The sequence below is a fragment of the Netta rufina genome (assembly GCF_964035555.1).
Source record: "Netta rufina genome assembly, chromosome: 4".
Taxonomy (NCBI): Eukaryota; Metazoa; Chordata; class Aves; order Anseriformes; family Anatidae; genus Netta; species Netta rufina.
In genome coordinates, this window is record NC_140127.1 from 70,521,976 (window position 1) to 70,594,064 (window position 72,089).

The 72,089-nt window shown below is 36.5% G+C and overlaps 3 protein-coding genes across 3 annotated transcripts; all 3 read left to right on the forward strand.

The window, feature by feature from the left end:
- Window positions 1–5,010: 5,010 nt before the first annotated feature.
- SPON2 (spondin 2) lies at window positions 5,011–11,389 on the forward strand (the record flags this gene model as incomplete). Its single annotated transcript, XM_084285656.1, has 6 exons — window positions 5,011–5,178; window positions 5,980–6,205; window positions 6,584–6,807; window positions 7,069–7,260; window positions 8,311–8,485; window positions 10,678–11,389. 6 exons carry the CDS (start codon window positions 5,011–5,013, stop codon window positions 10,854–10,856), a joined length of 1,164 nt encoding a protein of 387 aa, XP_084141782.1. The 3' UTR covers window positions 10,857–11,389.
- Window positions 11,390–16,877: 5,488 nt separating this feature from the next.
- LOC311208646 (transmembrane emp24 domain-containing protein 11-like) lies at window positions 16,878–22,388 on the forward strand (the record flags this gene model as incomplete). The annotated part of the gene is made up of 5 exons (XM_084285494.1): window positions 16,878–17,007; window positions 17,855–17,955; window positions 18,731–18,856; window positions 21,162–21,308; window positions 22,239–22,388. The coding sequence occupies 5 exons, from the start codon at window positions 16,878–16,880 to the stop codon at window positions 22,386–22,388; spliced, it is 654 nt and encodes a 217-aa protein (XP_084141620.1).
- Window positions 22,389–25,127: 2,739 nt separating this feature from the next.
- RNF212 (ring finger protein 212) lies at window positions 25,128–45,993 on the forward strand (the record flags this gene model as incomplete). The annotated part of the gene is made up of 12 exons (XM_084286543.1): window positions 25,128–25,239; window positions 26,783–26,844; window positions 30,741–30,815; window positions 34,119–34,175; window positions 37,943–38,001; window positions 39,240–39,304; window positions 39,394–39,463; window positions 40,261–40,306; window positions 41,621–41,688; window positions 43,497–43,562; window positions 44,429–44,625; window positions 45,956–45,993. 12 exons carry the CDS (start codon window positions 25,128–25,130, stop codon window positions 45,991–45,993), a joined length of 915 nt encoding a protein of 304 aa, XP_084142669.1.
- Window positions 45,994–72,089: the final 26,096 nt, after the last annotated feature.

The window sequence follows — 72,089 nt, forward strand, 5'->3', positions numbered from 1 at the left end:
ATTCCCACAAGTGTCTGAGTCAGGTCTACAAGGTTAGCGTCTTCTAAATATTCAGCTTGTTTCAGAGTTCTGCTAAGTCATGTATACTGGACAGTCCAATCAGCTAATGCTGCTGCTGCAGGCACTCCGCAGATTAGCACAGGGCTCTGAGCTGGCCCTCATCCCGCAGCTCAGAATACCAGCCTGATGAACAGGTCAAAGAAGCTGTTTTTCTGCCGAGATCTGTAGAGTTCTGGAGGATGGAAAAAAGGCAAATTAGGCTTTTCAGTACTAAAAGTGACTTAAATATAGATGATAGAAGAATGCTGGAGCTGTTTCTTACTGAGCAGTGTCACTGTGGTCAATAAAGCTGGAATTTTTCCTTATCTTGGTCTGAATTCTCAATGAGCCCTGAATTAAAAAGCAAAGCAAACCAAGAAGCAACAAAAAAACAAAACCCAACACCCTTGAAATGGGAATCTGTAAACTCAAAATACAGGGTGCAGCAGGTTGAACTACCAGCAGGTTGAACCTTGATTATAGACATCAGTGAGAACATTTAATGAAGTGCACCTGGTTTTAGATTCAGTAACAGATAAAGATACCTGAATCAGTTACTTATGTGGGCTAGGTGTCTGGCCAACAGAGCCTAGTAATACAGTTAGTGGAGACAAGAGAGCTACTCATTGGCTATTCATTTGGTCAAATACAGGTATGTATTAAAGGGTGAGCTGAACAGTTCTCTAGACTATAGTGACTATAATGATTATACCTCCATTATACAAAGTGGTAATTCACATATCTAGATCATATGCATACGCATATTTTACATGCCTTAGTCTGCAAACTAAATCCTTATCCCAAAAGATAAGTTGAAATTCAAAGTTGCCTTAACTACCATTGCAACATCCAGTATTAGGAATGCTTTGTATTGTATTTTATAAAGTCTTCTAAATTGACACCATAACATTTTCATGGTACAATATTCTGCTGCTTACCACTCTGATATTCAGATTTTACAATTTAGAGGGTTTTGACTGAACGTAAACCTTTTGGCATTTTTGAGTGCCCATAATTGTATGTGTATCCATGGTAACTGCAGGAGAGAAAGTATGGGTGTTTAATCCTTCTTAAGTAATACAATGTTATGTTTTTCTTGTACACAAAGAGATGCTAGCTATTCAGAAGCATATTAAACAGCCTTCACATATCAAAGTTGTACTACTTACCAGCAAAATGGAATTTTTTTTAGTAAGGTTTTAATGTAAGATAATATTTTAGGAATAGAGAAACAAAATTTCTCGAGCTTCTGTTCTGAATAAAGGTGGGCAAGCTAACTTCAGATTAGTCGTTTTAGTCCAATCTCCTTTTTCTTAACCTTACAGGTTAATTGAAAAGTCTTAACTAATCATGCCAATTTCATTGCTTACCAGCGAAAGCACTAAATTATTCTGTGGCTAATCAAAATGGAATTTACACCCTTTTAATGCACTATATTCCTGTGTAATAGCCTAAACATGTTCATATAAATGTTTTCATATACTGTAAATGATGCAAGAATCAACATGATACTAAATGTACTGCTCTATCTTTAAGTAGAGCTTTTTTTTCTTGTTTTATTATTTTAGATTACCAAAAATACAGAACACTCTAGAAACAGTTATGACCATTATTTAAAAAACACACACAAAACATTTTTGTTTTATACTTTCAATCTTTCACCCTCTGAATCTCAGTAAAGCCTGCAGAAACTGTAAGACTGTTTTCTTATTGACAAGAAAAAGCAAGAGTTGTACACAAACACAAACAAAATTAAATACAAGTTCAGCACTGATGTTTAAGTAAAATAAGCTTTGTCTGCCTTAAGCATTCAGGGACCATAGAGGTATGCACATGGATGGAAAATAGGTGTAAAAAAACCACACAGACTTTAAAAAATATGTATATATTGCTGCGAAAGAAAAAAAAAAAATCCAATTCTATATACATGCAAAATGGTTTCTAAATGGAAGTTTTTCCCCCCAGTTTTTCATGAGTTTTCATCTGTTTTTAATGGGACATGCACACCAAAGAAGGAATGCAAGCAGAGATTCTGATGCCACAGCAATTTTTTTCTCCAACTACTGGCCCACAGAAATTTGGCATCTGTGGCTTCCCAGCCATGAATGTAATTCATTGAGTGGAAATCTGTTTGTTTTTGGGGGGGAGAGTTTTTCTCAACTATGAGATACTAAATTTGATGTTCTGTCCTTCACAATGTCAGAGACTGATTATGCTTAGCAGGGTTTCCATTAAAAGAAATAAGATTGGGAGTTAGTATTTTATGACATTATTAGGTGTCTTTTTTTTTTTTTTTCCCCTCCTTCAGCAATGAGGGTGGCAGGTGATGAGAGGGGGAAGGGAAGATAATTAAATAACGTCTAAATTTGCTGTATTTTGTACAACAATTTCACTGTGTAAACCAAAAAAGATAAGAATAAGTTTGTAGGTTCTGAAGATTTTATTCCTCCTGAGAACTCTATTCCTCTATAGAACTCTATAAGTGCAGAGAACTTATTGTAAATAAGCAATGGTCTGCTATAGGAATGTTAACAAAGAAAATTTCCATTCTGGACCAGGATCTGAGAGTGAGCCTAAGGACTATAATCCAGTTTCCATCTACCTGCATACTTTGAGGAAAGAATCCTTCTCCAGTTTTTCAAACTTCAAAGTCCCTAATTAGCAAAGTAGTAAGGTAGAAAAGTAAAATATCTAGGCTCAGCTGTTTTCCTTTAACTGTATATTTAAGTTGAAGAGTCTGATAACCTCAAAAAATGGGAGTAATGGTACTCTAGAAGAAGGATTAACTGATTACACAAAATTGTAAATCTGGAAGACATCACAGATGCTCAGTACAAAGCCTCATGAGGTACTATTCTAAGAGAGAATCAACTAAACTTTTCTTGTTTTTGATATTTCTTTGTGTAATCCATACTTAGAAACCTCAAATGACTTTCCAAGTTCATGACTTCCGACGATTCAGTCTTTCATCATTTAGTAAGTTTTCCTTATAATATCTGAGCCAAATTATTCTGCCTGCATGTATTGTCCTATTCCTGGAGCCATTCATAACATGTAGTCATGGAACTAGAATGGTCTAGTCTGGTGATGTGCCTTTTGGCAGTAATTTCTGTTTGAGAAGAAGAGTCTGATCTCCTAAATAATTCTGTGCTGGATGCAGAACTAATTGCTATGTACTCAGTTTAAGTGTTCTCCTGGAAGTGTCACAGTATGTTTCAATATATGAATTTAGCTGGATCAGTAATTTGGTGATAAAGATAACCACAGAACCAATTGAAGTTTAAAGACAGTAGTACACAATTTTATATTAACAGTTCTATCTGCAACGTATTCTAATACTTATGGGAAATTTTTATAGCCTCTAGAAGGCTGCATGAGCTGGAGACATCACCCACTTCTGATGTATGTAGACTATTCTCTAAGGAACCTGTGGATCTGGAATTCTGAGCATAGGAGGGTGAGAGGTGGATGTAATTCACATAACATCCTACAACAAACACTCAAAAAAATGGTGTAAAAATATCCACAGAGTCTCTTTGCCCATTTTCTTAGGGGACTCTGGCTCCTGGAACAGAAGAAAATTATGGGAAACATGGATGTTTTCACTGGGAAGAATATAGGACAGAGGAAGAAACCTTGGAAACAGAGGGTACAACCATGTCTAAATAGTTAATCTGCTACAGTGTTCCCCAAATCTATCCAGACATACATGAATTGTTGATTATGGGTGCTCAATCCATGTATATTGAAACTTTCAATAGATTCCATTTTGCCAGGACAATAGGGAAATGAACGTCATTTTAGACATCACAGTTTATGTGTATCTTGGCTTTTCTTGCTGATTTACCATGGGTAGGAGGCAGAAGGGAAGGAGAAATTTCCGTTTAAAGTGCCACAAAGCTCAAACTACTTTGTTGGTAACACCCTCCTGGTGGACAATAGCTTATGTCACTTAAGCTATGATGGCCTGGGATTCTCATCTGAAAAATAACATTTATTTTTTTTTCCATATGCTGTACCATCTTATTAGATATCTGTGGAAGTACTTCAGTGACATTCCTCACAATTTCAAAAGAAGACTCTGTGCAAGACTTTCTTCATGGTTCATTGTAAACTTTTGAACTTCCTCTGCTGATCAGCCACAGTAGCATTTGTTAACCTTATAAGCATGGCACAAAGCCCTTATTTTTCCTACAGGCGTTTTAAAAAGGTTGTAGGGAAAATGATTTAAAATAAATATTAAATATTATTTCTTAATTGGGTCACTGTATTAAGAATAATTCTTCATAGACAATTTAAATAATTTTAGTGAGTTAAGTATATGTACTGTGTTACAGAAGATGTATGATTTAACTTTAATAATGAGATTTTTATTTGGGGGTTTTTACTCTGAAGACAGCTAAGAAAAATTTCAGAGCTTCCCAAAACCACTCTTTCCAAAGAAACCACAATGTTACAGAGCCCTTTCATCATCCAGCATACGGTACCGTAGAACACAAAAATATACACTGTACTACTTTAAATTAATTCATATTTGCAGGAGACAGTCTGTGTGAGTATGTGCAATTATGAAATGCAACTTTTTTCCTCTTGACTTTTTTAGCTGCCTCACCCCTTTTATTTGAACACATACATATGGTGTGTGAGAGTGAGCAAGCTCTCTGTAAATGTTTGGAAGGAGCATCTGTCAGACAATAAAACTTACAAGAAAACATGCTTCTCATTTAAAGTGTATTCACTAGAACTATTCCAGCATTGGAATCAGTTCATTTGTATAGCTTAGAGGCATTAATAAGAACAGAGAACTGTAAAGTCACCAGAAAACCCGAACTGTTAGTAAGAATCCAAGGTATTTTTTTTAAAAGCATTTCGTCTATTCGGCATTACAAGCTTCTGATAGGAACCTGAACCAGCTGACACACAGGAAACCTCTGATAGTCCATCCAAAAAGATTGCAAGTAAGAAGATGGCATGCTTTTTGCAAACCTGGAAAGTCTAAAGATTACAATAATTGTTGGACCAAAGGGACCCTCTTCAGGCATAAATAGCAAGACTCCTACTGTCTTCTCTTGCAGACCAACTCAGCTGCCAGCAAAAGCAGGTGCTCTCCCCCTACCAGTGCTCCAGAGGAAATATTTAGTGAGTATTCACTGCTCTTTTTACAAAATAATATATTATTAGTGTTATAGTTATGTTTGCATAGTTCTCTCAAAGGAAAAAAGCATTTAAAATTAAATTTTTAAGGCTGTTATTTTAAACAATTGCTTGAGTTCAACAGCCTGATGCAATTATCATATTAATTTAAAAACAAAATTTGCACAGCCTATGACAGCAACTTTTAAAAAATATTGTTTTTTAATAACTCTGTAGCTTTAACAATCTGAAGCAATTGCGATGTATTTTTTAATGCACAAGTTATGACAGCAAAGTAATTTATATATATTTGAAATGTATTTGATTTTAAATGTTATGCCATAAAACAGTCTTTGTAGGACACAAATTTAAAATAAATCATTTCTTTTGGCAAAGTAACCTGCAATTCAATCTTTAGAAGAATAAATATACCACTAATGTTTTCCACAGAAACAGTTGCTACTCTAATTAATTCAAGATGTGACTCTAATAAGATTTCAGAAGAAAATCAGAAACAGATTTTTCTGAGGTAGTTCTATGAACGAGGTTAAGATATTTTTATTTTCATTAGAAACACTTGTCCCAGGTAGAATTACGGATTTGTAGTATATAGCCTGGAAATATCAAATCCAAAAGCATTACAATAATGTTCTTAGAAGCATAACAATTTTAGTGTTTGGGATATATGTTTTCTTTTTGTTATATCTTATGCTCTGTTACATTTTATTAGGTAACTCTTTTCAGTTTTGAGTTTAGAGTGACTAATACGTCTGACTTTTTTTTTTTTTTTTCCTTTTCACGTGGAAGGGAATGGAAAACTTGATGTTTGTCTACTGCTCCAGCAAAATTATCTGGACATTGCTTGTAACAATTCTAGGTTATGCCAGCAGCCTGCCTGTGCGTGATGATTCTATTTGCACAGCAGAGGAACTTGCAAAGTACAGCATAATCTTCACAGGGAAATGGAGCCAGACTGCTTTCCCTAAGCAGTATCCACTTTATAGGCCCCCAGCACAGTGGTCATCAATGCTAGGTAAGTGAAGTATGTATAGTTTTAAGATCAGATAAATCTCTTGACCACTGTGATTTTTATTTATTTATTTTTTCCTCTCAATAGTAAATTTTAATATAACTAATGTTAAAAGAAAGAAAAGAGCCAAAGTTATTAAGAATTAAATGCAGAAATTGAAGTATCCACAATGCTTTCAAAAATCTACAACTGTTTTCAATTGACTTCTGTTTTCAATTGGTTACAGCTGAAATAAACAGTGATAAGTCAAATGTTTTAGTGTTCACTCATTTTTATACACAATTTTTCTTTTTTTAACCTCAGAAATAAAACAGAGAAACTGAAGAAATAGGGGCAATCTAAAACAGACTTTTATGTCATGCAATGTATTCACTCAAATAGGTGTTACTCATAGTTCTGACTACAGCATGTGGAAAAAAAATGAATATGCCAGCAATGGTGTACGTGATTTTGCTGAAAAGGGTGAAGCATGGGTATTAATGAAAGAAATAGAAGAAGCTGGAGAGAAAATTCAGAGTGTACATGGAATCTTCTCTGCTCCTGCCATTTCCAGTGGTACAGGACAAACTTCCACTGAATTAGAAGTGCGTTCAAGACATCCCTTAGTAAGTACATATGCACATACTAATATTTAAAGTTTTTTTAATGGTTACATAAAATTAAATATTTGAGTTCTCATTGGTAAGTATAAGATAATGCAAAAATGTTACTATAAGAGCATGTCAAATTGCAGGGATCACTGTATGGGTTCTATAAAGCAGAGGTGTATAAAAGACCATTTCCTTCAAAAATGTTATGTTACAATTACAATAACAGGGACTGGAATATAAATGATACAATCCTGATGGGTTGTTTTGTTTCATTAGGTTTCATTCGTTGTACGAATTGTGCCAAGCCCTGACTGGTTTGTGGGTATTGACAGCCTAAATCTCTGTGAAGGAGACCACTGGATGGAAGAAGTATCAGTAGATCTATTTCCATATGATGCTGGAACAGACAGTGGTTTCACATTTTCCTCCCCAAATTTTGCCACTATTCCACAGGATACAGTTACAGAGGTAGGTGTATATACATAGTTTAGTACCCTGTACTATTTTGAGTCCTCCCTTTAAAGGATAACTATCATTTAATTAGTCAATGGATTCTCTTGTGAAATTGATTTCTGTATCTGAGAGTGCTCTCTCTACATGGATTTATTAATAGCTGATAACCCTACTTGTCTTGTTCATTTTCTATACCTTGTTATTTTATTGAGTAAATGTAGATAGATCATAAAAAATTGGCTTACATGTAAAGTTATTTATGTAAAATAGGAGCATTTTAACATGGTTTTTAATAATTCTTAAAATATAGGAAAATAAAAAGATTCCAAAAAGGCTTGGCATGACTAAAAGTGTCTAAACAGGAAAATTCTAAGTTGAGAATTGTAAGTACTGATTTGGGGAGGAGTTTTCAGTAGAAAGTATTGCTGAAACCTGAAACTGCTACATTTGAGGGAAAGGAGCTAATGGAAAGCAGAGACATTCTTCATTGCTACTGCAGTGACCCCACTTCCAGTCTTTTTTTTCTTGCTTTTTGCTTTTGTCATTTATGGGTGGTGGGAAACAGAGCATCTTGACTCAAAGGTTTTGAATACTATAAACATTCAGTCAGTCCTTTCCTTAAGGTCAGTTCTTCTAAAGCCAAATGCTGTTCTAATGAGCAGTGAGAAAAAGAACAGAGAAACTGGAAAACAATCCATCTGGCCTCCTATACCCACATAACAGCTGCTACAGCATACCTAATATTATTATTTAATAATCTTGTATTTTGTCTTGTAATAATATCCACTGCTTCCCATCAAACCATTCCAAACATATCTCTGTTTTCATTACCTCCCATTCTAGTCCTCCGTCCAAGGATGGCACAATTCATTGTGCCCAATCCCAAAGCGTTTTGGGCAAAAATTCTGGGATTACCGGCAGTAGTCTGGAGAACTGGGATTCAAAGAAACCATTTTAATGCAATTTGCTTGCCAAAAAGAATCAATATGATGTGTAAACATGATTTTCCAGTTATTTCTTACTAGTATGATGTAGTTTCTTTAAGGTTTCCTGTTTATTTCACAGATCACTTGTTCCTCCCCAAGTCACCCAGCAAATTCATTTTATTATCCCAAACTCAAAATTTTGCCGCCTATTGCTCAAGTAACAATGGTGAAATTAAAGAAAAACCAGCTGGGTCTTCCTATACCTCATCTTAATCAGCCAGCTAAAAGTAATGAAATATTAGACACCATCTCAGGTAAGTGATTGGCACTTTGATATGCTCAATTCTGTTATTTCTATTCATTCAGAAAATATGTGGAAATCTGGCGGGGGATGTGGATGAAATAGGTGATTAGGCAGAATATTCTATCTGCATTGCAATAGTTTCCAGACTTATATATGGGAAATAAAACAAGCCAGTTGACATAAAAGAGAATCCCTGAAAAAATAAGGAATGGATTTCATATTTGAGCTGTAGTTCAAAGGGTTGGGTTATATCCACAGTGAGGGTTACTCAAGCCTTAGTATCACTATAGGTCAGTGCATTTTATGAGCAATAAACAATATTTGATCAGAGACAAAGTTTCACAAATTCTTTGCAACTTTGAAGTAAGTACTCCCGCTTAAATTCTTGCATGATGATGGAAAAAAAGAACTAGTATTGTTGTCTCTGGGTCAGAGGGCTTAGTAGCTATGTGAAATATGAATTGAAATAATTCAATTGATTTGGAGATATTTGTGATAGCAGCAGACATCCTGACAACAAAAACACTGTTCTTTCTTTTTTCTTTCCTTAAAAATTTACCCCAAAAACTCATTTAGGTAGAGGTGACGTTCAAATATTTGACTCAAGTCAGTCTGAAGGGTAATTTTCTAATCTCCAAAACAAAAAAATACTATATCTGTTCCAAGGGAAAGATACAAGTTAGTGTCTACCTTAGGTATTCTCTTTATAATCTTCTAGTGATTTTTAATAAATTGTAAGAGGAATGGTTAAGAATAAGAAGACTGACATCCCAAATACCATTAAGTGGGCAGCAATGGGCTAAATCCCCAATGTATTTCTAGAATATCTGCTATGTTCCAAGAAGAGCTTCTCCAAAATAATTTTAAAGATTGAATGCCTCTAGCTTTGTCCTAAAGTCACCTTATAATCACAAAAATAAAGCTAATTCTCCACACATGAATTATACTTCAATAAGTATCTCTATCAACTTATGCTTAAATGTATTACTATTAGTAAACAAGACATATTCAAAGTGAGCGCTTCAAATCACATTTTCAGTCACGTCTTTCCCACAACATTTGAAAGGAACATTTGGCCATTTTTAGCATTTAAATCTAAAACAATTCATTTAAAGTACAGTATTTAAAAAAAAATAATTAAATCCTACATCCTCATTTTATAGTATATTAACCAGTAAACCAGTCTATTCAAAAATATATTCCTGAAGCAAAAGGACAAATTTAATCATCAGAGATCAAACTGTGTCACTTGTTCCTGTTAGAAGCATGGGTATTGGGTTCAGAAGTACTGGGTTCCATTGTAATGCCAGAAATTTATACCAGAAGTCACACATTTGATACAGTAAATCTTGAAGCTGGTTTTGTGCACAGCTATTTTATCCACAACTGCTGTAATACACAGATTTAATGCAATTTCCTGTGACAAGCAATATTTTTATTTAACCAGTTAATGAATAAGCACCTATATTTTTAAGACAGATAGCTTCAATGAAAGTACACAATATGAAAAGTACTTTAGAATTTCTGATTTATTTAGTTCCAGTATTAAATTAAATTAAAACTGTATTGAAAACACATTTAGTATTAGAAGGCTTGCATTTACAGAATATCTTTATTGGTAAAGGGAATTGTAGCTTACATGCCAAAAAATATTGAGAAGATTTACTGATTAGAAAGTGTGACTTTTGTTACTTCTGAAGCAAATTGGAATTAGAGTTCAATGGAATTTGATATGAACAACTACAGGAACAATATACATTGCCAAAGAAATACATGTATACATAAATAAACCAGATAAAACCTTTAATCCTAGTGTTTTTAGTAAAATATGCAATGGCAAATGAGTTATAAAATTGACAGTACATGTTCTTAGGAATGTAATCTTTTGAATGCAATTACTTTAAAAATAGTTCTCTTTGATAGGAATTCTATATTTTCAATTCAATAAATAATCTGCTGCACTACTGAGGTAGTACCTCAGACAGTCTCTAGACTGCAACAATAATAGTACCAATGTCCCTGGGTTTAGGAGCTGAAAGCAGACTTTTTATTTATAAGATGACATATGGATTTTATTAATATCAGATGTATTTTTGTATAAGAAAGGACACTACTTGATCATCATTCCTTAATGCTTTGCCAACTATGTATTTGCCTTAAGCACAAATTTATGTAGTTACCTTTTTATTGTGTATATTGCAGAAACACCACTGGACTGTGAGGTTTCCCAATGGTCTTCCTGGGGTCTCTGTAGAGGTCCTTGCAGAAAACCAGGGACCAAGATCAGAACTCGTTTTGTACTTCTTCACCCTGCCAATAATGGAACTCCTTGTCCAAATCTGGATGAAGAAACAGGATGCGAACCAGATAATTGTGTCTGAAATAAATAAAAGATAATAATTTAGTTAATTTAAAAGCAGGATAAGTTTAACTAAATCTAAAATACATGTCATTCAATGTTCCTTATAATTCAGGTATGCTGCACTATTTTGCGGAAAAGATATTAGACTGGTTTTGAAAGTTGTTTAATATCAAGTTTCTTTGGGGGTTAAATTTTTAAGGTTTAGTATGACAACAGTTCTTGACCATTTACAGACCAGAAAACCCAAATAAATCTTTGTTATAAATATACTGTAAGTTCTTGGAGTACCCTCTAGTGGCAGAAAAGAAGACATTTGGAAAGATTATGCTTCATACATGTAAAAATCTTTCTATCACAAAATCTAAACTGGTAACATTCTTAAATGATGTAATTTGTTGATTTACAACTATTTATACCTAGAAATTAATTTTTTTCTCTAAATTATGTTTATTATAATTTATTGGCATTTTTGTCGTCTTTCTAAACATGTTTTACTTGCCTTTCTTCAGAAACTATTTACATAAATCAGAGTGACCAGATGTTTGCAGTATGGCTAAGAGAATAATATGACTGAGTAAACTTGTCTTGAGACTTATGAATACATGAAAATGTCTTTTTTGTTCTCCTCTCAAACATGAGAAGAATACATATCATGAGGACACTCAACAATAAAATTACTAAAAAAAATCCCAGAAGTTTGGATACTAGTACAAAAGTTGTGAACTTAATTAAAAATGTTAACTGAGATTTAAGACCTGACTGATAGTTGGTGAGTGTCGCCCATTAGAGAGTTGTCTGAAAAATAACTGTTAAAAAGTTATCACTGTTGACGATAACATAAATTATGTAATTCTCTTTGTATGTGCAGTAAATGTCTTCATGTTCCTTTAAATGTATTTGCTGTTATTTGGGTCATCCTAGCCTTTGCGCAGAGAAAACTTAATGACATTTTAATATTATCTAAGACTGAGGTATACACAGATCTAACAAAACACAGTATGTCAGAAACTGCTCCAGATGGCAGGTTTTAATGCTCAAATAACTGTTATAAAATGAATGTAACATGTGGCTTTTAAAGAGTTGTGGCTACTAACTGGAAAAGAATTTTGTAGTAAGACTGTTCAGTAGGCGATATTTATAATCAATCCAGAAAACTTTTACAGCACACTGCATTTCTACAAACACAAAGGAAAGATATTCAACAGGAGACGTTGGGTTGCATATGTGTAGGTTCATTTTCAAATATATCAAATATTGCAATCTTTATTATGTTCTTAAAGGAACACACTGTATTCTCTGTAGAGTAGAAACACATGAAAAGTTCTCTATATATTTTTACAGGAGATAAATCTTGCAAAGACCCAAAGAAACGTGAAACTTTATCAGGCTAAACTAAGTTGGTCTTGTGATACTGATGAATGCACAGTTGTTAGAGCTAAATATAGGAATTTCTACATCTTACATTTTTCGGATTCCCACTGTTGCATGTTTTTCAAAATTATTTCAGTATTCTTTTTATTATACTTTCTTTTCTTGATGTTCCTGTGTCCATTCTGTAATAGAAACAGTGTTATTACAATATTATTTCCATGTTTTGTGTTTAGTCAATTTCTACACCTTTTCCATTTTTTTCCGTCTCCTCTTTATTTTTTCCTCACTTAATGCTTTCTTTTCTTTTAAACTTATTGCTACATATACTAAAATGCTCTCTGAGCACAAAAACTAAATTCAAATTGATTCATCAGCTGCTCATAGGACTAAACTCAAAAAGAGTTTTGGGCAGAACTCAGATGCAACTCTAAATTATGAATTAGTGAAAACAATTCCACAAAGATTTGCTGAAGTGCAAGGTATCCTTGAAAGAACCTTCCAAGGCCTTCCCTAAACAATGAAGTTTTGCTTGTTCACGTTTTCAGAATAACTGAATGACTAAGCCCAACAGAAATATAACTGCACCTGTAATTGTCTACATGACTCAAATGTAGGATGTTAGCCTTACAGGATATGATTTGAAAGCAGAGTCCCTCATATTCCTGAAGCCAAAAGTTTCCCGAGGAGAAGATGGAGTTGAAAGGGAAGTGAATGTGTAAAAGGTCAACACGTTTCAGTAAAGTCCAGTTAGTGATAAATAACTTTCTAACTTAGTGTTTAGATATGAATATTCATTGCAGGTTCCTTCAAACGAAAGTTTCCTATCCGGTTAGTTATGTGGATAAGCTTTTTTAATGTAAGAAGTGACTTCAGAAGTCACTGATAAATATGTAATCCTGTCTGGATGCCCCTGTGGTACTGTAGTATTTGGAGAAGGCCATAAGTATAGTTTCAGATATTCACTTTGCAAATACCAGGGACAGACATTTCTTGGCAAAACTGTGGGTACAGTGAGTTCTAGTGAAGCACATTCTGATGATGGAGCGCATTTCTCATAATATACCTTTATTAAACTGATTAATGAGGTATGTGATCCATGTTTGGCTATGGTTAGGCCTTTATAACTTCTACTTTCAGCACAGTCTTGAATTTGTCTTGACAGTTCTGGGACAGCAAAGAAAGTTCTGTCTGACAGACAGATCTAACAGATCAGTTCTTCCTTACTCTTCCCTCGCATCTATTGTTACAGATGGCTGGCAGCCAAGATACTACGGTACCAAATACATGGAATTTAGGGAAAGAAATACATAAATTAATTTCTGGGTTAAGCTAATGTCATAAAACACTTTGGAAGGAAACAGAACGGATTTGGAAATACATTTTATTTTCAACAAGAATATTATGCAGGAATAATCAGTTTTCATGTCAGGATGGACATTTTTGCAGCAAAGAAAGACACAGCTAAAGGTAAGTGTAGCAGCAAAACCCCTGACTTAAACCATGGTCCTACAAAAATCTTGAATGCCAAATTCAATTCCCTTAGTGGAATATGGTGCCCTGTTACTGAGAACAACTTATCCAGGACTTCAAGGAATTTAAGAACAGTTAGCTGTGAACACATGAAAGCTCTTCCTACCAGTAAGTAGGAATGCCAGCTGAAGCTGTGTCTACATTTATGCTTTTTTATGGGATGTTGCTTCTCTGCACACATCTAGAGTAGCACTTTGGAGCTGACTGACTGGGAAATATTAGGGTAGTTTTGTAGATAAGTGAGGGTACAAGAGAGATTGATGTGATCCATGGTACTGAAAAGTTCTCCTAGGTATCATGGTATAAATGTTAGGTGGATTAAAGGAGAGGGCAGATATTTAGTACTACCAGATAGTCCAGAGGGATCGGTGTGTGTGTGTGTGTGTGTATGTGTCAAACAGACTAATTAACTGCAGTTTGAAGCCCTGTTGAAGTTTGCCATGTACATATATCTTCCTACTGTTGAGGAGATGGAGAGGGGGAATGTATCAGAGGGGATGAGTGAGCTAACTGAACAAATTGCATCCACAAAGCCTGCTGAGAAATGTTGCAGGTGAATGTCAAAATGGCACAGGGTCCTCTATTAAAGATCATTCTGGAGAGAGACAGTCTTGGGTTCATTGAATACCTAGCTCCAATATCGAGGTTCCAATACCCACACTGCCTAACGTAAGCATGATAACAGAAACTAATGTGTACCTAATTTCTAGAACAGGAGGGAATCTGCACACCAGCCTTTCTGATCATAGAGTTAGAACTGTGCCCAGCAGGATATAATTGGTGTGTGAGCAAAAGTTCTGAGAGTACTTGCTGGAATCAAAGACAAAACCAGTTCAGGATACTCTCAGTCCCAGGTAATTGAAATATTGTGGAAATATCAGACCTGATACAACATAATAAAGGTAATACAGACTATTCCATGATAATATGTAATATGCTCAGAAAATAAGTCTAACACCTGAAGCAGCAATTCTGAAATCAGCGAAATCCTGCTTAATGGAATGTAATATGTAGAAGTTTGGTACATGATAAATTACAGGTACTCTGAATGCCTGAGACAAAATGCTCTCTGTATGTTGCATGGCATCCTGATCGCTTGGAGACTGATTCATTTTTGTTTGTTTGAAATCCAACAGCCCTACTATCTTAGTATTTGCTAGACAGAAATATAGAAGTAATGTGTCTGTCCCAGCTGTGCCTGGGCATAGTGAAGAATAAAGTGGCATCCCCTTCTACATCTTGCTTGTCTTCTGTCATTGGAACATGCTTTTTTGGAGACCCGAAGAAATAAATAAAAAGCTGAAAGGGTGGTTCCTTAAGTATTTCATGGTCTGCAGCCAAACATATACTTGCAGATATGGAAAGGTGTGAGAATTTATACAGGTGAATGTCAGTCAAGATCTCCCTGTGCTGGAACACTAAGAGTCCAATTATGAAATGAGATTCTGAGTAATCTAAAATTAGATCTGATGGATAAATGCTAAAGTAGTAATGGAGTCCTAGTATCACCCTTGAGACTCTTCAGGCTTCAATGGCCATGAGATGTGATTTGTATCCTTCCAACCTTAACCATATGGAGTGAAAGAAAAAGCATTAATGTTTAAGGAAATGAGGCTTCTCGTTTTTGACAGTCTCTTTATCAGTACAGGGACATAGTATTTTGCCAGAGGTGAACTAATACTTGTGCCAGAACTTCTGTGAAGATCCTTCATGCTATAAAATATACTGAACTGATAACCACAAAATCACACAGAATGACTAACTGGTTTAGGTCCGAAGGGACCTCTGTAGGTCACTGGTCCAACACCCCAGCAGGTTTCCCAGGGCCATATCCAGGTGGCTTTTGCAGGTCTTCAAGGAAGAAGACTCCACAGCCTCTCTGGACAACATGTGCCTGTTCTCTGTTACACACACAGTAAAGCAATGTTTCCTGATGTGCTGATGGAACCCTTGTGTTTCACTTTGTGCCCATTGTGCCTCTTGACCTGGTACTGGGCACCATGAAAACAGCCTGACTCCATCTTCTGCACCTTTCCTTCAGGTATTTATAGACTTTGATAAATTCACCCCAGTCCTTCTCTAGGGTGAGCAGTCCCAGGTCTCTCAGCCTCTCCTTGTAGAAGAGGTGCTCCAGTCCCTTCATCATCTTTGTGGCCCTTTCTTGGAGGGAAGAGACTCTCCAAGGGCTCCATGCCTTTCTGGTACTGGGAGCCCAGAACTGGACACAGTATGCCAAGTGTGGACTCACCAGTACTGAACAGAGGGGAAGGACTACCTCTCCTGAAGCAACAAGTTGCCTAATGCAGCCCCTGATACCGTTAACCTTCTAGGACACCCAGGTCCTTTTCTGCAAGGCATCTGCTTCCCAGCTGGGTGGCCCAGCTGGTTTTGACCCTTGATCAGTGCTAGAAAAAGATGTTTTTTATTGAGGCAGCTTCATACATAGCAGGTGCAGCAAAGTGCAATAAACACAAATCAGTGCTTCTTTTGCAAATATGAAATGACTCATTAGGAGTTACCTACCTGAAATTTTAGGTATTTAGGTTAGTGTTTCAGATTGGTTTCTCCCCCCTCCCTCTTTAATTTCTTCATATTTCTTTCAGTCTTTTTATGTAGTCCCTATGGTTTCTGTACAGGCATATGCCTATATCCAATGATTTAGGTTACAAATTACAAGATTTTTTGTAACTGTCACAACAGAGGAGTGAAGTTTTATCACCCATAATCACCCTGGATAAATAGGAAATATAAGATATTAAGTTCAATGTAAGTCAAAATTTTAGCAGGTAGGTTATGGAAAGAGATAGCCAATGTGGTTGCTTACAGTGATCTAGATCACCACTCTCAAGTATCTGAGAAGTGATTTCTAGTTTCATACTACTCTGTGTATAAAATGAAATTTTAATCTAGATGCTGGGAAAGAAGAAAGATTTTACAAGTTATCTTTTCCTTTTTATCTCATTCTACAGAACATACTGTAGTTATTTATAAATGTGTAACCACCAGCTGCCTTTTCTCACAGTTTTTTTCCTCTCTCAAAACCACACTGATAAGCAGCAAACAAGGAACAACCACAGGACTACATACATTTGTAAATAGTTATTTTCAAAAAGCAGTACTACTAGGATACATAAAAATAATGAAAAGCCAATTAATAGGATTTCTTATGAACTTTTGGATTTCATCTTCAATTGCTTTGTATTTTCATAGTGCAGAAAGAGAAGAGAAATGTATAATTGAAGATGTTCCCAGTGACACGTTGGTAACTGGTAGGTACCTGTCATTGCTATATAAAGATGCAATCTTATATATATCTTACATACCTCTTATGCAATCGTAAAGATAGCTTGTAATTTAACAGGAAAATCTGTGACTGATGAATATGGTAAGACCATGTTGATAAAAAAGAGGGCACACCACAAATAAGTCCCTGCAGCAGTGACTAGCCATCTTGTATTCACATATTCTGTGACTGCATTACACAAAAAAAAAAAAAAAAAAAAAAAAAGGAGTTTCCAGAGTGCTTAACTCTCTGAACAAAGAAAAATATTGTCTTCTAATTCTACAGCAGTGGGATTGCTGTTTCAACATGTGCTTCTATATATTATGACTCTTTCATACTACAATATTTTGATTAACAGTGATCTGGAAAGAAGCAATTCAAGATGTACTGAAGTTCCATCCCACCGGGGATATCATAAATATATATACTATATAATCATCTTTTTTACTAGTAATGTGATAAATATGAAAGAATCCAAAAAATGTAATTTGAATTCTTACCCTTACTTAATTTGAACACTTACTCTTAATTTGAACACTTACTCTTTTGGTGGTCTCAGCATGCCCTCTGGATGCTTATCTTGCAAGAACATTAGGAGTAATCAAAAAGTATTACTTGTTAATCAATCATTTTTGTAGTATTCTAGTGTAGTAAAAATTCATTGCATTTCACACTGTTATAAAATGCCTTCTGAGTAATTTAAATTATACATAATGAAATACACATATTGTTTTATTTTAAAACATTTATATTTTTGTGGAAAAAAACAATTAAGGACCTTTAATATTAAACTATGTTTTATTTATCAGATTTTTATCTATGTTTTTATTCAGGGAATTACAAAGTACAGAGATGGGATATACATAAACAAGGTTTTCTTGAATCTGCTCCTGGTTTGGGGATGTTTGTGACTGTTAGAACTCCTTCTGCTGAGGTAAATATTCTTTATGAATGCTTCTATACAATTTATGTATTGACTTTCAACACTGGCAGTCTAAACTCTCTAAATATATTGATGCTTTTTGGGGGAAAATAAATCTGCAATCAATCTGCTAATCTGCTAATTCAGTATTTTCTTGTTGAAATGTATAAGCACCTTGTGGTTGATATCAAAATAAATAGAAATGGCATGCTTGAAAATAAATAGAAATGGAATGTTTGATAATTATTTGTGTGAACAATGTTTGCATTATTACTGGAATTGGGAAACTATGCCATTAAGACTAGTAAGCCACAACTGAGAAAACATATTATATTTAAAAATAATGACAATTCGCTAATAAAGCAAAATGGTTCAGAAAGTATTTGAGCAGCAGAAAGAAAGGCTAATGATAAAACAAAATGCAAAAGACTAGATACTGTGAGGCTGCATGCAGCCATCAGGCAGGCATAGCAACTGCAGCATGAGGTCCTGAGCTTTTTCAACAATGACCAACTTATTCTGTGCCTAGACAAGGTCTTAGCTTTCAAACTTTTAATGCTTTAGAGACCATTGGATTTTGTATGTTGCAGGAATTCATAGCATTTCAATGTTTACTGTGAGATAAAATTGTTTATCATTCTCTAAATCTCTTCTGAAATTCAGAAAAATTTAATGTTTTCAGGAGGTTAATTTATTACTGTTTACATACAATTCACAGTACTGCATTTGATTATTTTATCAATATCTTTAATGTACATATCCAACATATAACACATCTAAATTGCAGGTAATATTGTCAAAACTGTATGGGCCAGAAGCAACATTTTCTTTTACATCCTATCTATCTGGGGAGCATATTATCTGTTTACAGTCTAACTCCACGAGACTTGTGGCATTTGCAGGAAGTAAACTGGTAGGTGTATTTCTTAAATATTCTTGGTTGTAATAGTATTAATTGTATAAAAACTATAGAGTTTACAAAATATATTAGAAATTTAACTTCTAGCAGAAAATGCAACATTTCCTAGTGATTAAACATGATAAATCTAAAATTATGAAGATGAAGAGATAAAAAGACTGTTCTGCTATGTAAGAAGTTAAGATTTAAGAGGCAAGACTTAACTACAGATTGATTTAATGTTTGCATGGTGCTTTGAGTGTGAAATGGTTCTGATCAGTAAGAACATCTGTTTGGTTCAGAAAGATAGATATGTGAGACTGACTACCACAAATGCTGTCACGAAACAGTGACATCGTAATAGTATTGCATGGCTTACCTTATTGCATGACCTTAGATCTAGGTCTTTCAGAAAATTTAGCATAGAAATGTTTGCAAGATATTCATATTAAGAACATATTAGCATTCTCAATATTGTCTACAACCAATAAAGATTTTCTTCATGCAGATTTTGAAAAGAGGGGCATCAGTTATCTGATCAGAGTTCTCTAGTAGTTAAATCTGATCTGATCAGAGTTATCATCATTATCGTGACTCTAATCTATTTTGGCAAGGCATTTCATAAACACTGTCGAAAAATTTATCTATATACCTATTCTCAAAAGGTAGTTTGACAGCTCTTTAGAGTTTTTTTTTTTTTTTTTTTTTTTTTTTTTTTTTTTTACAGTTGCTTGCAAAAAACTGTTAGATAATGTAAACATTTTGTAAATGTGTAAATGTGTTAAGCTAGACAGGACAAATTTTATCCTAGATGTTTGCTTTAGAAACATGTAGATGACACAGAACCAAGAGATGTTAACATTACTGAAGAAGAAGAGTTACACTGGAATAATTAGGTGTTATTATTAACTTTTTAATGGAAATAAGTGGAAATTTAATCATGTACTTTGCAAAAGCACTTAGCATCCAGTAATAATAATAATAATAATAATAATAATAATAATAATAATAAAAGTGTGGAGGTCATCAACTAGACAGGATAAGGGAGGTAAAGTATTGGTTTGTCAGAGTTAACTACGGACCATCAGTGTGATTCTGGAGATACAGGAGGAGATTTTGATCTGATATCAAAATATCAGATCAGTATAGATGGAGATGAACTAATATCATTTTATATGATACATGCACTGTATACAGTTCTGGCCATCCTCTTTAAAAAGTGAACAGGTGCAGGGAAGGAGAAGATTAATAGTATGGACATTAAAAAGAGTTTGTTTTAAGAATACAAAAATAAAAAAGGAAAATATTATTCTTTATACTGCAGGATTTAAGATTAGAAAAGGAAAAACATTCTTTAGCTAACTGAAGTAGTCTTGATGTAGCCTTCTATAAGAACCAGGTGGTTATCTGAACTGTTTCAAACCAAACTTTACTAAATTCACAGGCTCCTATAATGTTGTGAGAGGGATTTCTGGATGTTCAGTTAGCTAACTCTAAGAAACCTGAAAGGAGATGTGGTTGCCATTTGTGGTTGACATCTGAATAGACCAAACTTCTATTGTGTAGTATCAAGATCTAGGACTTCTGTAGATTATCTGCTAGACTACAATTTTTTTCTCTTAGGTACAAATTGGCTTCTGGGGCAACTTTCTCCTTTTCGTTTTTGCAAAATTTTCAATTCATGCCTAAGTTTCATGATACTGCAGGTTGTATTCACCTCTTTTATTTCTATGGGACTGTTACCTGGAGGGTTTGGGACACTTCTGCTATAGCTCTAACAGTTGCTTATAGGATATTGGGAACTATTTCATACTTGATATACCGTGTGTGGAGAAACAAAGAAGATACTTTATGGACTGTTCTGCTTTAACACCAATGATAAACTGCAAATAATGATTTGGCTGGTCTCCTTTGTTTTCTATCCCTAACTGTAAGTGGAATACCTAGAAGTTAAAACGTTCCTTCAGCTTCCTGCATTCTTCATTGAAGAATGTTATTTCTGCAATATTAGGATGGAATGTGAAATATAACAAGCAGTCCTAATAGTGCTCTTTTTTTTATAACCAATTTGGGCAGAGAACAGAAAACATTTTCACAGTAGTTAAAAAAAACACTAGTATAAAACAATGCCTTAAAGTTAGTGAAGTTTTTAAATTTGTATAATTAATTTTAAAATGAAATTAAGAAACACTTCAAATATTCTATCTGGTTCTAACTTTAGGAAGGATTTACAAAAGCATTTAAAGCTCTTTTTCTGTAATGAGCTTAGGAATTTTGGAAACAAAAGACACAGTAATAAGAATATTTTTTCTGTTCTCAGCGTATACATTTGGACATTAGAGTTGGAGAACATTTTCTGGATGAAACGGTTATTCAAGCCAAAGACAAAGTGAATGAAGTTAACTTTAGACTAGAACATCTAATGGAGCAAATTCAACATGTATCCAAAGAACAAAACTATGAAAGAGTATGTATGTTCCCTAATAGAAAAAAAAATGTACTGAGGCTTATTGATTTATAAAGTAATCTGAGGTTTATTATTTAATTGCAGTATTATTTTTAACTAACTTATAAAAAGCTATTAGTATTTAACCAAAACAGCCCACATTACCTTACAAAATATTTTTAAGCTGTAAAAGGAAACAACATAAAAACTAATTACCATGAACTCATGGTTATAGCAACAGGTGTTATTTTAAAGCTGGAATTTCCAAATATAGTTTTCTTGGCCAGAGCCAATAACAGCAGTGGAGCAGGTGGCAGGTACCATAGCTGGTGATGTTGCCAGTTGTTGTTTCCATGCTGGTCTGTGTGCACAAATTTTATTGGAGTGCATAAGGAAATGATTGAGTGTGTATTTATATACCTTCATGCACTTAGAAATAAAGTCCTCCTTCAAACAAGAGTAAACCCATTGTCTTCACTTTTCTACACATACACAGGCACTCAGACTGTGTTTGAAATCTATCTGCTAGTTCCCTAGAAAATGACATTTGGCTGCCAAAAGGTTCTTGACTGCAATGTGCAAGTGACTGTAAGCCTAAAAAGTCTTAAGCATGTACTAGTGGGATATATTTAATATATATATATATATATATATATATATATATATATATATATATAATATAGGCAACAAGAGAAACTTGCTTGAATTTCTGCTTCCAGACAGCAATTTGTCTGCTTTTCTGTTTTGGTTTGTAAATTCCTCCTTATGGAAGAACAAACTTCCATTTTTATCAATATGAGAAAAGTGCTTGCTTACTACCATGCAGAAGAGGGATGCATGTCTAGTTAACATGATAGCAGCATGAAACATGCTGATGCTGGTAAGTACTAAGTATGCTTTTTCTTTATCTTTATCTTTTTTTTTTTTTTTTTTTTTTTTTTTTTTCTTCAGGAACGTGAAGAAAAATTTCGGAATATAAGTGAACAGACCAACAGCAATATTTTGTGGTGGGCTGTGGCACAAACATTTATCCTTATCTCCATTGGAATCTGGCAAATCAAATCTCTCAAAGATTTCTTTATAGCTAAGAAGCTTGTTTAAGTCTTATGAAGTAAATGCACAGATTGGAAATTTCCTCATTATCTAATATAGAAAATTCAAAGAAACCCTGTACCTATGAGCATATATGTTGTATAAAACTCTCAAGCTTCTCTCATTTTCTACTCTATTTCTCACTCTAACTCTGGTTTCAGTCTCTGGCCTCTCCTTAAATTTTAATCTTTGAATTCCATCTTTTATTAGTTTCTTTTCCTCTGTAGATGTAAAGCTAAATCTAGAAGACTCAATGACTAAGGCAGCATTTAACTTTAACTCAGGATTGTTAAATTTAAAATAGAAATCTTTAAAATAAAATCCTAATGTTTTAAAGTTCTCTACTTGCTGTGTAATCTTTTTCTGTACTAGCTTGAACAGGTCAGTGTTTCAGCCTGAGTGGGATTCAGATAGCAGGCAGAGAAAAAACTATATCCCCTGTGGCACTTAATTTGGTGAGAGTTGCATATTGCACTGTATGCACACTAAGTTTTCTTCTAATATAATTGTGACTATTTTCTTTTAAAATATTCAAAGTTTTACATGACAGTGGAGCCTATCTTTACTGTTATGATCAGAAGATGCAGCAATTACCATGGAAGAGACAGAGACCCAGACAAACAATTTGGAATTGTAGTTACTCTTTGTTCCCAGATAAGCCCTAAACATTAAGCTATAGAGTTGGGATCTGACCTTTTGCAGTTGTTTATGTAAATTATAATCTTTATGAAGAATGCCAACACAGACCAAATTAGAGCTTTTATGGTAAACACTGAATTTGTTCCTGTATATTATATTTAAGTTGTACATATACTAAATTCTGCAGTCTCATTCTATGTTGGAGAATTATATTTATTTTAATTATTCAGTAACTGTAACATGACTGTCTCAGGAACTTAACAGTTTTTGTCTTAATTATGTATTTCCATGTCACATTGCAGCTTGGTTGAATATATTTTTATGTCTTAATTTAGCTAGTTTATGTACAACTAGCTAAGTAGCTACAGCATCATGCAGTTACAAGTCAAAAAAAAGTGTTTAAAAATTCAGATAATTAGCCTGACAAAGCAGCAGCAGTGCAAGAATGAGGCGGAGGTTATTATAAAATGATCCATCTAACAACTTGGTTAACACATAAACAGAAATTCTTGAAAAAGGTCTTCCAGAGAGCACTGTGATTGCCCTGTATTGCATTTTGTCTTCCTATTTGTCTTTCCAGACCCTTCGCTGGTCTAAAAGATAGTGCAAACTAAAATATGTCTGGAGCAATTATTGTTTTAAAGGAAATGCCTTTTTTTTTTTTTCTTTTTTTTTTCTTCTCACCTTTTGTTTTCATTAGCAAGGAAATGACATTGTCCTTTAACTACGTTTATTTTTACAGTACGGAAATGTGAATACAGTTATGAGTATGTGAGAATCCATATAGTTGACAAAAGTAGAGACAAAAAGCAATACTCTATGGACCAAATCAATCAAAACAAAATCTTATAAAGCTATTTACTCGGGTGTGTCTTATATTTAAAATTCTCAGACTTGAGAATTGTCAGTCAGTTGAAATGACCAGTAAATAAGTGTTATTAAATTCATTTTTATAGAACACTCTCTTAAAACATATATTGTAATAAAATCTTTAGTGGTGGGAAAGAAGGAAAGACAAGTTAAACCATATGGTATGCTAAGTCTGAGAAGAAAGTTTAATATATTGCTATGACGTTTTGGTCCAACCTAGTTGATACCTAGTATAAGGTTCCTAACTATATCTCAATTATAAACTTAAATCATCTCACTTAAGATGCACTTATGTTTTTAAACCATGGGCAAGCACCATGTCAGAAATTATAAAGGAGCTCAGTATACCTCAGTATTAATTAGGTATAAACTCAAACCAGCACTGCAACATTGAGCCTTGAATATACCCTGACAGTGCTTTATTCTTTATCTAGAATTGCTATTATTAAATATCTCTGATTTGGTGAAATGTTTTCAGTCTCCTTCAAGATTTTTTAATTAGATCTACAACATAAAAGTTGAAACAGAGCTCTTTTGGGAAGCATTTTGGGGGCAGTAGTCTTCTCCAAGTTTAAAATCAGAGGCTCCTCCAATGCAGTCTGCAACTCTGTCATGCTAAGAGCCATATTAAGTAGGTCAGTAGGAAAATTTTCCCTTAAATTTTCAAGGGAAATTTGCAATCTTTGTTTGTTATCTGAAAAAATAGAAATCCAAATGCTTCTATTTCCCTCTGTTCCCCACCAAAAGAAGCAACAGCAAACCTCAATTACATTAATAACTTTCCCAAATCAGGAAAAGAGGGGAAAAAAGAAGAAAAGAGGAAGGAAACCCCACTGTTTTCCACATGTCCCAGTGGCAGCGCCTGTTACACAACCGCCTCATGGCGAAGAACCACCAGCAGCCCTGGTGCTTGACGCAGTTTTGGCACCTGTGTGGGGAAGAGAAGGAAACCTCACAGAGTGGATCCCCTGCACGGGCACCCTCTCCAGTTTGGTAGCAAAAGGTCACAAAAATCCTGGTGTTTTTTTTTTTGGAGTGAGGGTCAAATCGTGCCTCCTCCAGGTCCCACGCTGGGTGGGGAAACGGTGCTGCCACCCCTCACCTCAGGGCCCTGCGGCGCCTCAAGCCGGAAGGGACGCGGCAGAGGCAGGCCCGTAGGCCTCGACCCGGGGTGACAAGAAGGGACAGCGTCTGCTTCAGCCACCCGCTCCCGAGCAGCCCCTCCTGCCCCTCTGCTGCATGGCCGTCCGAGTCTTTTGCAATGCCTGCTTCTGCGAGCCCCGCAAGGCCACCCCAAGGTTCCTCTTCACCAGCTGCGGCCATGTTATCTGTGAGCTCTGCTTCCAGAAAGGTAATGGCTGCCACAGGCGGGGCGCCCTGCTTCGGCTCGTCAGGCAGCACTGGCACTCCTTGGCCATTAGCACTTCCAACTCACTATGGAAAAAAAGAAAGGCCTTTTGTTTTGTCGACCTAATGTTATGGATAAACCTTTTCAATTGTTCTTCTTTTAAATAGTATGAGCAACCTGTGAATGCTTCCAGATGAATCTGGCTGGAGCAGCCTGATTTTGAGAACAAACCTTGGATGCTGAAAACTGGAAGCTTTATTAAAAGTTGAGTCCCGATGCTTATGATCCATGTCTGCATTGTAAAAACAAAATAAAAAAGTGAATGAGCAATTTGCAAAACATAGGATTTATATTTTGAGGACAGATTTTGCTACTAGTCTGAAGACAGTTTAAATATCAGTATTGCTACTGAAACACCAGAGAAAATCTGGTGTTAGAAGGATTGTATGCGATGTTTTGATGCTCTTATGTGTTTTATGCAATACCTGAGCCATATTCCGGGACTTCTGTGATTTTCTTACATGCGGATATGTGGAAAAAACATAGAGGAATACAGCAGTTCCTTTTCAAAAGAAAAAAAAATAGCAGGCAAGCATTCATGCTTTTCCCTTTGAGATCATGTTAAATGCCCTGCTTTTGGTAACTGCACACTGAAAAAGTGATACCTCTGTATTTCAAAATTAAAAACAAATCTTTTGACTAAAAGTTTTTGCACTTCTGCTCTAGACGAAAAAGGATCATAAAAAACCACCTCTAAATGCAATTTGTAGACTACTAGAGCATGAACGACTGTTTTCCTTTTGGTTGTTAATATCCTTTAGCAAAAAATGTCCCCAAGAAACTATTTTTTTCTGTAAACTCAATAATAATGATAATGAAATGTATTTCCTCTTTAAAGATGTTTACGAACATTGATCTTTAAAACTCTTAGAAAGAGAGCATATAATAAAATTATCAGATTTATTTCAGCCATATGCATTTACGAGACATAGTTGCTAATATATTTTCAAATAATCAAAGAGATTTTAAAAATGATGAAGTTTTAAAAAGTGAGGTGATTAATTTTTCACTGGAAAAAATCACAAGGTAAGATTATTAATTCTTTGAAGTTAAAGTTTCATATATTTTATCGAGAGAGCAAGACAGTCCCAAACTAAAAAGTCATATATCTGGTTGGCTCTAACTCATTAGTGCTCTTAAGTATGCATTTAATTAAACCAGACAAGTAGTCCTATTTAAATCAAAGGAACTAAGAGTCACCTGCATTCAGTGACACTAATGATATTCATTAAATCATTTACATGAATACTTATTTGCAGGATTAAGACCAGATGACATTCACACACATTTTTCCTGTGCAACTGTGCACTAGTTGTTGTAGAATCAAATTCTTTATTCATGTTTATTTGCATTTCTTATATCATCTTCACATTCCTTCAGTAAGCTCCAAACAAAGGTTTCAAATTCTAGGCATCATATTCTATTAAAAATGTATTCAATAGCTATTCTGTTTGATGTACATTTTAACTGTGTCTTTACCTTGCAGGCAAAAAAGATGAGTGTTTGATCTGCAGAACTCCTTGTCGTACAATATTCCTTTCAAAAGAGGTAAATGAAGCTTTAGTACTATTGTGTTATATTAATCTGTGGTTTGCTTAACAGCTAAATTATTTGCATTACAAAATACTTCCCATTTGTTTGCCAACTGTGACTGGAATTTATTGATGATAGTTTGGTAGACTTAGATACTTTTCATTATAGTTTTTAGCTTTGCAGGTTTTCAAAGGAAAGCTTATGCTCTCTTTACGCCCTCTTACTCTGTTTGTCAGTAAATCACTCTGACCTTTTCAAGAATATAATGGCTTCTGTGTAACATGAGTAACTACTGTCAAAATGTGGAAAATGTTTGTACATCAGAGAAAGTGGACTGTAATATATTAACTTATGTAATGGACTGAAGCAAACATCTGCATGGGGGCCCATCAATGTTTTCACGTGTGTTGGGCTTTTTTCTAAATTTTCTCTTTTCCTTGTTTTCCTCATGGCCATGTAATTGAGAGATGATCTGTGGTATTTATAGAAATTCTTGTTAGTTACTAGAGAACAAATACCTTTTAGTTCTCTTTCTTAAGAAATCATTAGAAAGATTTAATTTTCTAATTTCTCCCAGGAACTATCTTCTCCTTATCTGATTCCATATGTGTGCTTTGAAAACAGTTATATTTTCCTAAACTGACACCTGCCTAAGAGACAAGTCGTCTGTACAAGGGTAGAAGAGAAGTACTCAGAGCATTCAGTACAGCTAAAACATACGAGGCTATAACGCAATCATGCGTATGAACTGGAGGATAATTTGGGACTAATCCTGAAGAGGTGACCTTAGAGAAGGGCATGATTCCTCTACTTGTGTTCAAAACTGAGTTGGTGTACATCTAAATATATAGACTACATCTACATGCTGTACATAAAGAAAATTAAAATACTGTTACATTGTATTTCACATCTGTAAACACAATCTTTCAGAACTGAGATGGTGAAGAAGACAGTTCTATCTGGAAGTAAAACATTACAGCAAAACAGTAAAATGCTAATGTAATAAAAAGGAACAATGAACACTGCAATCAAATAAAACAAACGAAAAAAAACTTCATAGAACCTCTAAAGGAGGCATTTTAATTATCTTTCAGTATCAGCCTACTCCAGTGTAAATTTCATTATCAATTTCAGTCACAGGGTTGACAGAAACAGAATTTAGGTTGTCAGGAGCCTCTGGGGGTTGTCTTGTCCTGCCCCTTGCTCAAAACAAAGCTAACTTCTAGGTTAGATCAGTCTTAAATTGCAACATATTAAGAAAGCTTGATAATTTAGTTCAAAAATACTGAAGGAATTTAAAATTGCAAGGGTTGTGATACTAACAAAAAGATTAGATGTTTTATTAGAACCTGCCATTGCTCTGGAGGGCTGGAAGGAAGCAAATTATCATATTCTTTAAAAAAGACATTAATGATGATTACTTAGCCTTGATTAAGAACAGATAAAATGATTGGAATGTTAATTAAAGATGCATAGAAAAAAAGTCATATGGCTCTATAATTCAGGAACCTGAGTGGAAATATACCTGGTAACCTTTATGAGCTTAATGCTATGGCAGAATTCCCAATGAGTAGGAGGTCCTGCAAATGTGTTACAACTCCTTATTAAATTGTATATTGGGGTAATCAACATCTACACATTAAATATTCTCATCTTTACGTTAATGCATCATTTTTATTTTTTCCTTCTTTATTTCATGGTTCCCACTTGCTTTTTCCCAGAGGATGGTTCAGAGTTCTGATAAATCAGAATCTCACTGTTCATTATTTCAGAATATCATGTTAACATCTGCTACTCCTCCATGCAAATAAAATCTAAACAGTTTTCTACCATCCTTTATTTTAAAGAGTTTATAAATCAGCAATGAAGCTCATTGGGTTTTTATTTCCTTCAGGATCTACTAGGGACTCAAAACCAAGGTCGTTGCTTTGTTAGGACTCTGAATAACTTTCTAGAGCTGTCTCCTATGAGCACATTTTAAAGACACCAAAATTTTGTCTTGTATTTTCTTTACTCTTATGCCATAGATAGTTTAGAGTGTGCTATTGGTCTCTCTACTTTTCTCTTAGCCAGCCAGTTCACCCTTCTGGAAACTTTTGAAAGCTTTGACTAATGTCAACTAAATTCAAAGAGTAGAGGAAGTTTCAAATACAATTAAATTTATCCCATGAGTTCTATGAAAATCGGTAGCTGGGCAAAGCAAGGAAGGTCTAGTTCTCATGGTGAGAGAAATGCAAGATCAGCTCATCAGTAAGCAGGAGGGCATTTGGCAGCCACACGTACAGTGCTAGAGTACCCGACAGTGTGTGCCATTGCTGCTCAGCTTCATTGCCGTACATGACATAGAAGTAGCTGATATCAAAATGTGAGGAACAAAAGATATAAATCTGCTGCAAATGTGGGTTATTAATTTAGCCCCTCACATAATTAGTTTTTTATATATGTGAGAATCAACTTTTGTTATCAAAATTATAGAATAAAAGTACACATTAAAAATAGGTTTGGGAAATGAAGCTGTTACACAGCCATGGTTATTTGACTTTACACCAGTATTATACTACTTCTAGAGTAAATAAAAGTATTGTCTCTCTATATTTTTTGTTTCTAAATAGGGCAAAGCCTAATTCTTTTTAATTTCAATGTAATTTATTTATTTATTTATTTAAATACTAGAGCTTATCTTTCTAATTTCTTGGTAGCTTAGAAGAACTGCAGTTTCCTTCATAGGTAGTCAGCTTCTTCTTTACTTAAATAAGTCACCTTTCTTTCATTTTTCAAATTTTTAATCTTTCTAGGATTCCTTAGAACTTCTAGAATTAATTTGCATTTTGCCTGCAACAGTTTCGGTTCTATTTTTTTATTGGCTTTTGAAAGGTTGTTCCTTACATGAAGGGTGTCTATTTTCTGGTACAGTCCTGCCTCATCATCTAAGTATGTTGGGACTGTTTTTGCCTTTTTAGATTCCTCATTTTCCTCATTTTGTTACAGTAGAAATCTAATAAAGTTCTCCCATGAAGAATATTGAAATGTGATCACTGATTATCACTCTGTAACATTTTAACTTAGTACTATAACCAGCATAAACACGTTAAGGGAGTAAATTGTTTGTTTTTTCTTATGACTACATTGAGTCAGACCTATTCTGGATTAAAGCAACATTTAACTAACTACATTGTTTTACAGATGTGAATGGATGTCCGAATGTCACTATCAATTTCAAACTCACTTTGCATTTTGTAGCATTTCTCTCTCGGCACAATTAAAATATATATATTTATTACAATGATAGCTTAGCTACAGAACACTTTCTCTCCATTTTTTTTTTAAAGATGAGTGCATTTTTTTAAAAACACAAGTTGCCATTTGTAAATCCATAGCATGTTCTCTGAGTAAAGCCTCAATCAGAAAATAGCTGATAAATTCAACTATCATTGTAGGGCTTTTTTCTTATGCTAGGATAACATTCTTCTGCCTGACAGGCAGGAGAGAGAAAGGACCGTTTCAAAAAAGGCCTTTGAGCCAAGACCAATGGTAAGGTATGTAGCTGGCGATGGAGAGAGCCAAAAAGCCCGGAAAGGGGCTGCAGGAAACCTGGCTGTTGGTGTGAAGGCAGTGTCTCCTCCAGGGCAGCACAACATCTTCCTTGAATGTCTTCTTCAAATTGTTACTGTCTTTCTTACAATAAAAGTATTTGTGTCTAATATAGTTAAACAAAAGCACAAAGCTTTCCAGATATTTAATACAGGAAATAAAACTGAACTTGTTTTTAGTTTCCATATTGTCCTACTCCTGATCTGTCCATTTTTGATTTATGTACATCATTCAATTTAAGGAACACTTCACAAAATGCTTTGTTTAATATAGCTTGCAAAAAAAAGTACTAACCTTGGTATACTTTCTTTTCCTGCTAGACAAGTCCTGATATTCAGTCACTGTTCATGGGAATAGATACATTATGCAAGAAATATTCAAAAGAAATAACACAGGTGAATCACTCTTAAAACATTTTTACTATATAAAATGATCAGAAACTTTTCCTGATTTTTATGTAAGTGGGGAAGAACGTGTGAATGAATGTTTGAAAATGAATGTATGATTGTTACTGTCTTCGCTTCTTTAATTTCACAGTTTCAAAGTTCTTAGGAAGCATAAATTATTCATCATGTTCTCTGCTTATGTTTTCAAGCTCTCTCTGAGGACCACTAGTTCTGGTTATTTCAGTGATGTAGAATCACTTTCAATGCCGTGAAATGAAAAATTAGATCTGCCAGAATCTTAAACAGGCCCAAATAATGTACAGTAATTATGGCAATGAAAAGTTACACAGTGAAAACCTGAACTGGCTAAAGCCCTAAGATGAATGCTCCCCCACCCACTTTTTTTTCCCCTTCCTCCCCTTTTTTTCTCTCTCAAAAATAAAAAAAAAAAAGGAAATAGAGAGTAAACAGATTCCTGATCTCAAAAGCTAGGTTTTATTAAAAATAATGAAAATATAATTCCCAAAATGTGAAAACAAACCCTGATCTGCCTTCTTAGACAGATGCAATAAAAGATTTCAAGGTAAATTTTCTCCCTACCTTCATTAAACTCTGGACAGATTCCTTTCATTCTTAGTTTCCAGTCCATGAACTTTAGTAATTCTCTGGGTTAAACAAATACATAGAAACTCCCACTGTCTACTCATTTTCTCTGTCTCTTCAGCTTGGCTTTGAGACTGCTTCTCATCCTTGTCCCTCTTATTGAACATTTCAGTGGCAGCCTCAACCACTCTAGGCTGAACTGTAAGTAGTACATCCTTTCTCAGCTGACCTGCAGCTTCCATTTTTTTTCACCTCCTTTGTGCTAGTGCTTGATTGATCTTGTGGTGAGCTTGCTGATCCAGTAGAAAATTAACAAAGATCACCTCTTCCCTTCATTTTAAGAATCTCCTCATTGGCAATAGTGACTGTAGGGTTCATATTTGCTCTATTCTGACTTCAAAGTTGAGCATGGTCCCTTTCCTCAGCAATCATCTTCTGAAGATCCATAGCTGACACAAAGGTAAATGAGATGCCTTCCTGGATCCTTTCAGACACACACTTTTTAGCAACATTTACAAAGATGAGCAGTTATTATGCAAACTGAACAAATTCAGACAGCTATCTCGCCAATCACACCTGAATATAAATTTCTGTAATGTGCCAAAGAAAGAAAAAGTAGGATATGATACCAAAAGTCTAAGGTTTTCTGTAGCTTGAATTAACCTTTAGGAAACAGGGAAAACCTGTAAAATCTGGAAAACATTAAGAAATGACCAGAACTTCCACCAGCATTAAAGGACTTTAATAAAAAGCTTGTTCTGCATTAGGACAAAGGTTTATCTAACAGTATTTTTATCACAGCAGCTGGTACTTAGGAAAGCATATGAGAGCAAGACTGTTGTGCAGTGATAAGTCTTCAGAACAGGATCCTATTGTTTAACTGTTTGTGGCAAAGGGATTTCTCAAGGTGGGGTGATGTCATTGCATTCAAAAGCTTTTGGTGGATATTTTTCTCCATTTGATAGTCAAGTTGTTTTCTGAATATTTAGCATTTATCGCCTAATATGGAAAGGAGGTTCACAGGTTACACTTTGTGACGATATTTCATTTTTTCAGGTTTTAGCTCGCTACTTGTTAGTTTTGTTTGATTTCTTGCATCCCATGGAAGAGGAAAAAGCAACTATTCATATGTACTCTATCTGTGCTGTTCATTAGTTTTAGACTGCTAACACATCCCTTCTTCAGCTGTCTCTTTTTCAGACATGAAAACTCATAATCCATGCAGTCATTCTTTGTAATGATGCTATTAAATACCTCTGATTAATCTGAACTGTTTCCAGATGTACCATATATTTTCTGAGGTGTTAAGAAGACTCAGAATACAGTGTCATCGTACATATTTACAGTGAAATAATGGTGTTGCCTATTCTATTCCTTTTTTAACCACTCCTAAGATCTGGTTTGCTTTTTTGACAGATACTGAGCACTGAACTGATATTTTCAGAGATCGCTCTTTTATATAGGACCCATTTCTAGCTCATGGGGGCCAGCACACAGCCCATTACTTTATGAATAAATGTAGATATTTTTGTTCTGCTCTGTATATCACTTCACACTATCTAGACTGAACTGCAGTTACTCAGCCATTCAGTCTCATAAAATTGCTCTGAATTTCTTTACTGCATGAACTTAATTTCATTAACATGATTAACGTAATATCATCAGCAAACTTTGCTATTATAATATTAATAATAGCTTTGCTAGTCACCTTCTTCTGGAGGTCATGTATAAACATGCTGAACAGCACAGGTCCCAGTCTGGGTATTTGTGGAAATTCTCTGATGATCTCCTTCAGCTGTGTTAAACTGGTGTTTTACTTGCCTATTTATTAGCTTTTAGGAATTAGGAATTTTGGAACAACAGGATGTTGGGAATTCTTATTGTTCCTTTTTGGCTGTTTCTTCTATCATTTCTTCTGAAGACACTTCTTATCTTTTGATGAGTATCGAATGGAAATCTCCCAGACTCTTCTACAGTGAACCAGAAGTAACCATTTCAGTTAGCTATTCCACTGTAAGTTTATCTTCTCCAAGTATTTAGTTTTGGTTGTCTTTGGACCTACACATTTTCTGGCATTTTTCTTACTCCTAAGAGGTCAGAAGAAAGATTTATTAGTAAGTTTCTGCCTATTGTAACTTGTTCATCAAACTCTTGTCTTGCTTACCTTTTTTCTTTTAACTTTTAACCTGTCATAGTTTATGATCCTCATTTGGACACAACAAGAAGTGCTTACACACCATCAGACAGTGTGTCTAACAATTAGTTTTTTAATTAACAAGATATTTTTACAAGGCAAGTTATAATTGCCAGTAAGATACATTACTTTTTATGTTGCCATTAATTTTGTGTATTTCCTTAACATTAGTGACTAAGAAACGCTTCAGGTAAACTGCCTTTCCAATTTCTTTATCTTAATATTGAACAGTGTTAAAATACAAATTCAGTGAAATAAATCTACCAGTAGGTTATACTGAATCAATTAATATTTATAAGACTTTCCGTGTCAGTGATAATAACTTAGACTTGGAATGCTTTTTTGGAAGATGATTTAAAGAGTTATATAAAGGAAATGTTAAATACTTATTGAAGTATAGAAAAATGTGTGCTGTGAAGTAGTTCTTCTCCACTACTTGTTAGTTTTGTTTGATTTACATGAATGTAATTAGACAAAGCTCTCTGTAACTGTATAACTAACCATTTTACTTTTAGATTTCAGAATTTCAAGAAAAAAATCGTGAACATTTGTTAGCGTACCACAGAAAAAAGGTAAAACTAATTTTGATTTTATTTTTTTGTTGGCTATGTTTGCCTTATTACTTTTGTTAAGTTTTAGAAAATACATTCATCGTTTATTGGAATACTTATAATTATTTATCAGGCTTGTCACCTTTCTGTCATTATAAATATCAGTTTTTAATTGTATAAAATATGTGAGAACTTTATTAATAATAGTTTAAATACATGGCTGCTAGTTGGGTGACTGAGATTAAATGAGGAGTCAAAAGATCAGGAAGGAAGAAACTAACTCACTGTATGGAGGAGAAAGCGAAAGAGACAGGGAGAGATTGGTACAAAGATGATAAGCCTAAAGAAAAAGAAGTCTAGGGCTGACAAACTAAATGAAAATCTTGAACAGTATGAAAGGAGATTAAAGACCCTGAGTCAAGATAGTTTAATGGGGAGAGAAATAGAATTTATAAGCCTCAGGAACAGGTACTGAATTCGTGTCTATGTCTCTCGCTTTGCAGGTTGGAAGGAAATCCAAAATTTATTATTATTATTTTTTTTATTTTTCAGCAAATTCCAAATATTTATGAAAATAGGTGGCTGTTTCATTTATTTCTAGGGGTATGGCCAGCTATCTTACTAAAAGCTATTTGATAGTACTGGTGGATCACACATCAGTAGGGACCCTAAGTATGAAATGATACAGGCAAACTCATAGCTGGACAACTGGTCATGTTGTGTGTGAGAAGAGCAGATGATATGATCCCCATGGACAGAAGAGCTTGTAAACTTAAGTGCTGTGTGGTCCATTCTCCCCTTGTTTCATGATTGTGTTTTGAGATCAGTCCTGGTGTACTGTGGAGTGGGTGGTTCTTTCAAGATCCAGTCCTGTTTTCAATGACAGGTCATGGAGGAATCCTGACTTTATGGTCCCCTATAACCTATTACACTGACTCCAGATGGTAAAGCTCAGACCTACAGACAAAATAAAATAAAGCTCTTACTAGATTTGTGCATAAATTAAAACTGTGCATAAATTAAAATGATATCTCCAAGGAATTTTTGAAGATTTTTTAATGCTTTTTGATTATTACTTTCTCAGTTAATTGCTGTTAAGATACTCATTCACCAGTGGTTGTAAAGCACCAAAGAAGATTGCTTGACCTAGAGAAGATGTTCAGGTGCCAGGGTAGAGAGAGATGAAAGTTTGGCTGGTTGTTATTTCAATGGCACGCTGTTTGAGGTGCTTTTCTTGTTTTTTTTCCTTTTCATTTTATTATTTTAAAACTACTTTCATCGTTTCTGGGTGAGAAGAGGCTGATTGTCTTAAACATTCTATCTGAAGCAATGGCTAGTATTGGTGAGGCTGTTTTGGTGGAGAAATGGTTTGACAGTGAGGGTGAGGTGAGCAAGGGTAGAAGAATTTCTCTTTGTGATCATATATCCATCCCCTTCCTGTCAGTTTCAGTTAGCAATACTCCCTCTTTCAAGGCTATTGATGGGAAGTCTGAAGTGGCTAGAGAAGGGTAGATCACAGCAGGCAGAGGCACTTGGGATGGCGAGTGGGAATAGATGCTCACACTCAGGTTTATAACCACTGAGGCTTCCTGACACTGGGTTTGAGATGAGGTGAGTGGGAAAAGGATGGAGCAAGAATGATTTACAACATTAACAGTTTGGTAAATGGCAATGACTCCTGGGAAACTAAGGAAGCAGAAGTCTCCCCTTTGACACAAGTGATTCTTCCTGCCACCCCCCACTCTGTGGGCCTTAGCCTCTGGGAAAGTCAGAGTACTGCATAAGGCAATTCACAAAAGGGGGTTCTCATGCTTGCCTATATTGGTTTTGGTCCCTTTCCTTATTTCTAGTCTGTCATTCTTTTCACTGTCAACCAACAGCTCTGATGACCTTGATAAAAGCTTTGTTGCTGTTCCTGTGAGTTTCAGAGATACTGGGGTACTGATGATGGCATGTGGTGTGGATACTTGATGTCCGTATTCCTGACAAGTCTAGCCCCCATGTTCTGTAAGAACTGAGAAATACTAAAAAGCACATAGCTGTTCACCTTCTTTAAGACATTTTGTTATTGAAATGATGCAGTCCTAGAGACTGGTATCGTAAAGTACATTCTTCCTGACATCTGTACTGGTCATTCTCTTAATCAAACCTAACTTTCATTAAAAAAAAGAATATATATATACAAACCAAACTGATCCTACATATGTTAGATTTTTGTCTTTGATCTGTTGTGCAGTTTCACACCTGCAAAAGCACATAATATCTCCCACAAACAGTGTGATCTTATAAAGGAGGAAATATTTTAAAAGAATTTAAAAAAAATATTGTGAAGGCATGAAAAGTTAACAAGAAAATGTATAACTTGTCTTCAAATCAAAATATAGTAGTGTGAAGTAGCAGAGATCTGAAGTCACACAGGAAATTGAGGATAAAATGCAAATGCAGTATGGAGGCTATTGAATAAATTTTTCCATCCTGCATAAAAATTGTGTATGATCATGTAATGCATAACTGTAAAAAAATACACATACTAGGGAGTTAGCCTGATATTCTTTGGACTCTTTAATTTTCCAAGCTGGTAACATTCTTTAATTGAATTATTTTTTGGCTGTGTTTATAAAATAATAGGAAATACTCTTCACATAATCTTACTACAAATAGATACTGCCAAGAACCGAATACATTTTGGATCTGTAATGGGAAATATGGACATTACAGTATTTGGTGTTTTAGAAATAATGTTATTAGTATATTTTCCAGATGATAGTACTAAAAGCACTAAAACTTATATATCTTTGATATTTCTAAGATTGTAGCTTTTCTATCCTCAGGCAGATCAACACTCCTGCCTACCTTGGTACCATGTGCAGACTTGGAGGTTGCACTCAATTCTCTCATCCAGATCATTGATAAAAATATTAAAGAAAACCGACTCCAAGAATGAGCCCTGGGGAATGCCACTGGTGACCGGTCACCAACTGAGTTGAGCTCCATTCACCATGACTCTTTGGCCCAGCCATCCAGTCAGTTCTTCCCCCGGTCAACTGTATACTTGTCCAAGCTCTGAGCAGCCACATTCGCCAGGAGAATACTGTAGGAAGCAGTGTCAAATGCTTTACTATAATTGCGGTAAACGACATCTGCAGCCTTTACCTCCTCTACTAAGCAGGCCATCTTGTCATAGATCAGGTTAGTCAGGAATGACCTGCCTTTCATAAACACATGCTGGCTGCTTCTGATCACTTTTATGTGCCATCATATGGCACACAAGATGATCTGCTCCATCATCTGCTGTGGGACCAAGGTCAGACTGACAGGCCTGTAATTCTCTGGATCCTCCTTCCTGCCCCTCTTGCAGATTGGAGTCATGTTTGTCAACCTACAGTCAACTGGGACCTCCCTGGTTAGCCTGGACTGCTAGTAAATTATTGAAAGTGGCTTAGTAAGCATAGCGTATTAGATAAGGAAGAGAGAAAGAAAACTAGAAGCAAACTATTTTAAGAACTTTTCTTGGTATTCATTTATCCAGTATTACACTTCTTAAGAAAAGATAATCAAACTAAGTCTGTAGCTGCTAAAAAGTGGCTTATCTTTTTCAGACTGGCTGGGTAATATATCCATATAACAGCTCCAATCTTACCCCATTGTACCTTATAAGTCTGGAATAGCAATTATACCTAGGATTAAAAGCAATAAAATACAACCTTTCAACACTTTAGAATGCTGGTTTTATGAAAATGAAGTTGTATATCATACAAAGAGAGCTTGTTCAAATCTTTATGTCACAGAGAATAAAGCTGGAGGAATCTCTCAGGAAAGCAACACAACAAATGCATCAGATACAATGGTAAGAGGTTTAATGCAGTGAAAGTAAATGACAAATATTCTTTTTGATCAGACTACAGTAGATTTCATTGTTAAACGAGAAAAAATTGCTTTGTTTGCCTTTCTCTTATATATCATGTTGTATAAATAGAAGAATAATATTTTTGCAGAGGTGAATGAGCAATGATTTCTGTCATCAGGTTCATTTTCTTCACATTAATCAAGCCTGTCAGGAAGGAATCCTTTCAAATCAGTAGTTACTCTAAAGAAACTTCAAAAACTACTGGAAAAGTACTTGACAGGCTTGGTTTGCTTTAGAGTTCTTGGTGTTCAGTTACAATGTTGTACTCCCTGTAGATTCATCTTCTTCAGAGGAGCCCCTCTCCGTAATGTCACTTTTATGAATACCAGTGAATAAGGATCCTGAAATCTCCTTGACAAGACAGTTCACAAAACCAGCAATTTAATTGCAAAATATTTTTTCTTTCTTAGGCTTTCTTTTGACTATGACATGCAAATAGTACTGCATTATGCTCTCTTATGGTGCTTTGGTGTAATGTAACTAAGAGAAGCACAGTTCAAAGTAACTAGATATATGGTGGATTTTCATAGTCTAAATATGATTCGATCTACTGTCTCCTTTTCATTGTTTGCATCTCACATAAACAGCACCTTGGTTATATCAACAACAGAATTCTCACTGAATTTCAGATTTTCACAAAATTCTACCAAGACAGTGTGACCTAGGTGTTCTCCTTGCATAGCCAGTAGACAGGTTCTTCTTATTTATGGTTATTGGGAAAATCTCCATTTTGCATAGCTGTTGGTGAATAGCATAAATGTGCCAACATTTCCTTTGAAAACTAGATTGTTAAAAGATGGGAATATATATACATCAAGGTAAAGATTTTTATCACAACTGTAGTAAATAGTTATGTTTTAGTGTCTGTTGTTCCATAAAATCACCATGTTGTTCCATACAGTCTTGTTCCATGAAAAGCCATGTCATCTAAAATTGATATTGTTGGGCACGCAGTGACTGATACAGACATTATAACACAGAGAAGATGAATTTAATAGCTTCTCAAATGTACTGCTTATTTTGCTTCATGGCAAAGAGTGTTATGTTACTATGTACCTATTAATGGATAAAGTACCAGTTAGATATTGACCAGTTTGATATTGACCAGTTAGAAAAATGAATTAACCAAAACAGCTTTCAATTCACAGCCTTTTTTTTTTTTTTTCTTTCATTTTTAGTATGAAAACTCCTCAACAAACTACTCCACTGCCATTTTCCAGTACAAGTAGAAACCCACTTCCCAGTAAGAAATGCTGGTTTAAGATATTAACTATGGAATACATATCATTGGATATAGCAATATTCTAATATTAAGTTTATTAATAACTTTAGTTCCTTCAAGAAGACCGAATGGCTACTCTTCATGTTCTCTTCAACCTAGTCATCCTTCAAATTCTGAAACGTAGGTGGAAATCCATTGATTTTCAGTGAAAATCTTAACAATGACAACACACTAACACCTTCTACACAAAGCCACTTCTTTTATAGTGAGTTTAAAACGATTTTTTTGTTTGTTTGTTTCTGTAAACTCTGTCAGCATAAAAGAAGTGGGATATCTACTCTAGTGTACATAACAGCTAGTTGTATAGATTGCCTTGGTGCTCGCTCGAAAAAAAATCTGAGACATGATGCACCTTATTTTAAAGATTTTCTGGATAGATAGATCGATTGGTGAGTAACTCTTCCCTTTAACTGTAGGGGAAATCTAAATGGCTTGTACAGACAGCTATGTTTACATTGTAGTTGTCTAAAGTTAGATAGGATGAGCTCCATTAAGACATTCAGTGCTCATAAAATGTTAAATAAATTAAACATGCAGCTTGCTCAAGCTATGAGATTCCTTTTGCTGTGACTAATTCATTAAAAAAAAATAGAATGCCCATATTGTGTAGACAAGTGACAAATATTTATATATTTGTATATTTATATGTAGATTTAAATATAAGAATAATGTTAATCATAAAAAAAAAGTTTTCTGTAAATGTCTAAATCAAAGCTCGAAGAATCAATTAATGTATTTTTCATACCCATAGAGAGTTTTGGAACATGTCCTATATACTTATGTGTGTTATGTGTTAGGTACTATGTTTTTGTATTATTAGTCAAATATAACATAACAATATAACACAATGTTAGTTGTTATAAAGAATTTGTTATTTTTAATTACAATGTCATACTTATTTTGACCTTTATTGTAAGAATGGAGCCAATGGAGATTGATCCTTTACCTTCACCAATGAGGAAGGTAAGGTTTTTTTTGTATACATGTATGTATTAAATATGTCTTTACATGGTTTTGGTTTCTCCAATCCTTTTAATATTGTAAAAGAAGACCACCACTTCCCCTCTACCTCCAATTCAAACCAATTCTTATGTCCATGCTAATTTCAATTATGGTTGATATTTAGTAGAAGTCAAATAATCCCCAGAATGGAATAAAATAGAAAAAAACACCATTTTCTAGAATTCTATTCTCCACATGCCATATCACAGAATCACAGAATAGTTGAGGTTGTAAAGGACCTCTTGAGGTCATCTTGTCCAACCCCCATGTTCAAGCAGAGCCACCTAGACCCAGCTGTCCAGGACTATGTCCAGACAGCTTATACAGTTTTAAACGTCTGTTGGTAAATTAAATGACAAATTCTTGAAATCTCACTTTCATTATAAAAGTGTTGTAACTGTTTTCAAGAGAAATGTTACTAATAGATGAACTTGGTCTAGTGGAATGTGTCCCTGCCTATGGCAGAGGGGTTGGAATTTCATGGTCTTTAAGGTCCCTTCCAACCCAAATAATTCTATGATTCGATGAAATAGATTTGGGATTAAATTCAATTTATAATATGTTAAAGACTGGGAATGTTTGTAAGACCAGACCTCATGTAGATGGCTCCAGTGCAAATCTAAGCTAGCATCACAGGATTTGATTTATAACCTGTGGATAAGTTATATCAATTATAACTATGAATATAGGTGTAACCTATGGATTATTATGATCCTTATAACTATATTTATATAATTATAGATTATATATTATAATTATATATTATAATTACTTATCTCATTCTAAAGTATATTCATTCCTCGTTCTCTCCTTGACTATAAAATGCATTTAAGGTGATCAGATTAGATGTAGATGCTCTCATTTGAAGTATCTGAAGTTAAAGTGGTGAATCACTTGGCACGCTTGGTACTCTGGCTTTCCAAGCATTCCCGAAATTCCATTTATGATGGATAAAAGTGTTTTTCAGGCGTGTACTATGATAGTCATTTTTTTTTAACCTTTCATAAACATTTTGTTTATTGGTTGACCAGGTGATCATGCAGCAGGCTTTGCACAGGGGCATTAACAAGTGTATTACTATCTTAATTACTTATAATTTATTACAGTAACTTAATTCTGAGGTTTTATTTCATGGCATTTTAGTGCCATGAACAAACCTGGTTGTAGAGAGTGACAAAAATCTTCAAGTTTATAGTCCTGAAAACTGTACAGCTGTTGCTTAAAATACCTTAATAATCAATGTACGCTATAATTAATGCTATACTATTCATTTAGCCTGAGACAGGGACTGGTCCAATAAGATTATCACTAATAACTCCTCCTCAGGATGGACGTATGGGTATGTAAGACTAAAGTTTGTAACTGGAAAAAATTGTATTTCTTTAAGAAGATTAAAAAATTAAAATCCATACATTAGCAATTTATTGAGCAAACTTGAATTGTATTGAGGTGTAAAGAATTTACCGTATAGGCATCAATCAAGCAGATGGGAAATAGTTAAAAATGAAGAAAGAAGTAAGTCTTCCCCATACTTGCCTACCCAGTTCTATGAATAATTTCTTGTAACCAAAATGATATTTGCTGAGCAACCATAGTCAACATTTGCAAAGAAAATACTGTATTGTTGTGTACGGTTGAAGAGAACATACGTGCTTGCAATATGTGTTGGCCCTCCGCTAGCCTTCATGATTATACCGGTTTATAGTTACCAGAGGTTAACATTGTCCATAAAATCATGTTAAAAATCACTTGAGGAAAAGAGAGGAAACTAAATTTTCTAGGAAACTAGAAAAATATCTTGTAACAAAAGTAAGGCAATTAATTTGAATTACAGTAGAATTTCTTCAGGTGAAGTGATTTATTTTTTAGGCATGATATCACTATATTAGGTTGGAAGACATTTTATCTGCCTGTAATGCCTTTTGTTCCTTGGCTGTTGCAGATCTTGGGTAACTCTTGGGCAGCTCTTGTGTAAATAAGACATAAATGGCTGCCTATTGAAAGTAGTGCGATTTCTTTGGGCATTGTTTATTTGTGAGGAGTTTCCCTGAATTTCTAGTGCTTTGCAGGTCTACCATTTATGTGTCCCTCCTATTCTCAGTTTTACATTCAGTGTGCTTCTGTAGTATTCTAGGCACTCTTACAGCTGGCTCCAGTAGTTAAGAGCCACATACAGAACTTCTAGCACTCATATTTTCTCATGGTATAAAAGACCTGAAACAAGGATAATAATTAAAACTGCAATGCAGTTGTAATATAATTGTAATGAAGGAGTGAAAATGACTTTTTCTATATTGCATCTCATTTATATGTTCAGATCCTTCCTAAATGCATGTTTGCCTATTAAATTACTAATTTATTAATTAACAAGATATCCAGAGTCTACATAATTTTTGCATGTGTGTCTAAATATAAATAGATATTTAATTAGATAGTAAAATTATAAGACAGTTATGTGCTCAGCACATTTCAGAATCAACCCGGAAAGTTTTGCAGTGGAAAAACTTCATGAATCGAAGCATACTTGCAAAGGTAAGGGCAAGTAGAAACAACGATGCAATGGTAAAGTAAGGAAGGTTTCTTTATAGGAGATTAATGGGGCAAAAACAATAGCTGAGGAATTGGAATACTTCAAATTATTGTATTAATCCAGTCAGTGAGAGTAGGGGAAGGAAACCAACATACCTGTGTTAAACTTGGAAAATATTTTAAAGAATGGTGCAATATGATGTCTTTGTGATAGCTAAATTCTATGTAGAGATTAATCTATTGAGACTAAAGACAGTTTTTCACCTTTACCGTCACTGGAGTGCTGCTGAGTAGTTCTGATAGTTTTCACTTCTGATGGAGCTTCTTCCAGCAAGAAGACAAAGCATGCGTCAGTAATGCCTTGTTTGTGCTACATCCCTTCCAAAACAGAATTATTTTTAGGGCTATTTTGATCATTTCTGAAGTGACATGTTGATTTCATTTAGTCAACCAATTCCTTATCTTTAATTTTCTATTGTATTTTTGCACCCTTTTTCATTCTTGAATAAACTGATCACGAATTTGTGCCAGATATTAATCCTTTTTTTTCCAAAGTGATCTCTTAAATAAAGTATGTAATTAATTTTGGTCCTGTTCTCAAAAATGTAATTCTGACAGGTAGTGTATCCTACAGAAGTTCTCAGTCATCTGGAATAACATCAAGTCAAAATAAAGCAGGATCTACAAGGTAATTAAAAACCTTTTAAAGATGTTATAGTCTCTCATGAGATACTGAATTTGGACTCTTGCCTGGTCTTTATGAATCTGCACATTTAAAGGCTATATTCTATGTCTGAAGAAATGTTACTGTGTAAGTTAGCTGTCACCTATATGAATTTGTTTATTGCTGGAAGGTTCTATTTTGAAATTACTTTCTTAAAAATGTGCAGAGGTAATCTGTTTTTGTAACTGTGGACATACTCAGTCATGATAGTTCTATACAAAGAGCAGTAATTTTATACTAAGGAAGTGGAACAGCTTCTCTGTAACTCTTCTGAAAGTCAAAAATGACAGCATGGTATCTACACGACAGCTGTTCTCTGAAGAACTTGAACATCCTTACATCCTTATGCTGTGTGTCACAGTTTTTCAGGTTTTGCATCTAAATAAAGAAAATATCTCAGTTTGTGAGTATTGTTACCATCAAAAACAAAACAAACAAACAAACAAAAAAAAAACTCACAACAACTTAAAATGGTTTTCAGTCAGTAAAAAGTACTATTGTAGTCTGTAGTTATTAATCCCAGTAAAATTCTCTAGCATAAATTTAATATTTATGTAACATAATATTTCTTCTTTTCCATCACTGATTCTTGTTTTGTCCTGCTACTTACAATAAGCATATATATGTAACTATACTATATAGTTTTATATATATATATATATTTAGTTATATAAACTATATAACTAAAAATCAGATAAGGAATCTGTAGAACACAAGAAAGTATGGTATATTTAATTAAAATGTTAGCAATATGAAATTAAAAGGTTTTGATATCTGTTGTTCTGAGAAAGGAACATCAAATCTTATCCATGAATTAATTTCATTGATAGATCCACACCTGTAAGCCTACCACATAATGGATATTCGCTTATATCACCATCTGGATCACAATGCAGTAGAAGGGGATCATGGACTGCTTCTGATTTCAGAACGCCTCCATTGTATCCACTTACATCACCTTCCCCACAATCATCTGTAACAAGACATCCGATCACCATCTCTGGAATTCTACAAAGACAACACTTAGGCAAGTATATTTTATCAAATAACAACATTTAACAGTTTTTCCTGAAAAATATCAGCATAACGTATGTTTATTACTGATTTCCTGGAGAACAGTAAATAAGTATTTTAGTCTTGCGTAATTTATTTCTTATTTACTGTTCTCCAGTAAATAATACGGTGGGATAACAGTAAATAACAAATAAATTACGCAAGACTAAAATTATATTTGAAAATTGGAAGTAGGCTATTGGCAAAATATGAAGAAAATTTATATTTATGATCAGCCTTAGCCCTTTGTTAAAATAGAGTACCTGCTGTGAAAATATGTTCTTGCTTCATACCTCAATACTATTTTATTGAGATTTAAATTTGATGATTTCCTTAATTGTTTTCTATAAAAATATAATTTCTAAATTATTTGGCAAATCTAATCTTGCAGCAAGTCTCAAGTAAAGAGCAGAAAAAATAAAAGCATTAGTGGTAGAAGTGCAGTGACTCGGTAGTCACAGCAAAACAGATCGTCAATGGGAATCAGTATCTGAACGTTACTGTAAAAAAATGAATTACTCTAGGGTAATAATTGTTGCAGCACAAAGCTAGCAAAAGTAGTTACATAGATACCAGCTTAAGAGGTGTGTATGTAGAAGATTAATTTTGGCAGATCAATTCTTTGTATTGCAAAGTTTACATAACAAGTGAAAACTTACTCACATTAATTCTTCTGCAAAGAATTTTTTAGTCTAAATTTGTAAATGTGACCTTTCTATTCCAGGAATAACACATGCCAAGCAATTTTGAGAGCATAGACAAGCCGTTCTGTAGATATAAGGAAATACTATGAAACCAAAATAAAGATTTTTCAAGAAATTCGCTCATATTCAAATTATGAATACCCATAGACAGTGAAAGTTTACCTCATAATTGTTTAAATCTGTAATACTGCAACTGAAATAATGCATGAGCCTGATAGGTTTGGTAAATAATGGAGTATAAAACTACATTAATAAAACAAGCAGCTATATGGAACTTCAGTATTGGTCTTCTTTGAGTTATATGTTTACCAGTTAATTGTGGTTCAGATGCAGAACAATAATATTTACTTTGGACATTTGCTTGTGTAGCATATTCTTCTACAAAAGGAGAAATCTGGTTATATTATTTACATAAAAAGGAGCATATCTAGATTCATAAAAAGCTGTATAAAAGTTCTCATGAAAATGTATGTTTTGTCTTTTTAAATTATGCTATTTTTTACTTTCCCCTTTCCTTGACTAAGTTCCCAAAATAATTTACATGAATAAAGTTTTCCTTTAAACTTATTAAAAATATTTCTATTTGTATTTTTATTACAGGATCAGCTAATTTTGGAGGACGTACATCAGAAAGATAAGCAAACATCTGTGATTTGTTTTGTTTGATAAGCATCTGGAAAAACTGTATACAGTCATTGGATATCAAAGTATTTGTAATTTCTATAAAATATAAAACTGACATAAAAGAGCTAACTATCCAGTTTGAATAATGTATTTAAAACATTGCTGGTCTTGCTGATTGCCATCTACAGTAGCATTAAGCAAGAGTACAAAAAGCTCTGGCTTTTTAAAGAAATTTTGGTTTAAAATATATTGTAAAAATAAACAGCCTTTATTAACTGTGTTAAGACAATTTTTTGCTTCTATATTTAATGAATTCATCTTGCTGTGAATGCAGTGAACTGCAGCAGAACTCTGTTTTTAAGTAGTTGTGCTTGTATATATAAGCCCAACTCCTGAAAAAAAAATAAATTTAATTTATGAACATTTGATTCCAGAAATCCAAATTTGTGTTCTTATTCAACACATCACCAGTTTGCACTGATAAATAGCATATGGTTGAGGGATATTACCTTCTAGCAGGCTCTGCCAAGCTCAAAACACTATGCCACACTCCAAGCAGCTTACCATTTGAGTTAGGTAGCAATAACGTCTTCCCAAAATGCAATGAAATGGGGGAACTGGTATGAACAGATGTATTGTGCCAGTGACTGCCTTTACTTAGACACAAGAATAGCAACTTGATGCTCTGAACTGAGGGTGCCAGAATGCCACCTTTTTCTTTTAAGAATAACTTCAATTGAAATTCCCATCATTACTGTGTATATCTGGCAAAATTTTGGTATGAATGACTAATCAAATGAGCACCTTTGTTTTGTTTTGGCCCTAACTTTTCCCGGTCTATTTTAAAAATAGTTAAGCTACAAGCTGTTTTTTGAGATCAAGTCCACTAAGTAAATGATACATCTTCTTTTGGGTTAAAATGTTTTGCTTGACCTAAAATAAAAGTTAAAATAGGAAGTTGTTTATAAAGGTGTTTTTTTGTTTGTTTTGCTGAAGCAGAATACTAGTTCACCCAAAGACAGAAGTTTTTGTTTGTTTCTTTGTTTGTTTGCTGTAATGGTTGTAAAGGAAGACAGAATTTGAAGTTGATAAAGTTACAAAGTTGTCTTTATAAATAAGACTTGACTGAAGACTCACTGGAAAGAATCATATAGGAAAGAATCAGAGACAGTAGTTTGACAAAATTAATGATAATAAAAAATGCGTGCTGTCAAACATAAAGTACACCACAAACATAAGTGCACCCACAGAGCAGAATGATTTCCATATTGCTGCTAACCAGAAGGATTTGCACACAGTTCAGTAATGATCTTGATGACTATTGTAATCTTCACCACTTCTTTTCTGTGGTAAAAGCTTTGCTTAGGTAGAGCATGTTTTGTGTCTGTAGGTTGACAAGAGGACTTGGAACATCTCATCAAAGATATATGATATAAAAATGAGTATATAAATTTTCTTCTGCTTTGAACTACTTTCTAGTACCTGATAATGTCTTCTACTTAAAAGGCACTACCTAATCTATTTGAAGCCACAGTTCAATCCTGAAGGAAAAACAAAACAAAACAAAACAAACAAACAAACAACAAAACAACATACCACTCATCTTTGGAGATTTTGCAGCTTTGAAATGTATTTTGATGAGAAAACAGAATATCATTTCAGTCAAAAATAAGTCACATAAAATCTGTACATATTGAACAGAAATGCCTCTGAGTGACACTCTCTTGCATCTCAGTTCAAGTAAAATGAAAATTCAAAACCACAAATTAATGACGTTATGGTGTGAAAATTATGAAGCTTATATCTAAGTGATTTTCATATCATAGAAAATAATTTCTAGAAAAAAAAAAAAAGGAAAAAAAAAAGCCGTCAGTAATCTCTTTGCCAAGTTCAATGCCTTTAAAATTTGCATACACACAAAAAATAGTTGAAAAATACTTAGTTCAGCATTTTCTCTGTATTCATCTCTTAGGCATCCCTCTTCGGTAACTTTTTCTCACTTTGGTGATAATTTAGCTTTCTTTAATCTTAAAGAAAATTTGCAGTACACTAATGATACACCAGAGGGTGCTAACCTACCTCTAAACAAATTTATGTAGTCCCCACTCTTGGGTAAATGGAGTAAAACTTGTACTGCTTTGGCCTTAACAATTCGGGATTTAAATAGAAATTATACATATAATGAAAAGAAAGGAGACAAAGAGATGTATGAGTCTTAAGATAAAATACCAGAAAAGTATCTGAAGATGAAACAAAAGAGAGGGACTTGAATGAACTACACTGAAAGTTATTACAGTAATTTAGATACAGTATTCCACAAATACATGAAAGGTAATAATAATGGAAGCTGAGATTAGTCATGCTGGTGGAATTAGCATAAGTGGTCTGAAGGAAGAAATTAGTTAGACTTGGTACTGGGAAACGCAACAGAGTACTTTGGCTATGTGCTAGTCTCGGGATAGGGTCACTGCACCTTCACGGTGGGTATTCGAGACCTCAGAGGGAAGATGCCAGTGGTAATGCTGTGGAGTATAGATTTGAATAACACAAAATTCTGTTTGAAAAACACAGAGACTGAGTGAGCCACAAGTTCTGTCTGCAGAACTTTCTGGCTTTAACCTATGGATGGCACTAATTTCTCTTTTGCACAATTTTGTGGGACAGAACATGAGAGTGTATATATTTCACTGCAAAGGTATTTTATGCACATATGAACAATAGCACGAGATTTTATTACAAGTCAGAATCAAGCTATTCATGCAGTGGGGTCATTGGTGATGCTTAGGGTATCCTCTTGTTTGCATTATCTTTGCCAAGTTCAGCTTCATTTCAGTCGTCACTTATCTTTTCCACAAGGTGACATTTATACCATTTAAAGTAACATCATGTCTATTTATTGCTTTGTAATACAAAGGAAGTCTGTAGTAGACAAATGCTTAGTCTGTTAGACATAATACCTGATACTTGCCAAGTAGCATTTTCTACAATTGTGCCAATTAAAATGCGAAATTGCTACCGCTTATTTTTGAACTTTCATGTTCTGCCAGTCAGGAAAGAATGCTGTAACTGATCAAGATGCAGCACTTTTGGCTTATCCATGATAGTCCTATTTTTCTTCTAGAATTTAACCTGCTCATGACCTGAGGAAAGGGCATTTGGTAATTCTCTCCTTCTGTGATCTCTGTGTCAAAAGTGCTGATATACTTAAGTCTGCAGATCGGTTTTATGTGCCTCTTGGGAGCATGTGCTGCTTCTGACGGTCAGATGTGCTACATGTATTGTGTCAGACTCTTTCTACAAGTCTCTTCTGTGAGGATAGAAGCATCCTTCTGAAGAATGTTACTTCTCATGTGTGTCCTGTGTGCTTTTGGGATTCTTTCACATTACACCTTCAGGATTGTTGGTTATCCCATCAGTTCCAGCAAGCTTTATCACTCTCCAGTCCCTAAATTGCATGAAGCACTATCACCCTTGACTGCTACAACACTTTGCGAGGAAAACCGTCAGAGTTGCACCAACATGAACCAGTGCTGTGCCCTTCATAACAAAAGGATTGGCCAGTTGAATGCCTTCATGGAGAAGGTTAATGATTTCCTGCCTCAAAGCTCCTTTGGCTGGTGTGCCCCATGAGCTCTGGTCAGCTTTTCCCCCAGTTATGTCTACAGCCAGGTTACTTTGTCCCTTGAAGAGACACTAAACATTTGGCCTGGTCTCATAGTAGTGCCAGGGATGAGAGTGCCAGCTGCTTGGAAGAGATAGGGAAGTAATTTCCTTGGGACAAGGTGAGGAGGGACACGATCATATGTGTTACAGGCTTTTCAGGGTTAGGAGTCAGCAAATAAGAAGTGTTATGACATTATTCACACTTTACCACCTGCAAAATAAGAAAACTGTCTCTATTCTACAACTGAAAACAGGGTCACTTTCTTATTCCACACAGGGTATGGAAAAGGTTCCTAATAGCCCTACCTATAGTAAGCAGCAGCCCCCGACCTTGTTGCCCTAGAGCTATTTAGAAACCACCAAAGCCTAGAAGGAGTCTCTTCAATATCCCAGTCCACCCTAAAATACTGTGAGCCTGGACACTCAATCAACAGTGCTGTGAAGGCCTGCATAAAAAAGAAAAAAATAAAAGAAAAAAGTATATATATCTATATATCTGCAGAAGACTAACAATGCCAAGAGAATCCACTTTAATTTTGGCAATCTAGAGAATCACGCCATGAAAATGCTATTTTCTGCTTACCAACACAGAACCTTTAAAAGAAAAGGTATACAACACATTTCCTATCAGGTCAGCCTCTACAGCAAGATCCAGGGCTGTCTGTCACGGTGTTAAGGAACCAGGAGGAAACAACACAAAAAGAGAAAAAGGAAAATCAGTCCCACTAGACATTCCTAAAGGCTTTTTCTGGCCTCTGCCTTAACCAAGCACACGTTTTAGCCACGTTTGACGTCCTTGCCCAGCTCAGTGTTGAGCCAAACAGAAGCTGATTTTGGAGATGGTCTGAGTACATGTGTCTTTATGCACTTGGCTGTGCAGAATATGGTGAAAAAACATTTCAGCCATCTCCAGCTCCTCTGAGCACAACTGATTTTCAAATAGGCAGGCCAGAGCTCTGAGAGTCACAGAGGGTGATGACAAGCAAGGCTTTGTGAAATGGGAGTAAGGAACAGATGGGCCATTTGGGATTACACGGTCCAGTCTCAATTAGGTTTTTGACCTATATTTGCAAACAGGATCTGACCCAGGAGGGGTTCAGCTCTGCATGGGTTAGCTGTTGTGTCCGTGGCTGTCTGCAATATGTGAGCTTTGTAAATTGGGGGTGGTGAAGAAGAGAAGCAGCAGTCTAAGAGGGAGATAAAGGGAGGTGGAAGGAGAGCAGCCCAGAGCATTGGGTTATGCTTTCAGTGCAAACAACCTAATTCTAATCTCACTCAGCTTTTCTCCCTGTGCATACTCAGACGTTTGTGCACTTTCTCCTTTCCGTTGTTGCCCATTTGTGGTTGACTGGTCCTGGGAAGTGTTTAAAGCAAGGACATACTATGGAAGACCTAAAGGAGAACTGGTTGAATGCCCCTTGTTGACACTTCTGCTGTTTTGTTGTTTGGTATCATACCTTTAGGAATAGATACCTGGACTTGGGTTATCTTTCCTCTTTTGTTCAATCTGAGGTATGAAATGAGCATTTCCAACTCTCTATGTATTTATGTCCCCTTCTATGAATATCTCTGTAGTTCATAGGAATAACTAGCAGGACTTTTACAAATTATGCAGCTTTACTAACTAAGGAATAAATAGTTTAAGGGATAAGAAGCAAGGCCAGTAACACTCATTAAGTAGAGTAATTGTACAGTTATTGTTATTTCTGACAGCATTTCACAGCATACCAGCAGAGTCTATACAGTTTGCTGGATAAAACCAACACAGCCTTGTAATGCTACAAGACCATACAGTAAATCTTTACTGAAACATTAAAAAAAAAAAAAAGAGCTCCAGCTTGTGTGTGTGAATTACCAAATTTGCAGATTATTAGAATGAATGTAAAAAGCTTCTAGCACAGCATATGGTAAATACATTAGTGCTATACTCCAGCAAACATCATTTTCCCAAGCTATAGGTCTTACTGACATATGTGGTGGAAAGGCCAGTTCTGCCAATTGTCTGCTTCCTTCATATCCCCTGTTTTTTTGTGCAAGTTTAAAGCAATGTGCTTAACAGCCTTAGTCTAGTATTTTGAAAACTTGCAATACTATATGTCTGTATGGAAAGTCACATATCAATGACATTTGGTTGGCACAGTGGGTTTTGAGAAAAATTGTAAGAGAAACAGTTGGCACAGTTAGTTTTGAGAAAAAATGTACCAGAAACAGTGTGAGTCTGTATGCAGTAAACTCACATTTTATTTGCTCATATATCACTTTGTCAGGGTTTTCAATAGTTCTTGTGGAAAATGTGTGAATGAAATGTAAAGCAGCTTTTACATCTAGTAAGGGTTTTTCCTTTAAGCTAGCTGGTATTCTCACAATCTGTGACATATACAATATGCGTAGTACAATGCTGTCTCCCTAAAAAAGGTAGTTTCTTTGTCAAAGAGCCCACCCATTCCCATTTTGTGGTACACAGTTCAGGCAGAGAGGTCTGTGCAGATGCAGAGGCTCAACAACTGGTACCCTGTCATGGATACATGTGGACATGGTAGGTCTGTATCTTCACTTTCTTTTGTAAATATGATGATGTGGTTACAGATTTAGAGGGAAGTTGATGCATATTTCCAGTTCAGCTCCAATCAAGAAACTGAGCAAGCTGCACCCCAGCCGCAGACACTCTCCTTCACACCATAAATCACAGCCAGCTAATAATGCAAAGGCGTCAGTCTCCTGAAGCCTTTTTGCACACCAGACAAGACACAGGAATAGGAAGTTCAAAGTCTTACTTACATGCCAGTGTGTTGAAACATCTCTGGGGTCCTTGTATGGCAGTGCCTTGCACTCCTGATCCCGTACTAGTGAATGTGACTTTCCTGCAGCCTATTATAAATCGCTGGGAGGAATTATTTCCCCCACTTTGGCAGGGAAATCTACTCCATGCATTCTAGCTTGGTCATTTAGATCAAGGGGGGACTTCATAAATATTTTTCATATGTGCAAGAAATTTAATGAGCTACAACTTGAGCACTCTTTACTGGGGACAATCTTTGTTTTAAACTATTATTCTATTAAAACTATCCTCAAGTTTTGATGATGGAGCTACAAATATTACCACTAAAGATGGAAGCTTTTAGGACAAGAGGGAATGGCCTCAAGTTGCATCAGGGGAGGTTTAGGTTGGAAATTTGGAAATTTATTCTCAGAAAGAGTAGTCAAGCATTGGAATGGGTTGCCCAGGGGGGTGGCAGAGTCACCATCCCTGGGGCTGTTTAAGGAAAAGTTGGATGTGGTGCTTAGGGACATAGTGTGATATTGGTGGTAGGGAGATGGTTGGAGCAGATGATCTTGGAGTTATTTTCCAACCTTAATGATTCTGTGATTCTAAGCTATAAAATGAACATCACAGATATATGTGCTGTATATATAATGTACACACAAAATGAAAGCTTTTGTGTCATTTGCAGTAGCTAAATCATACATAGTTTTCTTGAGAATAAATTGAGAGAGAGAGAAATCAGAAAATCAACTCCCTACAATGTGCTGTTGAGGTAACTGCAAATCTTCTAAATTGATTGTTAATATGGCAACAGAGTGTTTGAGGGGGAAAACAGGGCTGGAGAGAAAGGAATAGATCTTGTAAGACTCAATTGTGCCTGTCAGAACTGTTAAAAGAGTAATAGTTTTTGTTAGGCAATAAACTAGAATCCCTGCCGTGCTTCATTTAGTTTCCAAAATTTACAAATGCAGCCTGTTTCAAAGAAATTAATTAGCTCACGAGTAAAAAAAAATGAATTTGATGCAGAAAGCTTTACAGCTTTCTCATAGTACGCTAATCAATGTTTTGTTTTACCTGAATACCATTCATCAGTATCGAGCGGATTGGATACACTACGTATAATGTCATATTACTGCACAGATCCCTTTTAATGAGATACTGCTGTACCATGTATTTTCCCCCATTTTGCGCGATATTTAATCCACATTCTCTATACCCCAAGGCAGTGAAAATTGTGGCTATTTAAGGAATACAACGTCTTACCTTTTCCTTTAAGCAATAATAAGCAGATCCTGAAACACTATATTAAGAGTGGCTAAAGCCAAACCAAGGGGCACAGGCCAGATTTTGCCATGGAGGGGTCCAGCATCCAGTGGTGAATTTTGCTCCAGCAAAAACCATCAGCAGACAGGTGCAACCGAGTGGGACAAGAGTGATACGTGAGGCTGGCTACCTGCACAGTTCTATTCTTTGTGAAGCTTTTGGGGCAGAGGTGCCTGGAATATAACTATTTGCTGCCAGGGATTATTTTTAAAATAGAGCAGCCAACCTCCTCGTACTAAATGGGAGGAACAATGGCTATGAATTCAAGCAGGGGTGAAAAACCAGAGGCCATGCTCACAGTTCCTACACACAGGTTTTGGTGGTTTAAGAAGAGATACATGCACATGTTTTGGCAGATATTTCATAAATAGACAACCTTCTGGCAACCAGATTCTTATAACTGGGAGGACAACAAATACAAACATTTACTTAAGGACTGGTAGGGGTTGCATCTGATTTCTTTTCCGTAACTCTGATATTATTGTTTTGGTAATACAAAATATATCTTCAAAATCTGGGGCTGATTATTTAGCCTAAATATCAAGAAAAAAAAAAATCACAATCCACAGTAACATTAGAAATGATTTAGAAAAGTCCAAAAAAAAAAAAGTTATACAAAGTGGTAGCACCTCTGTGCATCCTTTCTTGGGGTCCTAGTTGTGCCCAGTTTTGGTGTTCTGTCACAAATTATTACGTTACAGGTAACTGATATTTTTAACAGAGTTCTCAGTGATTTTGCAGTAACCATTTCATGCAAGCTGTTAGGGCAGAGAGAGCTCTTATTATTTCACCACTGAGCGAATGCCAGCAGTAGTGTTTGGGCACCAGAGAAGCCCCATGGGCTGGTGACAGTAAAAATCTGTGCCTGTGCAGTTCAGTCATATCAGACACATACGAATCCACTCCACCTTGAAGTTTCCTTGCCGTGAGGAGCCTGGGATGTCTAATTAGCTCTGAACTCTGTCTGAACTTTTCCTTGAGCTCAGTGCTACATTGTGTAGCCTTTCTGGTGTCTAATAAGGGTGAAATCACACTGCGGCACTAATCTAATTCAGGTAAAAACAAACAAAGCATGAGATAACCGTCTGATGGAGGCCAGCCTGTTATTAGTTCCTGTACTCAAAGATGTGCTCATTCATTTAACCCAAAATAGCCATTTTTGGCTTGCATTTAGTTTAAAAAGGAGCAGCAAAATTAAAAACAAAAAAATAATTTGCGGTGGTGATCTGCAACACAGCCTAGGGAAGTTCAGGCTGCAGGTCCCATCCCTGTACTGATTCTGATTTCACTGGTTTTCAGCAACAGAGCTGGCTTTCAGTGAAAAGAATTAAGCTTTCCAAGGCAGCTGATTTTCACTGAAAAATATGTGGGCTACTCATATTTTCCACTTGTGAAGCAAAAAAAGAAGATCATTAACCCAAAACGTTTTACCTGAAGTAGTGTATTCTTATTCACTGGACAGTGAAACAGGTATCCTGGCTGCTCCTCTCCCATCTTTTTCTTCTTGGAAGAGCAAGTGTAGCTAAGACAGTCAGGATGTCATGCAAAAAAGAAAAAGGTTGGCCAAAGGACTAGCTCACCAGCCTGCTGCACCTAAGCAGGGTAAATACCAGCTTTTTGCCCATTTTCCATGGGGCTGTGGGAGAGAGCTTTTCTGAGACAGAGGGGATGTCTGTTCACTTGCTTGTATGGGATTTTCTTTCCAGCAACATCCAAACAAATATTAAAGAATTTCTGTATACATAGAGATATGAATTCAGCCATTTGGTTTCAGAAGCAATGAAAACTTTCTCTCATTTCTTCTACATCCATGGAAACACACTGGGATTGTACAAGAATTAAAGCAATATACTTGAAAAATTAACAAATGAACTGAATTATTTTACTACTAACATAAATAGCAATTCAGCACAGACTTTCGCATCTAATCAGTTGTTAAACTTCTCCAGTCCATGTTCCTGTTTTTGTGTAGCACAAATTGAGAGTTTAGGACCTGAAGTAGAGTAACCAAAGAATTTATCTCATCTTCATTGCTGCTAATTTAATCCTGTGAAATTTCCCACGTTCAGCACTGCAGAGTGGACCCACTGTGAAGCCATCTGAAATCTCTCACAGATGCTTTAGACAATGAGAAATACAAATCTGAATACTGCTCACAATAAACTGGAGCAGCATTTCCTGGTGGCTGGGCTAGAGATAACAGGGCTGACTGGACGTGAAGGTAAAAGGCACTCTAAATAATGAACTGCTGACTAAGAGCGATGTCAGGATTACAGTACATACCGTATGGCTATCAGCAAGCAGCACAGTGAATGGTAATGGTCTCTGAAAAATGCATTCAATCAGGGAAATTGCCCCACCTGTGGCTCATTAACAGGATTAAGTCCTGATACAAAGTGACAGTCAGTATTATTTGTTTAGGCAAAACGCTCGCTCTCTTTGTAGTTTTTGGCATATCCAGCTGGCTTTAACAATATGGATCTGAGACAGCTAGTGTAGCTTTAATGTTAAATTAGCCAGGGTTAAAAGCTTGCCAAGGCTAAGCAGAAACAAAGTGCTCTTTTTCGCAAAGCTGGCACAGGGGGCCGGCTTCGTTTCAGCAGTGCCCATGTGGTAGGTGTTCCATTCCCCGCACCCGCAGAAGCAATGATCCAGGCATTAAATGTCACTTTGTCACCAGAGCAGCACGCTATCACAGTACGAGCCACACCGTGTTCTCCAGGGCCGAGCAAACCATGCGAACACCCTGGGCTCGTCGGGAAACCGTGAAACTTCTCAGCGGTGTCAGGAGCGGCTGCGCGGCCACTCTGTTTACAGGAGGCTCAGGCGGCACAGCCCGGAGGTCTGTTCTGAAGTCTAAACAAGAGATAACAGCTCAAAGTCCTCAGCTGGTAGAAATTAGTGCCGCTACTGTGAACTTCTGGAGCTGCCGTGGTTTGGTTTGTTGGAAGACAGCTGGAGCGTGGCCTGCAGCGTGTTGCGGGTTCACCGCTGCGGCCTTCCAGCTCCGCACCGAGGAGACGGTGCTGGAGAGGTGGTCACGCTGTGGCACTTGCTTAACAGGGCCATGGGGCTGGGGATAGCTTCAGAAATCAAATATCAGATGCTATTTAGCAGCTGTTTTAGAATTAAGCGGGTCCTAGTTTGAAGTCCCTTTTTGTGTCTTCACTTCTTGCACTGACAAAATAATATGGAACTAAAGTTACATCTCATTCTCTGAAGTTATTTGCAATGCGTCTTTTTCAGAGCTTAATCCAATGCCTAGGCTTGGTGGGTTAGGAAGAATTGTTCTTTCAACGTTATTCTAAGCCTGCACCGTTTTTCCCCTGTGGCCGGTGCAGGAGCCACGGGCAGAGCTGGAGCAGACACAGCAGCCTTGGCACTTCTCTCCAGGAGTGCCATGAGGTATATTCCCTTGGGGTCATCCCTAAATGATGCTTGAGGTAACCTTTGAGAACTGCGATTCATTGTGTTTAAGAGAAACCAACATTAAACCCTATAACAGTCTTCAAAGTCAGAATGTTACATGATGATATCTTAAATGCAATGTCAAGTGTGGACAGTAAGTTAAAATCCATAAACCACTGTGAACTTTGGCATTAAAGGGGCAGAAAATGCTGGAAATATTTGTTCGTGTCATAGCCTAGTTACATCCTCATGATTAAGAATCGGCATGCAAGATAAAAGGAACGGTGTTCAAAAAAAATCTGATACATTCAAAACGTTGGATCAAAACCAGAATAGAATAGAGTATTTGTCAAAGAGGAGGCTGAAGGGCTCAATCAAGCTGCAGCAGATCTTTGCAAAACAAAGTTCTTTATACCTATTGTTCTAATGTGGAAAGTAAATGGGCAGTATAGCTACATAAGGCACCAGAGTATCCTGTCATTTATAGCCAGAGGACAGCCACAGATAAAGGACTGTAATGCAGTCAAAGTGGTACTGCTGTGAAACCGGAGTAATTTCATTTAGGTCAGAGGATTCTGTTTGTGTGGTATAGACTTATGAATATAATATTTCTTAGTGATGACAGATTATCCTGCCAGTGTGGTCCAGCACTCTGGGCTTTTACAGAAATGCCATGTTACACACTTTTTTTTAGCCCGTGTCCTGTGATATGCATTAGATTTGTGATATATATGAGCCACTAAAGACTGGACTGAAATCCCTAAATCCAATATAATCTCAGAGATCATAACATAAGCTGCCCAAAACAAAATAAATTGTGCCATTAACCAAGAGGATATAGATGATCATAAGCAGTTTTTTTTTTAACAAACATGAAATAAAGTCATGAAGGCACAAGGACCAGAGAAAAATTATCCCTGTTGCAGGAGAATGTCAGACAATGAAACTAACTTCTTGTATTAAACTACATTTAATAGTGCTGGAGAGTAGTGATTGCACACACCTAATTCATAAATGTGGGAAGCAAGTGGGAAACTAGGAGAATTTCCTTCTCCATCCACTTGAAATGGCCTGTTTCAGATTCTAAAGGTATGGAAAAGCTTACAGTTCCTCTTCTTTTGCTTTGATTATATCTATTTTATGTTAGCACTTGTTTAGCAACATTTAGACATTGCCTGTCCATCTCCCTTTGATATAAATTCCTGTGTCTAGGCCTAAACATTCCATCAGGAAGGATGGCTGTGCAGCCAACCAAGGAATATAATGATCTGTGTTCCTCAAAAGCTCGCATCATCCCTACCTGAAAACTTTCACCATTTTTTTCCAGACAGAGCATCATTCTTTAAATGAATCTTTCTCTTTCAGTTATCTCCTCATTTGGAAGCTGGCGCTGACAAGCGACACTGTGAATGGGACCACTCTGTTGCTTAACATATGTAATATTCACCAACTTGACATAGGCTGGCACAGCTGTTTGCCTTGTATCTTCTGCAAGTTGTTTTGAAGCATTCTAAACTGCCTTAGACTGCAGGACAAGTGCTGTCTCACACAAGCACAACAGGGATCTTGCTGGATCTGGCTTTGGCTTCCTTTCAATCCATGTGCCAGGGTCTTCTTCCCAGAGGTTAGGAAAAAGAGGGCAAACATGGGGGAGGGTGGGATAAGGAGATGGGCAGTGGAGATTTATACTTCTTGTACACCCTATATGGGAGCTGGGCTGTAGCTGGAGCTCGTACTCAGAATTACAGATGAAGAAGTGCTCCAGGTTCCTGCAGTTTACACTCAACCACAGTTACTCCATTCTTAATGTGTAGACAGAGACATCATGAAATGTGAGCAGACATTTCTCAGCAGTGTGCTTCTTTGGAGTGTCAAATCAATTTGTGGTTTTAAGTCTTCAATTGAAGTATAAGGAACCCACAAATGCCCATATTCATGTTTTATCAATGCATGTCCAAAAGTTTTATAACTATGGAAAATATGCAGAAAAATATCTTGAGGGACCTAAGGCTTGCGTAGAAAAGAAGCCAAATGGATTTATTTGGCTACTGCATGTTGGATCATTGAATAGAAACTCAATAGTAGCACAGTAACATAGAAACATATTTTTAACTTATATTTATTCCAAGTATTTTAACTCCACAGAGATTCAGGATACAGTCACCGTGATCCACAAGGGTAGTTAGTTCTCAGCTTGTAATGCATATATGAAAAAAAAAAAAACCACACTCATCTCTTTAGCCAAGGTTTGCTTGCATTCATAATATATGGAGCTGAATTTTTCCAATTTTCTTTTCTGGCCAAAAAAGCATTGGGTCAAACTTATATCTGGTGTAACAGTGCTGATTTCAGTAGAGTTACTTCAGCAATGAATAAGACTGATAGCTTATTTTTAGGCCAGATAATGATACCAGTAAAACAATACTTACGACTGTAAGTTTGGCTCATATTAATAGAGTAAATGTGGGTAGATGCAAACAGATGGCATTGGTTGCTTTGTCACTTCCTGGCAGAGCTGGCCTCATTAAAACAGCAATTTTGCTGAAGCTTTTGTGCCTGTGATTAAAGTTGCCAAAACTTTTAAATAGGCAGGATTTCAAAGTGATAGTTGGGATGGTTTCCAAACGTATCTGGCATAGTACAGCGCTCCACATTAAACTTGTAAAGCTTCATGTTTTGGAGAATAAAGGAGATCTTTCATTTGCCCAATAGGCACTTTTATCATTTCATATGTCATCTGTTGTATTTGTAAGAATGTTTGTTTCCCTCTGAAGAAAACAGTTGGAGGGATGCAACAAAGAATTATTTAGTAAACATTATGCTAGATGGCTGTAATATCACTGACGTTTCTTCTCTGAGCTTTGTCAGAAACAGAACAGGATAAAAATGTTCTCACAAATGAAAATTCAGAACTGAATGTGGGCAAGAGGAAGAGATGAATATTTGGAAGGCTGAATGCAACTTTCACTGCTGAGCAGTAACACAGTGCTGACCAGCTTTTATTCAAACTGCAATTTGCTGCCTTTGCAGCGGGAGGTGGTGCTGCTGGCAGGAAGAGCACCATTGTTTTCAGGTCGAATTCACTAGTATTTGCAAAAGCATTAGTATTTATTGCCTAAAGGAGGGGTGGTTTTCAGTGCTGCACTGGCACTTGTGCAAGATGCTTTGATCGCAGTGCTCCAGTGCAACCACGAGCAAATCATTTAACCTGTCCATCCACTGTTTTTTTCAATCTCAAGGTGGTTTTGTTTTTTAATGGAGAAGACAGAATTATTCTGGTGCAAGAGGGTTTAGGATTGGCTGGAGATTAATTTCTGTAGGGTGCTAAGACAATAAAACTATCTGCTAGTGACTATAAAAATAGGTAAGTGTAAGGGAAGAGGAGAGTAAAACTAGTCCAATATTTCTGAGTTTAAGTTGTCAGAACTTCTGTTATTAGCAGGAAACATTTTGTCTAGATGTAATTTCTTGCAAGTTAAAAACTGAGAGTTTATTTTTTGCTTGTAATTAGCATATTAAGGTTTGGATGTGATGGCAGCAGACTGAATGACGAAGTTGAATCTTTTGAGGGGAAAACTTATTTGGTATTTGGAGAAATGAACCCAGTCTTTTATAGGTCTCAAATATATAGCAAACATTTGAATTCCCTGGGTTCCAAGAATACTACAAAAGGCCACATAGAAAATCCTAAGTTTGATATATGGTATCTGGCTTTAGGAAGGAGATTATGCTTCCACATGTGCTTGGTCTATCGTAGTTAATGACATATGAGAAACACAGCTTTAATGGGTTCACAGATTATTTATTACAGGAGCAGAACATCATAAATTTGATAACCAGATCCTAGTAATTTGCCAAAATATGTAAGAAACACATTGATGTAATTGTGCTTGTACTGTATTCACTTGTGTGGAATGGTTTACTTTATATTTATGGGAAATTTCCATTCAAAGACAAATCATGCAACAGTATGCGCTTCTGTGTGTATATGTACATGACACTAGTATCTCCAGGGGGAAAAAATGTATGATATTACAATTACGAATTACAAACTATTATAAACCAGTAAATTACTGGAGGAAGAGTTTTGAACACAGTTATGTTTCTTCAAATTTATAGAGAAACATTGCTACATTGCCACAGCAATAAAAGTAGAAACTAACACGACATCTAATGAGAATCACTGGTTTATTGGTGCTGATCCTGGAGACATGAAGATTACCCTCCATTACAATTCTGTCCCACTGTACTGTCTGAACCATCTTGCTTCTAATATTTAGCATGAAGTTGAGAGTGGCACAGCATGAGGGAGCTTCTACATACTCTGAAAACATTTCCTGTATTTTAAAACAAAATTAGAGAATGATTCTAATTATTATTGGAAAGGGACCAATGGTGTAGTTGAAAGGTGGGTTGTTACTGAAATGACATGTTCCCACAGCATGGTGTTTTCATAATGAATACAATATCATTCATGAATGGCAAAAACATCTCCAGTTTTAAACTGAAAGCAAGATTCCCATTCAAATTAGTGTAATGAACTGCCAGTAATAGACCGTCTCACGACATTATTATTTTTTCTCTCTTAAGAGGATCTGGCAGGGGAAGGCAGTGAAGGAGGGAACTCAACCAAGTTGTGCAAAAGTTCTTGTTTCCCTGCAGTGAGTGATTCTTTCATCCCATTCTTTCCTGCCTTTGCAATGGAAGTGGCAAGTTATTTGACTTGCACACACAGTTTAGGAAATAATGGTGGTGTCTTAAGGAAAGATCTCATGCTCTTCTCAGGAGGGATATTATTTCCTTTTACTTCTTCAAAGAAATTTAAGTGGCTTACTGGATGTATGCTGCACAAAGCTAAGGCACACAGGGTTTTTTCCCAAGAAGGAAACATGTTTGAGTGTTGTTATTGACAATATATAATCGCATAACAATTTTTTATTCATGAGTTCCCAGATCTTTTTTTCATGAGTAGTTTTCATGAGCAGCCATGATGGCTTCCCGTTTTCATCACATGAAGAATTTCTAATATTTCTTTTCTTGTCAAAGCATCGTGGGAACTCAGCAAGATTCAGATAATCAGTGATCTCAGGTCTAGGTGTGACCAGCTGGGGCTCGGTCCTACATTTCAAGGCTGTTTGGCAGCTGGTGCTGTCACAGTGTGCAACAGTCCACTAAATGCCAATGACAACAATTAGGCTGATGTGTTGTCATCAGCTTAGACTGCTTCCAGATTTCAAGGAGGAGATAGAAGTGCTTGTTTTACTCAATTTATACATCACAGCTTTGAATGCTGTGACTCTAGCTGACTGGCAGCAGTGTGGTCCTGGATCCCTGGCTTGGTCTTGTGTTGGGATGACAGGTTATAGGGTGCAGATAACTCATCTTTTCATTAAACTGTCATGAAAATTATGGAATGGATAAAAACCAAGAAGAATTGTCCAGAATGTCATAACAGTTATAGATGAGATATGATTGCCTTAATATTTTCCTGGCTCCAAAAAATATGAAAGTACTAACAACTGGGGAGCTCGTCTGTCATCTCTGAGGGCTGCAGGGAAGGAAGACCCTGGCACATGGTAGCATTTCTCTAAGTTTTCTGGAAAAAGTAAGCCTTGTCACAAAATTTGAAGACCTGAAGGACTTATTTGAATCCTAAGGCTGAAATCCTTAGCCTGGAACTGCTAGCAGAGCAGCTGGCTACCCTCCGTGTACTTACATGTGTACACAAAGATATGGGTATATATGTTCAAATTTCAGAATGCCAGCTTATGTCATGGGTCTTGAACAAATATTAAGTCTATTCTACATGAAAGTATGAATTGAGAGTTAGGAGAATGCATTCAAAAGAAGGATTTATATCTGCAAATAGCTACAAATAACTGCAGCTAAAAAAGAGACCAGAAAGGAGCGAAAGAGAAGCTGAAAGGCTATTTTCAGTGCTCCTTCAGACTTTCAAAGGCCCCTCAGTTTATGAACCCAGTGCTTCCTTTGGTCTTTGACAGCAAATATTCCTTGATCTTGGTGGTGTTTTGTTAAGCTGCTATTTTAGAAGTATAGTATTCCAGGAAAAAGAATGGTCTAATAACCGTAAGATTTCCTTACATCCTCTTTCCTAGAAACCATGATGGTTGATTTGATACATGGTTGTGGTTAGCAGCAGCTATTATACACTGGTTTTATTGACTGTGCTTTGGAATGATTGATTGAGTTCAGAGTAAGCCTCTGTGCTGTTCATCCTTACAGACGGAGAAATTATAAGTCTGTGCAAGTGAATTCAATATTTAAACTCTTTCCTATCAGTTTTTGTCCCTCAAAAAACATGTCTGCTTATGCTTAACAGGAGGTTTTGATGGTTTGTCTCAGGAAATCAACCTGGGCAGACCAGCCTGAAGACAAGCCTGTGTGGGAGCAGAAGGGACAGTTGCCCACTAGCAGCCTTTGAGATCTGTTAAAAGACACTCACATGAGGGACGAGTTGTGTCTCCACCTTCCTTTGACCAGGCATAACCAAGGCTAGCCAAACACACACAACAAAGCACCGTATTCTGCCTGAAAGAAAAACACTTGCTAATGAGGAAATAGAGCCTTGGGAACAGCAGTTAACTGTATAAAAGCTTCAATTCATCCCTCTTCTGGTGTGAGAAGGTGCCAGGTAAAAGCAACAGGTGGAGTATTTGTTGTTTGGAAATGCCATCCCCCCAGCGATTTGCTATTTCTGCTAAACAACAACCTCTCTCCACCCCAAATCTCATGTTTTGTAATCATGTGTTCAGCCAGAAACTCTGAACATTATTTTTACACTGCTTGACCCTTGAAGAAAAGTAGGCATGAAATAATATCATGGTCTTGAAGGAGTATTGTGGTGCAATTTCTTCTCACCCCAACTTGAAGACATGTGAGAGGTGAGTGGTACCCAGTGTAAGGTCACAGATTCTCTAAATTAACTTCCACATCCAGTATAGCAAGTGTCAGACACACTGGTCTAGCCCAGCTGCTTTGTGCTGCTGTTTTAGTGATCCTAGTGTTGTATTTTTAGGCTAGTGTAGGTGCTTTGCGTCACTGTAGCATTATAAAGCCACTAGTGTACACCGATGAATAGGAAATCCACCTCCTGAGCACCTAGACACTTACTTTATTCAGAGAAATCCCTGCCTGCAGCAGTGTTGCTCTTTATGAGGATTCCTTTCTAGGTGGATTGACTTTCATAGGAAGTGAAACATTTTTTCCAGGTTCACTTCCATTTATTTCTACGCAGGGGAGAGGGCATCCAAAGCAACTTTGCAATAATGTGTGTATTAAGTCCTTGTTCATACAAAGGTCCTTATACATGCTGGGGAGAGTCTAGAGAGCTAAAAATGAAAGCAATCCTTTTCTGAATTGCCAGAACAGTGCACAGGGCCTCAGTGTGAATAAAAATCAGGGGATAGCTGGCAAAGTCACGTTTCAAGATGTTCCTTCCCCTAAGTACCCCTTGCTCCATTGAAAGCCCCAGGAGAGGGGAACTTGGAAGAAAACCAAGCGGGCAAAGGAAAGAGAAAAAAAGAAACATTTTATAGATCAATATCCCTGTCAAAGGCAAATATTTTCTCCTGTTTTGTCTGGCACGGGCAGTTTTGGAGACGATATTTTTAGAATAGGTTACTTAGATTTTTGATTACCTTAAGAGATTTATTTTCTGCCAAAACAAAGGCATCACATTTCTCTAACCATAATGTGGCATTTATTATGGGGAGGGCCAAATCTTGCACATAATCATTGAGGCCATATGCAAATAAAAAGCACCATACTTTGTGTAAATTCCCATTTTAGCCATTCTTACAACATTTCTCATTTATTATAATTATTTTATGAAAGGCTCTCTGGGACTAGTCCGTTAAACCATAACCAATTTATTTTCCTTCAGCTCCTGCTGAGGAACTGCTTTCAAGGAATATTTTGAGATGTAAAAATAAAATAAAATAAAAATCTACTCTAGCAGTTTAGTTTGAAATCATCCTGTAAACACAGTAATACCAGTTCCTTATCTTGTTCATCTGCTGTTGTTATCACAAAATCACAGGATAGCTGAGGTGGGAAGAGGTCTGTGGAGGCCATCAAGTCCAACCCCCCTGCTTGAACAGGGCCACCTAGAGCAGGCTGCCCAGGACCATGTCCCAAGGACTTTTAAATACCTCCAAGGAGGGAGATTTATGACCACATGCAGCAGTGATGGTGGCTGTGGGGTGGGAGAACCCTGTGCTGGCCCCTCAAGTGGCCAAACACTACCATGTGCTGCAAAAAAAGCTCTGCTAATCTCTGTACAGCCAATGCCTGTCTGCTTGCCATTTTCTCACTCCCCATTCCCTTTCCTTCCTCTTGCCTCTCCTGCCCCAGCCTTCATCGAATTTCCTTTTCTGTCTTTCCTCTGGAAAAACCATTTGTCTGGCATGTCAGAAGACTTGTGGGAAGCATATTGTCTCATGTAGTTGTGCACAAGAAGGCCAGGCAGCGGCTGCTGTGTTACAGCAATATTTATTGTAGGTCAGTACTGTAAGAGGGATATACTGTAATTATGGTGTGGCGTGTAATGCTTACTAACAGTATATTCCAATTCCATCTGCTAGGCTGAAAGGAATTAATATTAGGTCTGTCACTAAAGACATTTGGATGTCCCTGCTAACTCCTTTCTGTAATCACGCATTGCAAAGCTTCCTACTGTTCTTCTGAGCAGTCTTGTCCTGACTGCTAACTGACACATCAAGCCAAAGTACTTCAGCAGGGAAAGTAAGTACAGCTTTTCTGTGTAATTTCAAGCAAATGATTGCCTGTTTTAAAACTGCACCCAAAAAAATCTTTTTTTTTTTTTTTTTTTTTTTTTTTCCAGAGTGATAATAGGGCTACATGAGAGTGGTGGGAAGATTTTGCCCACTTGGTTTTCTCCTGCAGATTTTCTCTCTCTTCCTTCCTTTCTATGCAAAATCTTGTAAGCCCGAAGAAGGTGCTGTCACTTACACTCCCTGCCGTATCTGCTTTGTCTTTTAGATGTTATTTCCACAATCTCCACTTCAGAAATATCTCCCCACCTTGATCCCTCTGCTGTTCCAGCTCTCGCTGTGCAAGCAACTTATGCTTCTCCCAGAGCTGGTCCTGGTCTTTTGTCCTTATCTCAATGGCAGGGCTCGGCAAATTATTTCTCATGTCAGCCTGCACAGGCTGCCAGCTCTTCCCGTCATCACTGGCCTCCTGTTTCAACAGAAATGAAATAAAGAAGTTCTGGTTATTCCACTGCAACTGATAAAAATCTTTATCTCATGGGTAACAGTAAGAAAACAGCCAGGTACAGTCAAACACTTCCAGAAAAGTGAAAAGAAACCCTGCCTGAATGAGTTGAGTGACAGATCCGCTTTCTTCGCGAGACAGATAAAGCATCACACGGAGCCAGTGCCATCTGGAGGTGGCTTAACAGTTCCTGCCCTGGTGTAAAGCCATCCGCTGCCTTCCTCTCTCTTTCTGTCCCTTCTCTGGGTACACTCGCACATAAAGTGCTCAAGGAGCATGGCAGAATTGATTTTATATAGACAATTGCTACTGTCGTGCTCTGTGAGCACTTTGTGGCTTGTTTTCCTGGTGTTGTCTGAAGGCAAGGACAACTGGCTCTTCTCTCTGGAATATGCCCTCTGTCCCTTACCATGCACGGTCATTTCCTTAGTTGCACCCTCCTTCTGTTTTCCTTGCTTTCCAGCCATAGACAGCATGACAAAGAACTTAAGGCATCTGAGAACATCCTTATGACCTCCCCCTAAGCCCAGCCATTTTCCAAAAAGGACAAAGAATTAATGGACAAAGGTTTCCCTTGTGTGCAGCAACAGACAGCCCTGTCCTAGTGATGTGAGATTGCAGACCCTTTCCACAATGGTAATAAATCCTTAAGCTCAGCTTGGTGAGCAGAACACCTGAACATGATAGCAGCAGATGGTGCTAGCACAGAGGTCTGAGAGCTTGGTGACATGCAGGGCATGTCCCGTGTGTTTCCAGTCATCAGATATTGAATTTATGCCACTTACTTTGGAAATGCTAATGATGAAAGAGGACCTCTCACTCTGTGAGGCTCCCCTCCACTACCTCCATACATTTGCATGCAGATACTGCCTGTAATAGATACCAAGTTGTCTAAATGGATCTTCACTGAAAAGCTACCCTCTTGCTTGTATTTCTCAGGCATCCCTCTCCTTCACTCACCACATCAGAAATGCTCTTTGTCCAAAAGGAAGGAAATAAGCAGTAATCCCACAGCAGTCAACCGCAAGCACTGGCCTTGCAGCAGAACTTTATCTACTAACCCAAGCAGGGCAACCTGATTACATTATAGCCAGCAGTTAAATCCTTCTGGGTTTAATAGCGAATTATATCTTTGACACCAAATTTTAGGCTTCCTCTAGAAAGGCTCTCACTCTCTATGAGGTTGTGTTGTTTTTTCTAATTTGTAAGGAATATTTCTTCTTTTTAACCCTATTTAGTTTTAAAAGGCTTTGCCATAAGTAGCAGGACTCTTAAGCAATTCCAAGACTGTTGCTGATCCTCATCAAGGATATGCCAATGCAACCCTCTGAAGATGCAGGTTATTCCTGCTGTACCTCAAGGAAGACTGGAGAATCACTGCTTGGATTCATCTGGGGCTGTTCCTGGGGTGCAGCTGCACAAAGCCTCAGTTTTCTATCCTCCTGCACGATGTTATGACCAAAGAGACAGAGCTTGAAACATCAGACATACTTCCTGGAAAGAAGTGAGAAAGAAGATTCTATGTTTTTCATTACATTACTATGATAGCTCTGTGTCTTGATCAGGATGGCTCAAGGGGCTCTTTTTAAGATACAATTTTCTTTTCCAGGGCCGGCTAAAGTCCCATCCAGCCTGATAATAAATGAAAATGGTATTTGGGCTGATGGCCCATTTAAAATGAGATTTTTAGACTTCACTTCGTCCTCAGTTACCAGGTGTTCTCATTACATAGCTGCACTGCAGTGCTCTCAGCAGAATTATTAAAAACAGGCAATTCCCCCTTTCCTTAGCAGTGATCTACAGGTTAATGCAGTGACACAGGACTGGAGGGATGGATAAAGTTTTCTTTGCAGTTGACTAGTTTAGTTATATCTCAACTTCTTTACATCTCCAGTTGCTGTATACAGGGGTGGATTCAAACTAAATAATGTTCTGTCTGAGCAAATTCCAGTTTTCACAGTTACAAGCCACACCAATATTTCTCTGGAGTATCAAACTTGCACAGGCTGAAATACTTAAGCTTTCACATTTTACCAGCCCTTCCTGAGGAGCACTGGGAGGAAGAGACTCACACAAAGGCACTAACTCTGTCTCCTTCACAGGATCTGCATCCACGTCCATTTTCCATTCTCCACGATGACTTCTCCAGCCTCATACTGCTGGCACAGGCATTTTCAATAACTCTGTGACCAATAAGCTGAATGAATTCCCTAAATTTTCTTCCTTGGGAAAGTTTTCTTCTAGGACTAAATCTATTCTCCTGGTTATGACTAACTCAGATTTGGGGGTGCTGTAAGAAGGTCTCCATATCAGAGCATTGCAGGCCAGGTAACCCCTTAGTCTATGGGGCTCTAGTAACCTCTCTAGGTGTTTGGGATTTTGGAGTAGTTAAATGAGCATAAACTAACTTTCTTTCTTCCTTTCTTTGGCTTGTAAAAAGGTATTTGAACTCCAAAGATATATATATATATTTATTTTTTTTAAATTAATCCTTTACTCAGGAAAGAGACTCTCCTTTTCCAAGGATGAAGAGGCTGTTTGTCCCAGTGTCCCAGTCACAATCTCATTTTATTTCTGTTTTGGAACAGTTTTCTGTTTTTGAGTTAGTTTCTGACATGTGTGCTATTTGCAATTCATTTATTATCCTATGAAAAGCTATTCCTCCAGTTTATTGTTATTGTTTCCCTCCCAGTTGCTCACAGACACCCCTTTGTAGTATATATGTAATAGGTTTTGGCAAAACCTTTTTTTTTTTTTCTTCCAAAAAGTTCATTCTGTTATTTAGTCTTACTCAAAGACACTCCAATACTCTTTTCAGCTGTATGAGGTGACATTGATTAGCAGTGATAGGTGTAATGTTCATGCTAGTCAGTTATTCAGCTCTTCCATTTCTGCATATTTGTAGAGTGACATGACTTTTCCGTCTTGTTGCCTTGCAAAAGGCCTGTTCTTCTCAAAACTCCTTCCTTTGGGTAGAAAAACAGAATATTCCTTCCCATGAGCTCCTCATCACATGCCATTTCATGGAAATTCTGTGTTCTCATTTAAGGTAGAAAGGATGCACTTCTCACATGGTATTTTCATGGTGTTACACCTATGGTTAGGTACTGATGCAGTTCTCAAGCTGTACAGGAGCTCTGTGCTTTCTGTTTCCATGCAACCAACATGGTATCCCTGATGTGGGTCCAGTGTGCTGGCTTCTTAGTACCTACATGCCTGCAGACTCCACTCACTGCTATAGCTCTTCAGGAGCATGAAACATTATAAAACTTCCTCAGAAAGGAAAAGTTCAAGAATCTTCTTTCAAAGGAACTTCTTAAAAAGCTCTGCTGGGTCATACTTATTGTATGAAAAAGAGGTGATCTTTCTATGTCTCTTAAAATGAAGAGATTATTTAGTAAAAATTGCTATCTACCAAAATAATTTGGATATTTCAGCTAAATTAACCAAGGAATTGCAATGGGCTAATATTTAGGGGACCAATTTCAACATGCAAGCATTCTAATGGTCCAATTAATTTCATTCTGAAGGTCAGGTCTGCAGTTGCTTAGATTAATCTTAACCAAAATCTACCCATTGTGCCCCTCTGACTACCTAGGAAACTAAAGTGACTAGGTTAGATGTGGGTATTTGCAGGGGATAAGGCCCTTTTGTTAAAAGGCTTTAACAGCACATAGCAGGATCCTAGGAGCTTACATGTTTTGTTGAGAAAAGTCAGAGGATGAGACAGATTGGTACAGACAAGGTTAAAAAAGTTATTCAAGGTCATTTAGCATCTTAATGGCAGGGCTGAAAGCAGAGCAAGGTGAACACCTCATTCTCCAGCCAAATCACTTCCCCTAATTATTTGTGCATTTTTTTGGCATTGGGCAGGACTGGCAGAGGGGGAAGGCAGCCCATACTGTGAAGGGCTGAACTCAAAGAGGAGAGGATGCACAAAAGCTGCTGCAAGGTGAATGACTTTGTGGTGCACTTTTGGACCGTTATTAGTTTCTCTTTGTGGAGACGCTTTGAAAGGAATAATGTGTTAGCAGAGACTTAAAGTGAAGTAGAGACGTAAGCAGATCCACTAGTAGGATATTTTAGATACAGAAACAACAGAGAAGTGAAACATTGGAAGGTGAAAGGAATAGCAAACTGGACCAGGAAGAAAGGAGTGGAAAGAGAGGAATTTGTAAGGAAGTGGTAAAATTGAAGCATCCAAATGCACATAGCAAAGACGGGGGGGTGGAGCGGGGGTGGGTGATGGGGAGGGGAGCAGCAGCACTTGAGTAGTTTCCATGTTAACAGTAGTTAAGATCCTGAGGATTACAGAAAACTGCAGCTCTAAGTGACCTTAGGTTTGTCCTCCAAAGTTACAGCCCCAGCAGGAGCCCAAAGCAGGAGCAGCCCCAGCAGGAGCCCAAAGTTGCAGCTCCGGCAGGATCAGAACAAACCTGATTACCTGTGCAAGTAAACAAAGCCCTTCAAGCTTCTAGTGTCCTTGTATGGTGTGACTATGGTGGGCCTTGCTAAATGTTCTTGTTGAGTTTATCATTTATTTTACATAAAATGCAGCATTGCATTTTATTTCCTGCAGGATAGTTGAGAAAAAATGTACCTGCAATGGAGTGATCTGCAAATTCCTGCTGTGGGGAACTCCTCTGGGGAGGAGAGCACAGAGTGGGAGCCTGTGACATAGTTTTGAAACTGAAATGTAGGAATCCAAAATAATCTCAGATCAAATTTCAAAGATGTCAGTGGATTTACACCCAGATGCCACAATTACATGCATGCAGAATGATTAATTCCTGCCCCTTCTCCATGGGACAGGCACTAGGCTTTGTTGTGTGACTTCTGAGCACCTCCACACCCAGGAGGATGGCACCGGCCCTGGCATGAGTGAAGTTCTCTGTAGAGAAGCAAGTAATTTAAATGTGAACTTACAAAAATAAAATAAAATAAAATAAAATAAAATAAAATAAAATAAAATAAAATAAAATAAAATAAAATAAAATAAAATAAAATAAAATAAAAATACTCAGAGGTGTTAAGCAGGAGGAGAAAGAAAAGCCATTTACAGTAGTGAACTGTTCCTCCCTCCCCTTCCCCCCCCACCCCCCCATTAATTTTGTAGGCAACCTTACCAACAAGGAGACACAAGACAGCCATTCCTTTCTGCTCAAGGCTTGGTTTTGTTGGTGTGCAGAAGGGGAGCAGAGAAGGTCTACCAGGGCTGTCTGGATGTATGGAGACCCCAGCATGAACAGGAGAAAAGGACAGCAACCTCCAGGTGTTACAGGAGGAGCTGGGGAAGACGGTCCAGATGGAGAACAGAGAAGGTAAGTGAGAAAGCTTTACTCCTTACATGGCTATAATCAGATTTTCATTTCTTGGCATTAAAGATAAAAATATTTCAGATTTACTTCCTGCAAGTGGGTGAATCAGCTGTGGGCCCAAGGCAGCACGCGAGCAGCCTGTCTCCTCTTCTCCACAACCTTTGGCATTGTTCTCCAGGGCAACAGCTCTGACCAGACCTCCATTCGTGTTCAAGCTATGAAATGGCTAGAAATGCTGGAGAAACACATTAAAGTCCTCAGAGGCCATGCAGACAAATATTCTGGGTGAAATAATCAGAAGTGTGTTGGAAAATACAGATATCTGGTGGCCCAGTGACTTTTTGAGGAAATAAAAGATCTTGAGAAATAGTGTTGG